Source organism: Nelumbo nucifera, chromosome 1 (assembly GCF_055504915.1).
Source record: "Nelumbo nucifera cultivar China Antique chromosome 1, China Antique-T2T, whole genome shotgun sequence".
Lineage (NCBI taxonomy): Eukaryota > Viridiplantae > Streptophyta > Magnoliopsida > Proteales > Nelumbonaceae > Nelumbo > Nelumbo nucifera.
The window spans coordinates 91,873,213-91,945,301 of record NC_142649.1 but is presented as its reverse complement, the minus strand read 5'-3'; the positions used below and the strand labels follow the sequence as shown (position 1 = coordinate 91,945,301).

Below are 72,089 nucleotides of genomic sequence, written 5' to 3'. Positions count from 1 at the left end.
GACCACTTCAGCTTTCTGGTCATCATTCTGGGTCTCGCCAATTGTTTTCCCACTTCTTAAAGCAATGGCATTCACTTGCTCCCTTGGATTTTTCTCTGTGTTGCTAGGCAATCATCCATCTTTTCTTTTTGACAACATATTTACAATCTGCCCCACTTGGACTTCTAAGTTCTTAATTGATGCTTCTTGACTTAAGAATCTTTTTTCATGTTCTTGAAATTTTGTTTCAGAAACATTAATGAACTTAGAAATCATTTCTTCTAAATTACCCTTCTTTTCTTGTGGGGGCAGCTATTGTTGGAATCCCATGGGCGCTTTTTGTTGGTTGTTGTTCCATGAAAAATTTGGATGACTCCTCCACCCTGGGTTGTATGTGTTCGAATAGGGGTTGAAATTTGGCCTGCCACCATGAGAAATAAAATTAGCACTTTCAGGTGAAGCAAAAGGATTACCTAATGGACAGTTAGAATTAATATGTCCTAATTGGCCACAAAAATCACATGGATTGCTAGATGATGCATTCATTGCTGCAACATTAAGAGTATCTAATTTTTTTATTCAGACTAGCAAGTTGAGTAGATAAAGCTGCAAAAGAATCGATAAAGTTGTTCGACACCATTTCTTTCACTAGGTCATAAGCTTCCTCTGACGTTTTCCTCATGATTGTGCCACCTGCAGCTACATCAATAATGGAACAATTAGAGGTGGTAATACCATTATAAAAAGTTTGGATTTAACGCCAAGTTGGTATCCCATGGTGAGGACACTTCGTAAGCATCTCCTTGAATCGTTTCCATGCTTCATACAAAGATTCCCTCTCTAATTGAGCAAAAGTAGTGATATAATTAATTAATTTTACTGTTTTAGAGGGTGGAAAATACTTAGCCAAGAATTTTTGGGTTAAGTCATTCCAAGTGGTGATGCTTCCTGCAGGGAGTGAGTTAAGCCAATCTTTAGCTCTATCACGCAATGAAAATGGAAATAGTCTAAGCCTAATAGCATCATCGCTAACTCCATTATGTTTAAATGTATCACATATTTCTAGGAAATTAACAATATGTGCATTAAGATCATCACTTGGTAACCCACTAAATTGAATACTCGTCTGAATCATTTGGATAATTGCAGGCTTGAATTGTGGGCTTGCAAATGCTGGAAGTAGCCCCATCAATAGTTGGACAAGCATAGTCCAAAAGGGTGCGATTTGCTTCTGCCATCTCTTCTCTTGCTGGTTCGCCTTCTTCAACCTCCTCTCTCATTTTACCTTTGTTGGCTCTTTGCAATAAGTGAAGGGTTCTCTCTATTTCAGGATCGAATCTTGCTAGACCTTCTCTTTTATTGCGTGTCATGCACTAATAAATCTGAACACAACAAGAGTTCGAACAAATAAAATAAAAAAAATAAAAACAAAAATAAAAGTCCAAATTAACCAAGGTTAGCAAGTTCTAATATTATTTTAGGATGAAATCCCCGACAACGGCGCCAAAAACTTGATAGCTATAATTATAACCCTAGCAAGTGCACTAGTTATCAAGTAGTATAAAAATATCGTTCCCACGAGGATTTAACAAAATAAGTATTAGAACTACAGCCTTCCTTAATTATTTGGACAACCGAAATTCAGATCCAATAATGAGAACTACTGAAAATAATAAATAGAAAAAGAAAATAAAAGCAAGGGTAATCAATAACTGAATATGCAACGATTAATTGAAATCGTTAGGAAAATTGGTCCGCCTAACCATTCCAATTAATATTAATGGATGAGATTAACCAAGATAATTTGTCATTTCCATAAGCTGATATTTTTCCAATTTCATTTAATATTCTTTCCCAAGATATATCAAATCTACTTCTATCAAGTAACATTTCGATCCCTCGACTAGAGTTCTCAAGATAGAAATGCATTAAGTTCAAAGAAAAACTTATACATTCAGATGAATCATGTGTATATATTCCTATATATCATTCAATTCACACCATGAATTATTCAGTCCATTATATGAATTCCTCTCCCGATTCATTCACATAAATCCAATCAATTAAGAGATGGTCACTCCTAATCGCATCAAGCATAATAACTCATAGACTATATGGAAATCACAATCTTGGATAAATCATAATAAAAATATATTCATTGTCATGGTTAGGCTTTCCATAGCCCTACCTATAAATAAATCAATTCATGATAAAGGAAATAAAACAAACAAGAGGAAAGAAAGAACTCATGATGTCGCCCTTGGAGCTGAGATCTTCTCTTCTTCTTGGCGCCACCTCATTCTTGAAGCTTTCTTGCCTTGCTGATCTCCTTCTTGAAGCTTTCTTTATGGTCTTCTTGATTACTTCAGAGGGAACTTCAGTAATTGATTGATGCCAGGTGCTGGTATGCCCACCCTTTACATAATTTTTGGGGAGGGGCTGTTACAATTACTTGGAGTTATCTCAAGAATGGATAGTCCAGGTTAGTTTTACACTAATCCTATCCTATCTTATCTCTTATTTAATGATCTCAATCTTCTTTAACTTTTTAGAATTACATTTAGAATTCAAATATAAGAAGACTCTGGATTCTTGAATTCGAGTGGGCTGCTTTAATAGGTTGGGCTGCTATAAGGCTTTTCTACGAATTGGGCTTCAGTTGTGAGTTGGGCTTTACTATGGATCTGCTTCGACTTTGGGCCCGATTTTGACTTCGGTGCAGGCCGAATCTGTCAAAACCAAAAACATAAAAGTTTTAGATCTCGCTCTTATCTTTCCAGTGCATCTTGAATCAGCCCAATCAGAGCCCAGATATGAGAGTTAGGCCCAGATTACTGAACATTTCCGAAACTGTGAAAAAACCATCCGATTAGCCTTGTTTTCCTTCTTGCGACTTATTTCCTTGCCCTGAATCAAAATACCAGAGTAATGAGTCCAATTAAATGTTAATTAAGTGTAGAAAAACTGAATATTCATAGATAAGAATATGATAATTTTTATTCACATCAGCTGCTATTAGAATAATGGATTTAATTTTTAGAGAATGAATTATGACATTAAAAGGTTGTCTTTATGTGGTTGTCTAGTATACGTCGAAAGGACCAGTGTAGACAAATTGGAATCCAAAAGCAGTCATTGCCTATTTTTAGGCATCTCTAAGGACTCCGTAGGGTATCTATTATATGAACCACGGGAGCAAAAAATGTTTGTCAATTGAAATGCCACTTCTTGGAGGACTACATCCTGAACAATCACCATCAAGAAGTTGTTCTTGATGAAGAGAGCTCAGTAGTAGTGGGAGATAATCCACAGATTCTAGATAATAATATCCAACTTAGAAGATCTACCCAGGTTTCTAGACCTCTAGTTCATTACGGCTATCATCAAGAAAGTTACTAGATGGAAGCTATGGACAGTGATGAAGATTTCGTGACTTATATGAAAGTTATGTTGAATATAAAATCCCTTAAGGGGGTAGATGCCTTGAAAGTCGAGATGGACTTGATGAAAAATAATGGAGTCTGGTCTCTCGTAGATCCGCACCCTAGGATGAAAGCAATCAGTTGCAAATGGATCTACAAGATGAAGAAGGGCCCTGATGGAAAAGTTGAGACCTATAAAGCTCGACTTGTAGCGAAAGGGTACACTCAAAAAGGAGTCGATTATAATGAGACCTTTTCACTGGTGGCCATTCTTAAATTTATAAGGATACTATTATCTATAGTTGCACACTACGACTATGAAATTTGGTAAATTTATGTCAAAATTGCATTCTTAAATGAAGATCTTATTGAAGATATCTATATGTAGTAGTCATAAGGTTTTGTTGCTAAGGGTCAGGAACACATGGTGTGTATGCTGAATACATCCTTTTATGGGTTGAAGTAAGGTTTTAGAAGTTAAAACACCCGATTTGACTGATGACATTCTACTAATTGGGAATGATATAGGAATGTTGACTACGATGAAGGTATGGATTTTGCAGTAAGTCTCCATGAAAGATCTTGGAGATGTTTCTTATCTTGGAACTAGGAATGGCAACAGGTAGGGTACCCGTGCAAATTACTCTACCCATTCCTGAACCCGCCTATGTATCCCTGATTCCAAACCCATCCCAAACTCGTCTAACTTTTCCTCTCAATTTTCCAAACCCATCCCATTCCAAACCCATTAAACCCCTTGACCAAATGTTTTCTACTAAAAAAGTTTCTTAATGCTTATAATGTGACTTGAACCCAGGTCAATTAATGATAGCACTAAATCTCTTAGCACTACTTTAAGCCACTAAGTCATCTCGCCTTTTGTGTTATTTAATGAAATAAAATAGACTTTATTAATTTTTGTGTTCATCAAAACAATCAATACATATATATATATATATATATATATATATATATATATATGATTAACAATTGTAATTAAAAATTAAAAGAAATAATATTTAAATTAGCATTTTATAACTAAATGAAATAAACAATCTATCAAATCCAAATTTACATCAAATGATGATTTTAATACCAAGAAATTTATACAAATAAAATATTAATAATAGAATAATTTTCTTAGTACATAAATTTTATAAATTTGTGCATGATATATAATATAATGGTTCATATTTATGCATCCTAGGTATCGGGTATCAAATACCCTAAAGTCAAAACCCAAACCGCCCCAAACCCTATTGGGTTTGATAAACGGGTCCTATTAGGGCCGGGATGGGTCGGATACCCAAAAATTCTACAAAACTTTCATCTCTACTTGGAACTTCGACTCTATAAAGATAGATCGAAGATGATAATTGGATTATCCCAATCTACTTACATTGACCAGTTATCAATAGATAGAACATGTATAACTCCAAGAAAAGGATTCAATACTTTTAGGCATGGAGTCACTCTCTCGAAAGGAATGTTACCTAAGACCCCTAAGGAGATAGAAGACATAAGAGAGGTTCCCTATGCCTCATCCATAGGGAGAATCATGTATGTTATGTTGTGCACTCGGCCAGACACTACTCAGGCTATTAGTGTTGTAAGTAGATACCAATCTAACCTAGGATAAGAGCATTGGATAGTTGTGAAAAACATACTAAAATACCTATGGAGGACTAAAGACTATTGTCTTATCTTCAATGGTAGTTCACAATAGATGGTTGGGTATACTATTGCTGACTTCCAATCTGACCTAGATGATAGAAAGTTTACATTTGGATACATCTTCATGGTGGGGTCCTATGCAGTTATCTAGAAAAGCAATAAACAACAGATATCACGATTGAAGCCGAGTACATTACCGCAAGTGAGGTTGACAAGGAAGCAGTATGGATGAAAAAATTTATCCAAGAATTAGGAGTCATACCATCCAGCACATCACGTATTCTACTGTTGTGTGAAAACACTAGAGCCATTGCTCAAGCTAAGGAGCCAAGAGCCCACTCAAAGTCTAACCACATCATGAAAAAGTATCATATACTATGGGAGATTGTTGCTAGAGGGGACATTTAGATTCAAAAGGTATGCCCTTAGCTCCAATCAAATTGGAATTTAGCAAGTGAGAGATGTTAGACAGCATATGCCCTTAGCTCCAATCAGATGATGTACATATGCATTTATTGTAAATGAATAAAAGTACATTATTGTTTCATGTTGATATTGGTATGTTTCTATGTAATTACCCCTTAAATTGGACACTTATGTAATTATCTTGCCAAGGTTGACACTGATGTGCTGCCAAAGAAGTTGGGGCAACTTGTCTTAGCTGCTAGGGTTAGAACCGAAGCACATGCAGTGTGTATTTGAATGAAACACTAAACCTAGACCATTTTCCAGTTATGCCTTAGACCTTGGAGATTATAGGGCAAAACTGGAAAATTAAACATAACTCCTAGACTTGATTATGGTATTGCACTAGGTGTTGGGTTGGGTTGTCTTTGATATGCCAATTAGTGAGATCTATTAAGGGTTAAAACCTGAGTATGTTGGGGTAATCTAAGAAATAATCTAAACGGGTGATCATAGTGATATGATCGGCCCCTTTGTCGAACAAAGTGAATGATAGGCTTACACTCTCTCTAATGGAAACCTAAACTGTCATCAGTGGATTTCAATTATGTTTAAGATTTAGCTTTGCAAATAAATTCATATGATATATATATTAATGTTTTATCAAAAATGTTTGCCAAATGTTTTAATTCCCAGGATCCATCCGAGTAAAGAGTGTGACTTTACTCCTTGTAGCCAGGGGAAAGGTCCATCCCTATCGGGCAGTGTTTAATCATTATGGGTCGAGGAGGTTAAGTGTAAGAAAGTATTACGAGGCTGATTACCTGATGGGCTTTATCTTGCTTAACTCCATTATCCTTGGGTCTTCATAGAATGACTGAATTCAATGATCATTTAGGTGTAAATGTTGGGCCCATATTGAGCCCATAGTGATGTGTTGAGGGGTTCACTGTGTTTAGTAGTGAATTCGGCCAAGCCTTTTCACAGAGGTTGGGCTACACCCATGTGGACTAATGTGAAGTCATTGTGGGGTCCCGCACCATAAAAATCAGGCCTAAGGTTGGCTATGCAACATCTTAGGTCGTGAGCCTTTGAAGTAAATGGGCCTAAGGCCTATAGTTAATAAGATTAAATAAGTTGTCACATGATTTGTCATGTGCTCTAGGTCAAATCTGGGTTTGGAAATGGGTATGGAGCACCCATACTCTTAAGAGGATAAGGCTTATCTTTTAATAGAGTCTAGATCCAAATTAGATTTAGATAATCTCCTAATTTGATTAGGAGAGTGCTACATAAGGAGATAAAAGAATAAAAGGGTGAATCGGACTTGAACACCGCTCTCTCTTGTTCTATTTTGTCTTCTAAGAAACCTTATCATGACCTAGGCTTTCTAGAACTTATTTAGATCAGTTTTCTTCTTTGTTTCGCAAGAGAAACTCAAAAGGAAATCAGGCTCACTTACCTCATTCGATTCAAGCAAGTTGGATCACAGTTTTGTTGAAAACAGTGTTGCTAAACTGTCTTCACTTACACACTGCGCCACCTTCAGTGGAGTCTGGTTTTAGGACTAATTTAGGCGTGACCTTCCACTTTGGGATTTACATCTGTGGAATCCATATCAGGTATACAGCTCCCTCTTTGTTTGGTTTCAAATATGATCCAATTCAGTGCAAAATTGATCCAGAAAATTTAGTTTTCAACCATCTAGCATGGTTCACCTTCCAACACCCGCATCATAAATTTTCCCTATTAGGTGGTATTTTTCAAATGGTATTTTGTCAAAGATTTGCTAGAATTTTCGAGATTTTGAGGATGGGAGAAAGTTTGTATTGGGTCAACCTGAAGTCAATTTCTAATTGGATGGGGTAGGGTTAGGGTTAAGGTTGATTAAGTTGAGTTGGGTTAGATTTAGGATGTTAGACAGTTTTGTATGCCCTTAGCTTCAATCATTTTGATGTACTTTTGTTATTTAGTGGAAATAAATAAAGTGCATGTTTGATTCATGTTGTTTGGTTTAATTCTGTGTAAAACCCTAAAACTGGACATTTGTAGAGACTCATGTTAGTTTTAAATGTTCATAGCCGTTGGATAAGTCTGGGGAGATTTATCCTGCCAAGGCTGATACTGGTGTGCCACCAAGTGTTGGGATGGCCTGTCTCAGCCATCAGGGTAAGACCCGAGGCACATACAGCATGGGATTACTTGAATCCTTGAACCGGACCAGATTTCCAGTCTTGCCCTGGACCTTGGAGATAGATGGGCAAAACTGGAAAGTTACACCTGACCCCTAGACTCGATTATGACACTTCACTAGGTGCTGGATCAGGCTGCCTTTGATATGCCAATCAGTGAGATCCTTAGTGGGGATCAAAACCTGGGTATGTTGGGGCAGTTTGAGAATTCATCTGAGTGGGTGGTCATAGTGACAGAATCAGCCACTTTGTCGGACAAAGGGTAATGATCGGGAATGCACTCTCTCTGATGGAAACCAAATTGCCGGCAGTTGATTTCAATCGTTGGAATTTTGTTTTTGCAAAATTAATATATTTACATATATATGTACGGTTTCAAAATGTTTGCAAATGGTTTTAATTCCCGGGATCCATGTGAGAGGAGAGTGCGGCACTGTTCCTTGCAGCCGAGGGAGAGGTCCTCTCTTGTCGGGCAGTGCTTGATCATTAAGGGCTGAGAGGTTAAGTGTAAGACCATTTAGGATAATACCTGATGGGCTAATCTTGCACCTGCCCACAGTCCCTGGGTTTTTATAAGATGGCTTGGCCCATGGACCACTTAATGTAAGTGTTGGGCCCATAGGGTTCATACGATGGACTCAAGGGGTTCATTGAGATTTTCAGTGAATTCGGCTGGGCCTTGTATTAAAGGCTGGGCTGAACCCATGTGGCTGGTGTGTAGATCAATGCTTGGGTCCCACGCCATACAAAGAAGCCCAACTGGGCAGCAGATTGGAAACTAATTAAACACTGAATACTTAATGGGCCAAAAGCCCATTTCGAGGTGGGCTGATATGATCACCCATCAATGGGGCGAATTTGAGATTGAAGTTAGCAAAAAGGATTGGGCTCTTAGCCTTATCCACTCTTAGAGACCAAATTCAAATCAGATTTGAATCTGGTAACCTCCTGATAAGATCAGGAGTAAGCTAACTCTATCTGGGAAAGGGATTAAGATTATCCCCTATCCAAATACTGATTTGGATTGGGATAACTCCTAATTAGGAGATTTCTTAATCAAGAAGAAAGGGAGGAGAATTTCGAATGAACCAAGAGAGGGAAATCAGATTTCGATCCAAGAGGTTCTGGTAAGCAAGAAGGGTTCCTGCGAATTGAGATTAGATCTCATTCTCTCCAGAAAAGAAAACAGTTCAGCCTTTTCGTTTCTGGAAATCTCCTCCTGCCGCCGCCATCTGCATTATTGTAAGATTTGATCTTTGCAGAAAAGAAAGTCAAGAAACCAGTTCTTGACATCAGTCTTGCAAGAAAGACTGAAAGAATTCAGTGTTTAGTACATCCAGGGGATTCTTGTGAAGGATCCAGTGTGTAGGACGCACCCTGCTGGTTCTGTTCCATCCACAGCTGTGTCATCTTCAGCAGGGACAGATCTTGGAGCTTTCTTTGGGCGTGAACACCAACTTTGGGAGATACTGCTTCTCCGGATCAGGTATAATCCTCCCATTTATCTTTTGGTACAGATCTGGTTTGATTAGGGTTCAAGTAGATCCTTGAATATTGTATTCTAAATTCAGGGAATATGATTCCCAGTTGGGAGAAGGTAGGAAATTTTTGAAATTCACCCCACCTATTCCGCAACCTTTATGGCGTCCATTAGATGGATCCTACCATTCTTTCAGTGGTATCAGAGCCACAGGTTCGAATCTTGAACCAAAAGAAAATCAGATCTGACCCTGCGCAGATGGATAGAAGGTGTTCTTTCAAGATTTGCGCAGATTGTTTTCTTTTTTTCAAGAAACTGTTTCTTGTTAAGGGCGATTGATCTGAAATTAATTTCTATTAAATCCAAAATTTATTTGGAATTGTTCTTTATTTATTTTGATTTAATGGACTGTTCAAACCTGGAGATCGCAGTGCAGTTTTAGCACAGATGGTCTGCGCACCCTTTTTTTTTCTTTTCTATTTATTTATTTCATTCAATTCGGTCTGTAAATAATTTTTTTTTTATTTTTAGACTGAATGTATAGGATTTGATCAAGAATGTAATTAATAGAAATAGGATTTCTGTTATTTTTCTTGATTAAAGAAGATGGAAGGAGATGGCGGCGCTGGAGATTTGCAGATGGAGAAATCGTTTTCTGTGATTTGCAGTTTATGAAACTGCAACCCTTGTGATTAACCTCTGTTTTGCAGGTGGTGCGAACAGTCCATAATTGTTTTGTGTTTGCTAGAAATCAAAACTATTAATTTCAGATCATTCAATAATTAATTCTTGAATTGAAAATCAGTTTTGGACCATTTCGGACTAGATTGGACCAAAACTGTTTGGACCGAATCTGGGTTTCGAAAGGGGCTGTTCTCAGTCCAATTGTCTCACACTTTTGTTCCAAATCTGATGTTCAATCACAGGAATTAATTCGGCCCACCTGTAAAGCCCAGTTTTAAAGGGTTAAAACTGCAAAAGCCCATTATTGTGAGATAAGCTGTATGGGCCGAACTGCTATCTGCGATTCAGCCCATACACCTAGTGGACATTAATCGTTAATGACTTGGTTTTTAAATGGGCCGTTGAATGGGCTTTACAGCAATTAATTGATTGGATCAATTCCTCCTTTACATGTGATGTTTGGATGTTTGATGTGCTGCGACCATGGGCCATAAGTACTTGGCCCGTGATGACTCGTTAGTGGCTCTTGCGCACACCATGGCTGAATGCACATCATTGCCATGGTGTTCCTGAAGGTCATTGGATGACCCCCTCTTTGCCTGGTGGGCCCCACAACCCTGAAAAGGGATGCGTACGGAACCCCTAGCCGATTAAGGCCCACCAGAAATCTGACTTTATGAAAGTCAGTGGGAGCCACTTTGGTTTGACCTAAATTAGAATTAGGCCGTAATTTTGTTCCCTCCAGCAAATATGAATGCAAGTGATAGGGAGATCCATATGATGGACTCTCTAAAGGTCTTCCGTCATTAGCACAATGATGGGTCCATCAGTAATGAGGAAACGCACCATAAAATTGGGCTATCCATTTGCTGTTGGATCTGTTGGAGTGTTTCATAAGATGATAGGGGTGTCATAGACCGATGTGGGAGGGGCTTCACCAGAAAATGGGAACTCTCTCACGGTACCTTGGCGTAACCTGAATATGATGGGTGTGCACTCACTGGACAGAAGGGTTTACCTGAAAACGGCTCTGAACCTTGTCTGACAGAGGCCAAAGGGAAACTCATTTGATGAGTGGATATGATCCGTCACAGAAAGGTGGTGGGGTTATGCAGCTGAAACAGTTGGCTTCACGCACCCCATGTGATTTCCCACATTTCCAGAGACATTTCGTCGTCTCCGTCACTGAGATAGGAGGGAAATCTCAGAGACGAACAAATGGGAATGGAACATAGATTAAAAGCCATATCTATGTAGGTAAACATGAATCAAACTAAGGTTGTGGACTAATGATTTTGCTGTTTTATCAGAAAATGGCAAACGGTCAATTTGCAAAGCTTCTAGACGATAACAAGCTTAAGGGCCCAAACTATGCCGACTGGTACAGAAATCTTATGCTGGTCCTAACTTCTGAAAAGTTAGACAAGGTAGTGAAAAATCCTGCCTCGGAACATCCGGGTGATAGGGCTTCTGAGGCCCGTAGGAGGAACTACCAAGATTGGGAGGATAAGAACTCCCTAGCCCGCTGCTTTGTCATTGCCTCATTAGACAACTCAATACAGAGGCAGTTCGATCAGATCGAACTTGCCAAGGACATATTGGACAGTCTAAGGACAATGTATGAGGAGCAGAACCGTTCTACTCGACAGAAGGTCCTGAAATTGTTCATGACCGCGCAGATGACCAAAGGGCAGAAAGTTCATGACCATTGTCTTCGGATGATGGGATACATCAACGAACTTGAAGCTCTTGGATCCGGGCTAGATCTTGGCACGCAAGTGGATGCCATCCTAAATTCTTTGCCCTCTTCCTTCAATGCGTTCACTATGAACTACAATATGAATAAGCTGAATGTCAGCGTCCAGGAACTCAGCAATATGTTGCAGAGGGCCGAGGATTTACTCAAGAAGGATGAGCCTGTGGTTATGCTTGCTGAAGCTAACAAATCGGGCAAGAGAAAGATAAAGGCAAAGAAGCCCCAGAAGAAGACTACCAAACCCAAGAAGCAGAAGAAGAACAAGGCATCTGATGTCTGTCACTTCTGCAAGCAGACCGGCCACTGGAAGAGGAACTGTCCTACCTACCTGGAATCTAAGAAAGGTAATATCGAAACTTGTGTCATAGAAACTAATATGTTAGTTACTTCTGTGTCCTGGTGTGTTGACTCCGGGGCTTCAACTCATGCGTGTAACTCACTGCAGGGGTTCAAAGTTAGTAGAAGGTTGAGTGAAGGTGAAGTGACACTGTTCTTGGGAACAACTGCAAGTGTCGCAGCTGCGGCAATAGGAACCGTAGAATTAGTTTTTAAAGAAGGAGTCCTTGTACTTAAAGATTGTCTTTATGTACAGAACTTGAGAAGGAATTTAATTTCTGTTTCAAAATTGTGTGCTGATGGATATACTGTTTACTTTAGTAATATGATTACTGTTAAACGGAATAATAAATTCATCGCATGCGGGGAACTAGAGAACGGTCTCTATGTTCTGCATCCTTCTTTGGAAACTAACTTAACCGAAACTACGTCGGTCGAAAATCCCAAGAAAAGGACTCGTGATACAGTAAATCCCACGTGCCTCTGGCATTACCGACTTGGCCACATCGGTGTCGACCGAATCACAAGACTGGTAAAGGATGGTCCTTTGGATTTTCTAACCGTAGAAAATCTTCCCACTTGTGAACCTTGCCTCCAAGGTAAGATGACTAAGCGGCCATTTGACGGTAAGCCTGAAAGATGTGCAGGCACACTTGACCTAATACATACTGATGTATGTGGTCCCCTGAGTGTTAGGACACGGAATCAACACGTGTACTTCATCACCTTTACAGATGATTTTTCACGATATGGTTACGTGTACCTAATGAGACATAAGTCTGAATCATTTGAAAAGTTCAAAGAGTTCAGACAGGAAGTCGAGAAACAGTTAGGGAGAGAAATTAAGGCCCTTCGATCAGATCGAGGTGGCGAGTATCTCTCTGACGAATTCAGGGACTACTTAAAGGCCAATGGGATAGTGTCACAACTAGCTCCTCCTGCTACACCTCAACTCAACGGTGTTTCAGAGAGGAGAAATAGGACCTTGTTGGACATGGTCCGGTCACTTCTCGTACGCTCAGAATTACCCACATCCTTTTGGGGATACGCATTAGAGACTGCTATCTACGTGCTGAATAGGGTTCCAACCAAATCAGTTCCGAAAACTCCATATGAGCTTTGGACCGGAAGGAAGCCAAGTGTGAGACACTTGAAGATTTGGGGTTGTCCTGCACACGTTAAAAGAACAAGTGCGGACAAGTTGGAATCTAAAACCAGTCGTTGCCTGTTTATAGGCTACCCAAAGGATTCGGTGGGTTATCTATTCTATGACCCAAGTGAGCAGAAAGTGTTCTGCAGTCGAAACGCCCGATTCTTAGAATCCGATTACATCCTGGACACCCATCGTCAGGAAATAGTTCTTGATGAGGAGAGCTCAGGAGCAGTGGGAGATGACCCACAAGTTCCAGGTAATGACCAACCTAGAAGGTCCACCCGGGTATCCAGACCACCAGTCCGATATGGTTATGGCCAGGATAGTTACCTGGTGGAAGCCTTGACTAGTGAAGAGGATCCCGTGACTTACGCGGAAACTATGTTAGACATAGACTCCCAGAAGTGGGTGGAGGCCATGAGAGCCGAGATGGACTCAATGGAGACCAATGGAGTCTGGACTCTAGTGGATCCGCCCTCCGGGGTAAAAGCAATTGGTTGCAAATGGATCTACAAGAGGAAGAAGGGCCCTGATGGCAGGATTGAGACCTTTAAAGCTCGTTTGGTGGCGAAAGGGTATACTCAGAAAGAAGGCATCGACTATGAGGAAACCTTTTCACCGGTGGCCATGCTTAAATCCATTAGGATCCTGCTAGCTGTAGCAGCGTACCATGATTACGAGATTTGGCAAATGGATGTCAAAACAGCGTTCCTGAATGGAGATCTTAGTGAAGATATCTACATGCAGCAGCCGCAAGGCTTCATTGCTGCTGGTCAGGAACACATGGTTTGTAAACTTAATAGATCCATATATGGACTTAAGCAGGCTTCTAGGAGTTGGAACATCCGTTTTGATTCTGCAGTAAAAACGTTTGACTTTGAGCAGAATCCGGATGAGCCCTGTGTTTACAGGAAATCCAGTGGGGATAAGATCACCTTTTTAGTCTTGTATGTGGACGATATCCTACTCATTGGGAATGATGTAGGAATGTTGACTTCGGTCAAGGTATGGCTATCACAGCAGTTCTCCATGAAAGATCTTGGAGAAGCTTCATACATACTGGGTCTTCGACTCTATAGAGATAGATCGAAGTGGATAATTGGATTATCCCAGGCCGCTTACATTGACAAAATTGTCAAAAGATACAGCATGGAAAACTCCAAGAAAGGAAACGTTCCTTTCAGGCACGGAGTCACTCTCTCCAAGAAGATGTCTCCCAAGACTTCTGAGGAGATTGAGAGCATGAGAGACGTTCCCTATGCCTCAGCTGTGGGGAGCATCATGTACACCATGTTGTGCACTCGCCCGGACATAGCTCAGGCGGTGAGTGTGGTAAGCAGATTCCAGGCAAACCCAGGACAGGAGCATTGGACTGCTGTGAAGAACATACTCAAATACCTTCGAAGGACGAAAGAGTTTTGTCTGGTATTCGATGGTAGTTCACTGCAAGTTCTAGGGTATACCGATGCCGATTTCCAGTCGGATCCAGATGATAGAAAGTCTACATCTGGGTATGTTTTCACGATAGGATCGTGTGCTGTTTGCTGGAAAAGCAGCAAACAGGGGTCCACTGCAGACTCCACAACCGAGGCCGAGTACATTGCCGCAAGTGAAGCTGCCAAGGAAGCCGTGTGGATGAAGAAATTCATACACGAATTGGGAGCGATTCCATCCAGCACATCACCCATCCCGTTGTTGTGTGACAACAATGGAGCGATCGCCCAGGCTAAAGAGCCTCGGGCCCACTCGAAGTCAAAGCACATCGAGAGGAAGTACCATGTACTGCGGGAGATCGTTGGTAGAGGGGACGTCCTAATTCAAAAGGTAGCATCAGCGGATAATGTGGCAGACCCATTGACTAAGCCACTGACACAGAAGGTGTTTGAGAAACACGTGGAAAGTATGGGACTCCGGCTTGTACCAGATTGGACCTAAGTGCAAGTGGGAGCTGTTAGACAGTTTTGTATGCCCTTAGCTTCAATCATTTTGATGTACTTTTGTTATTTAGTGGAAATAAATAAAGTGCATGTTTGATTCATGTTGTTTGGTTTAATTCTGTGTAAAACCCTAAAACTGGACATTTGTAGAGACTCATGTTAGTTTTAAATGTTTACAGCCGTTGGATAAGTCTGGGGAGATTTATCCTGCCAAGGCTGATACTGGTGTGCCACCAAGTGTTGGGATGGCCTGTCTCAGCCATCAGGGTAAGACCCGAGGCACATACAGCATGGGATTACTTGAATCCTTGAACCGGACCAGATTTCCAGTCTTGCCCTGGACCTTGGAGATAGATGGGCAAAACTGGAAAGTTACACCTGACCCCTAGACTCGATTATGACACTTCACTAGGTGCTGGATCAGGCTGCCTTTGATATGCCAATCAGTGAGATCCTTAGTGGGGATCAAAACCTGGGTATGTTGGGGCAGTTTGAGAATTCATCTGAGTGGGTGGTCATAGTGACAGAATCAGCCACTTTGTCGGACAAAGGGTAATGATCGGGAATGCACTCTCTCTGATGGAAACCAAACTGCCGGCAGTTGATTTCAATCGTTGGAATTTTGTTTTTGCAAAATTAATATATTTACATATATATGTACGGTTTCAAAATGTTTGCAAATGGTTTTAATTCCCGGGATCCATGTGAGAGGAGAGTGCGGCACTGTTCCTTGCAGCCGAGGGAGAGGTCCTCTCTTGTCGGGCAGTGCTTGATCATTAAGGGCTGAGAGGTTAAGTGTAAGACCATTTAGGATAATACCTGATGGGCTAATCTTGCACCTGCCCACAGTCCCTGGGTTTTTATAAGATGGCTTGGCCCAGGGACCACTTAATGTAAGTGTTGGGCCCATAGGGTTCATACGATGGACTCAAGGGGTTCATTGAGATTTTCAGTGAATTCGGCTGGGCCTTGTATTAAAGGCTGGGCTGAACCCATGTGGCTGGTGTGTAGATCAATGCTTGGGTCCCACGCCATACAAAGAAGCCCAACTGGGCAGCAGATTGGAAACTAATTAAACACTGAATACTTAATGGGCCAAAAGCCCATTTCGAGGTGGGCTGATATGATCACCCATCAATGGGGCGAATTTGAGATTGAAGTTAGCAAAAAGGATTGGGCTCTTAGCCTTATCCACTCTTAGAGACCAAATTCAAATCAGATTTGAATCTCGTAACCTCCTGATAAGATCAGGAGTAAGCTAACTCTATCTGGGAAAGGGATTAAGATTATCCCCTATCCAAATACTGATTTGGATTGGGATAACTCCTAATTAGGAGATTTCTTAATCAAGAAGAAAGGGAGGAGAATTTCGAATGAACCAAGAGAGGGAAATCAGATTTCGATCCAAGAGGTTCTGGTAAGCAAGAAGGGTTCCTGCGAATTGAGATTAGATCTCATTCTCTCCAGAAAAGAAAACAGTTCAGCCTTTTCGTTTCTGGAAATCTCCTCCTGCCGCCGCCATCTGCATTATTGTAAGATTTGATCTTTGCAGAAAAGAAAGTCAAGAAACCAGTTCTTGACATCAGTCTTGCAAGAAAGACTGAAAGAATTCAGTGTTTAGTACATCCAGGGGATTCTTGTGAAGGATCCAGTGTGTAGGACGCACCCTGCTGGTTCTGTTCCATCCACAGCTGTGTCATCTTCAGCAGGGACAGATCTTGGAGCTTTCTTTGGGCGTGAACACCAACTTTGGGAGATACTGCTTCTCCGGATCAGGTATAATCCTCCCATTTATCTTTTGGTACAGATCTGGTTTGATTAGGGTTCAAGTAGATCCTTGAATATTGTATTCTAAATTCAGGGAATATGATTCCCAGTTGGGAGAATGTAGGAAATTTTTGAAATTCGCCCCACCTATTCCGCAACCTTTATGGCGTCCATTAGATGGATCCTACCATTCTTTCATAGGATTGGGCCGGGGTTCAGAACTCAGCATGGGCTAGAGTTGACCACAATCAGACCTATCTCGACCCATTTAGCACTCCTATTAAGAAGCATGTATGAACAAGTATACTATGTGTAATGGGTTGATTTATAACTTCGCATTTTTTGCTTTTCGTTTAATGAGCTATCTTATTTATTTTTTCTTTTTCTTTTTGGGAAATTGTCTAAAACTCACCATGAGTTTTCAACATTCTTCTTAAACTCACCACAACTTTTCAAAATGTCTAAAACTCACCATGTCACTAACTTGACGTTAAATATACTAATGGACATTAATATATTACCATTTTAACCTTCATACAAAATAAATTAATGTGTGTAAATATATTTCCATTTTAATATTTAGACATGAAAAAAGGAAAATGTTCAAAAAAATATTTTCAAATATTAAATACATAAAAACATAGAAATTACAAAAAGAAATATAAAAAATTATAGAAATCGCAAACAAAATAGAAAATTACTTTTGAAATTATAGAAACTATAAAAATTGAAAAACAAAATGAGAAAATAAAAATTTTATAAAAACACCAAAAATTATAGAAAACACAGAAATTGTAAATATATAACAAAAATACAGGAAAATTTATAGATTGTAGAAAACAGAAAAAATGTAAAAAAAAAAGCAGAAATTATAAAAAACATTGGAAATTATAACAAAACATTAAAAAAAAACAAGAAAATTGAAAACTGAAAAAGACCATTTTCCTCTAACTCACCATTCAAGGGTAATTTGGTCGTGAAAATTGTTATTTATGCGGACATATACACCTCTGTTCAGAAGTATTAACGGTGCACTAACGAAAGGTGATTTTTGAAAAATAAAAACCTACTGACATGGTGAGTTTTAAACATTTTAAAAAGTTGTGATAAGCTTAAGAGAAATGTTGAGACAATTTCCCTTTTTTTTCTGAGGCATCATTTAATAATGAACTATCAAATAAAGGGTTTCTTTAGATGTATCTCTGAAGAGTTCGATTATCATACCTGAAAGACATTGTATCTACAAAACTTGTGACCAATTAAACGGTATTATAAACTTATTAAGCAATCAAATGGTATTTATCTAAATTTTGGGATAGGTTTTGATTGGTCAAAGATACCAGGTGTTTCTGGCATCCTAGATTTTCCCATCTATCAAATTTGTAAACTTTAGATTACTCCCCTAAAATTAATTACACAAACAAGTGAGCTAGAAAATGTGGGGAAATTAAGATAAATGTAATGGCAAAGTTAAACTAGTATTATAATACCGCTTTCTTCAAGTCTTTTAATATGTCCCAGCCATGTTTCTTTAGGAAGTCATAAGCCATTTCGTTGACAGTGTTATAGAGTGCCACGAAACATAGTCTGGAAGATCTCCCAACGTATTGATGTCCTATCTGCAAAAGCAAGCCAACAAACAAATAATGTTTTTTTGTTTGGTAGAGACATGTTCATATGCTGAAGTGAACACTGATGATCTGCACATGAAGCTATAGATCTGTAGTCTTTTGCTCTATGTTTGATATATATTTAGTTTTAATTTTTTTTTTCTATAACGACATACCCATTATAAATTGAACTTTTGATAGTACTGATAAAGTTGTTTTAATTAATTTTTACCAACCTTTCAACTGCATTAGTAAAAAGCTTGACTTCGTCCAGAGTACCATACACATCATATATACATCATCAATTATTGTGATTAAAGCAAGGGCTTTCGTTGGTTGCCTTCTGCAATATCCGAACTGAGGCTCAAATGTGATTCCAGGGCACCACAAGTAATTCTCTGCAATCCTGTCTCTACTCAATCTTAGTGCCTTGGCAAGGCCCAATTCAGTCCACCACCTGAAATTAATATAATGGTAAAGTAAGAAATTGAATACTAATTAGCAGAAAGAGAAAAGCATTTTCCGGTTCAGAAAAAACAATTAAAGTTTAGTCTTTGAATAAAAAGCATTATATATTTTTCTTTATAAATACCTTGATGCATCTTTTAATTCCTGCTGATATATAGCTTGCACCATGTTGAAGTCTAGCTTAGCAAATTCAAGTATTAAAGGGTCCGTATTTTGTTTCATGGAGTAGGTGTCTATGAACCATCTGGCTTCCCACCTTTTCATCCTCCATTGCAAGGGCATCTCCAAAGCATGCCTCACTAGTCTGGCCATGTTTTTATTTGGGGATGTTTTCCCTTTGATGAGACGTTTGTATGTAAACTGTTGGGCATCATCCAATATGTCTTCTCCTTCAAAACCATGATAAGAAGCCTCATACAAATTCAATAGTCCCTCCTTATCCTCGCCAAGTGATTCATTGAAACTAACACTACCCTTCTTGTCCAAGAATCTTTTAAAGACATCTAAACCGCCCAAAATATGATCAACTAGTCATAAGAAGAAGAAGAAGAAGAAATAATCCAATGCTGTACCTTGGGAGATCTCAAATCCATGTTGTCTGAGGAGCCTAAAGCGTAGAGATGTGGCATATAATTCTTCCTCTGTCCTTTATGGATTCCAGAGCGCTCTTGATGTCAGTTTGGAAGTGATACCCTACCTACCCCTAGCCTCTGAAGAGTGTCAATCAGCTCCAGTTGATCCATTGCTCCTGCTGCTTGATTGAGCTTGCGTTTGACGTCTACCACCAGTTTCTTGGCCCGTTCCACATACGCCTCTTCCTGTTGATCAGTAAGCCTGTAAATTAGTGATAATATATAGAATAAATGTTTGGGCCTGGAAAATTAATTATATACTGATCATGATAATCACCAGGAATTCACTCTTGAGAGATTGCAAATCATCGTAATCCCAACTGAAGAACTTGACTTTTAGCTGCTGTTCTTGATAATTGCATCGTAATCCTAACTGAAAGAATATGATGAACTTAACTTGGGTTCTGCAACTCTTGAAAGAACATGAAATTCTTTTAGCTGCTCCATGATGAACTTGACTTGGGTTCTGCATGAATCTTGATAGTAGACTAACTGCATACATGATGTCTGGTCTTGTAGCAGTTAAATAGAGAAGACTTTCAATCATACTTCAAAATTGTGATTCATTTGCCTTTGACTATCTTCCTTTTTGAATGCTTTAGTGTTGTCTAATGGAGTGGGGACTGTTTTGCACCCCTCTATTTTGAATTTCTTCAAAAGAGTTTTTGTATATTTCTTTTGTGAGATGAATGTCCCTTCTTCTTCTTGAGTTATTTCAATTCCAAGAAAGTAGTGCATTAGGCCTAAATCAGTCATCTCAAAAGTCTTCATCATGTCTTCTTTGAACTTCTTGATCATCTTCTCATTATTTTCAGTATAAATAAGATTATCAACATATAGAGAAACAATGAGAGTGTCATTTGTACCTTGAGTTTTGATGTAGAGTGTTGGCTCACTATAGTTCCTCCTGAATCCTTGCTCCAAGATGTAATTGCCAATTCTTCTTACCAAGCTCGTGGAGCTTGTTTTAAGCCATATAATGCATTCTTTAATCTGAGAACTTTGTCTTCTTGTTCTTGCACCACGAACCCTTGAGGTTGCTCCACATAGATTTCCTCCTTAAGATAGCCATTGAGGAATGTAGATTTCACATCAAGTTGAAAAGTTTTCCATTTCTTTTGTGCAGCAAGTGCTATCAATGCCCTGATTGTGTCAAGGCAAGCAACTGGAGCAAATGTCTCATTGTAGTCGATACCGTATTGTTGTGAGTATCTTTTGGCAACTAGCCTTGTTTTAAGCTTCTAGATTGAGCCATCCGAGTTAAGCTTTGTCTTGTAGACCCACTTAACTCCAATAGTGTCTTTGTCTTGTGGACGATCCACAAGTTCCCAAGTCTCATTTCTTTCAATCATTTTTATTTCTTCATCCATAGCTTTTCTCCAATTTTCTTCCTTAAAAGATTCTTCAAAGCTTTCTAGTTCTATGATCATTAAATTGCATGTTTCATATATTTCTGTTAAGGATTTAGTTCGCCTTGGTGGTGAGTCCGGAGTAGACTGTGAAGCTTGTTCCAATTCCGATTGTGTTGGCGAACTGATTTGATCATGATCTTCTTCAATTCTTTGACTTGGTAGTAGAGGCAAGTTGATAGTCTTTCTTTCAACTTCTTTTGTCTCCCAATTGTATGCAGCATTCTCGTCAAAGCTTATGTCTCGACTGATTATGAGTTTTTCTTTCCTTAAGCTAGTCTTTTGATTGAGTACTATAGCCTAAGAAAATACCTTTCTGAGTCTTTTCATCTGATTTGCCTCTTTTCTCTTGTGGGACATGTGTGTAGCATATGCATCCGAAAACTCTGAGATGCTTTGCTGATGGTTTTTGCCCACTCCAAGCTTCAATTGGTGTCCTATCTTGCACAGCTTTAGTAGGACATCTATTGAACAGATAGATAGCAGTGCTTACTGCCTCTGCCCAGAAAATTTTGGGAAGACCTTTTTCCATGAGCATGGCTCTTGCAGTCTCCATAATCGTTCTGTTTTTTCTTTCGGATACTCCATCCTGTTCTGGAGTGTACCCGACTGTAAGTTGATGCTCCATGCCTTCATCTTCACAGAACTTGTTGAATTCATTGGAAGTATATTCTTTGCCTCTATCACTTCTTATGGTCTTGATGTTGTGACCACTTTGCTTCTTAACACGGACTTTGAATTTTTTAAAATATCAAAAACCTGCGATTTTTCTCGCAAGAAATAAAACCATGTCATTCTAGTATAATCATCAATGGAGATGATGAAATACCTGTTTTGATTATTTGATGGAGTACGCATTGGACCACAAACATCTGTATGAATTAACTCCAATGGCACTTTGGCTCTCCAAGCTTTGCCGGATGGGAAGGGGTGTTGATGTTGTTTTCTGAGCATACACCCTTTATAGACATTGTTGAACTCCTTGATAGCTGGTAGGTCACGCATCATGTTCTTCTGCTGAAGAATCCTTAATCCATGGAGATTAAGGTGTCCGAATCTTTTATGCCATAGCCACGACTCGTCCACTTGTGCTTGCTTTGCTATATAACTAGCATCTTTCCATTGAATGGGGAAGCATCTGTTTTCTATCATTTTTGTTTTTGCAATTTCAAGGCACTTGTCTTGTTTGTCATAGATTGTGCAAGAGTTTCCCTCAAAATGTAGAGAGTAACCTCTTTCTATCATTTGGCCCATACTAAGTAGATTTCGATCAATATTGGGGACCAAAAGTACATCATTTATGTATTTCTTGCCTTGTTTAGTGTCAACAACAATGGTGCCTTTGCCGGTTGCTTCCATGAAGCCGCCATTACCAATTTTGACTTTTGTCTTGATTTTATCAAGACTATGGAAGATGTTTTCATTTTTAGTCATGTGGTTACTACACCCACTGTCAAGATACCAAGTATCATTTTTCTCTCCTATTGCAGAATGACAAGCATAAAAGAGATTATTTTCCTCATTTTTCTTTTCTGAAAAATTAGCTTGATGGGTTTTCTTGAATCTACAAACTTTTTTCACATGGCCAAATTTTTTACAGTTTTGGCACTGTGGTTTTCCTTTGAGCCAGCAATCTTTCTCCAAGTGGCTTTTCTTCTTGCAAATACCACATGAAGAATACTTGTCATTATTTTCTTTTGGTTTTCCTTGTGACTTCCTTCCATCAACTTTTGGTTTATGAGACCGCAAATTAACTTTAGACTGAAAGGCAACCTCAACCAAATTTTCATAGGATCGTGTGTTGTTTGCTGGAAAAGTAGCAAACAGGGGTCCACTACAGATTCCATGACCGAGGCCGAGTACATTGCCGCAAGTGAGGCTGCCAAAAAAGCCATGTGGATGAAGAAATTCATTCACGAGTTGGGAGTAGTTCTGTCCAGCACATCTTGCTCAGGCTAAGGAGCCACGAGCCCACTCGAAGTTGAAGCACATCGAGAGAAAGTACCACGTACTGCGGGAGATTGTTGGTAGAGGACGTCCTGATTCAGAAGGTAGCGTTAGCAGAAAATGTAGCAGACCCATTGACAAAGCCACTATCACAGAAAGTGTTTGAGAAACACGTGTAAAGCATGGGACTCTAGCTAGTACCTGATTGGACCTAAGTGCAAGTGGGAGCTATTAGATAGTTTTGTATGCCCTTAGCTTCAATCAGTGGTGGGCCCCACACTTCATCGAGAGGTTACGTGCGGAACCCTAGCCGATCATTCTAATTGAAACCAAGGGCATACAAAACTGTCTAACAGCTCCCACTTGCACTTAGGTCCAATCAGGTACTAGCCGGAGTCCCATGCTTTCCACATGTTTCTCAAACACTTTCTGTGATAGTGGCTTTGTCAATGGGTCTGCTACATTTTCCGTTGACGCTACCTTCTGAATCAAGACGTCCCCTCTACCAACAATCTCCCACAGTACGTGGTACTTCGTCTTGATGTGCTTCGACTTCGAGTGGGCTCGTGGCTCCTTAGCCTGAGCAATGGCTCCATTGTTGTCACACAGCAATGGCTCCATTGTTGTTACACAACAATGGGATGGGTGATGTGCTGGACGGAACTACTCCCAACTCGTGAACGAACTTCTTTATCAACACGGCTTCTTTGGCAGTCTCACTTGTGGCAATGTACTCGGCCTCGGTCGTGGAGTCTACAGTGGACCCCTGTTTGTTGCTTTTCCAGCAAATAGCATACGATCCTATCGTGAAAACATATCTAGATGTAGACTTTCTATCATCTGGGTCTGACTGGAAATCGGCATCTGTATACCCTTGGATCTGTAGTGAGCTACCGTCGAATACTAGACAAAACTCTTTTGTCCTTCGAAGGTACTTAAGTATGTTTTTCACAGTAGTCCAATTCTCCTACCCTGGGTTGGCCTAAAATCTGCTTACTACACTCAATGCCTAAGCTATGTCAGGACGAGTGCACAGCATGGCATACATGATGCTCCCTACGGCTAAGGCATAAGGAACGTCTTTCATGTCATCATTTTCCTCAGAAGTCTTGGGAGACATCTTCTTGGAGAGAGTGACTCTGTGCCTAAAAGGAACATTTCCTTTCTTGGAGTTTTCCATGCTGTATCTCTTGACTACTTTGTCAATGTAAGCAGATTGGGATAATCCTATTATCCGCTTCGATCTATCTCTATAGAGTCAAAGACTTAGTATATAGGAGGCTTCTCCTAGATCTTTCATGGAGAATTGCTGTGATAGCCATACTTTCACCGTAGTTAACATTCCTACATCATTCCCAATGAGTAGAATGTCATCTACATATAGAACCAAGAAGGTAACCTTATCTCCACTGTACTTCCTGTAGACACAGGGTTCATCTGGATTCTGCTCGAAGTCAAACGATTTGACAGTAGAGTTAAAACGGATGTTCCAACTTAAGTCCATAAATGGATCTGTTAAGTTTACATACCATGTTTTCCTGTTCTGCAGCAATGAAGCCTTGCGGCTCCTGCATATAGATATCTTCAATAAGATCTCCATTCATGAATGCAGTTTTGACATCCATTTGCCAAATCTCATAATCATGGTATGCTACTACAGCTAGCAGGATCCTAATGAATTTAAGCATGGCCACAGGCAAAAAAGTTTCCTCATAATCGATGCCCTCTTTCTGAGTGTACCCTTTCGCCACTAGACGAGCCTTGAAGGTCTCAACCTTACCATCGGGGCCCTTCTTCCTCTTGTAAATCCATTTGCAATCGATTGCTTTTACCCCGGAGGGCGGATCTACTAGAGTCCAGACTCCATTGGTCTCCATTGAGTCCATCTCTGCTCTCATGGCCTCCACCCACTTCTGGGAATCTATGTCCAACATAGCTTCCGCGTAAGTCACGGGATCCTCCTCACTAGTCAAGGTTTCCACCAGGTAACTATCCTGGTCATAACCATAACAGACTGGTGGCCTGGATACCCGAGTGGATCTTCTAGGTTGGTCACTACCTAGAACTTGTGGGACATCTCCCACTGCTCCTGATAAGTCGATTTCAAATGGCACTGAGAGAGCAATCGGCCTCCAATTCTATATACAATGAGAAAACTAGGACACACCGACCATTTTTTTTCTTTTAAAATGATGAGGGTAATTATCCAATTACATTATTCAGTGGCAAATTGGTATTTATACCTATTCTCATTATTGAGGAACATTTGGTTTTTGTGCAAGGTGTCAAGCTATTTGGAAGTGGAACTCCAAACTGTTTGTAAAGCTTGCTGGATTCACTTGATGACATTAACGAAAAGTTTGATTCCTTAGGCTTCGTTTGGAATCCGTCTAAAACATTATCGGTGTAAAAGTACACCGATAAATACACCAATAATGTTTTACAATAAACCCTAAAAGTGACCATTACTTTTTGAAAAATGTAATAAGTGAAAGAATGTAAAATTTTACATCAATAAAATTGATGTAGTATGTATATGGATCATCGATTATCGATATAAAACTTTATGCTTATGAGGCTTTACATCGATTATGCACGTAAAACTTATAAAAGATGTTATACACTTGTTTAGATCAATTAAAAAAAAAACAAAGAGAAAGAGCAGCATGTGAAACATTTTAGATTATCATATCAAAATTCACATTTATCTAACTAGTTAGATGTATATCAGATTATGAGGCAGTTGTTTTAAGCGAATTCATTACTATTTGGAAGATTACAATTAAGTGATAAATACGAACTCAATGATAAGTTCCAGGTAAGAATTAATTATATTACAATAATAATTATTAGTGCTATATCTATATTATAATCTGAAATGCAGTTACCCATGACTGGATCTAGTAGTAGTAGGCATAATTATTATATTGTTTTACAACTATTAGTGCTATTCAAGAAGCACAACTTCTAAGTGCTATTCAAGAAGCACTTGTATTTTTCATTTAAAGTGCTTAGAAGCACAACTTCTAAGTGCTATTCAATAATTATTAGTGCTATTCAAGAAGCACAACTTCTAAGTGCTCATTTAAAGTGCTTACAATACAATTGACATTAGATTTCTTATATTGTTTTACAACTATTTTAAAATTGTATTTTTCATTTTAAAAATTAAAAAAATAAATATGGAACTATTTAAAAATTAAAAAAAATAAATATGCAACTAGTAGTCTCTCTCCATCTTCCTAAATTTTGTGTAATTTCCCTAAAAATTAAACAAAGAGAGTATTAATCAGGTTTAATTAGTTTTGAGATTCTTGGCAATCAAAGATGATGTATCCATGATTTTAATCTTTTGTGCTGTACGGGTTTATTTACTTTTTAGGTTGACCCATGCCCATCTATCTATTGCGCCATGTATGGCAGAGGACTAACTTGAATGCAAGAAGTCTATATATAACAGCTTTTCGGAGAACCTGATTCATGGTTCACTATCTCATCCTCACCTAACCCTTGTGGCTTGTCCAGCTGGTTAGAAACAGTGGAGATGCCGTAGGTATCCCGGAGAGGTGTCAATTGGACGGATTTGGTCCAATCCGTTTCAGTACAATGTGAGTCTATTATTAGACCCAATCCAGTCTAAATTCAATACAAATCAAATTCAATACAAATCAAATCCAATCCAATCCATTAAAATGTAAAAGGATTGGATTGGATCCAATCTAAACCGAATGAAGTATCAACAATTATATAAAAACACTTTTGTTAAAGTACTTTGATAAAAATTTTTTCATAAAAGTGCTTTTACAAAAGCATTTTATTGAAAGTACTTCAGAAAAGTACTTTTGTAAAAGCATATTTCGAAAAGTACTTTCATAGACTTTTATAAAACTACCTTTGTAGAAGTGCTTTTGTAAAAGTACTTTTATAAAAGTACTTTCGTAGAAGTGTTTTGGTAAAAGTACTTTCGTAGAAGTGTTTTTATAAAAGTGCTTTCATAAAAGTACTTTTGTAAAAATGCTTTCGTAAAAATTCTTTCATAAGTGATTTTCTAAAAGTGCTTCCATGAAGGTGCTTTCATAAAAATGCTTTTATAAAAGTACTTATATAAAAGTGCTTTCGTAAAAGTACTTCCGTAAAAGTTTTTTTGTAAAAGTGATTTCATAAAAGTATTTTTGTGTAAAAGTACTTTTGCAAAAGTGCTTTCGTAAAAGTACTTTTGTAAAAGTGCTTTTATAGAACTACTTCTGTAAAATTGCTTTTAATAAAAGTACTTTTGTAAAAATGCTTTCATAAAAGTATTTTTTTTATAAAAGTGCTTTCGTAAAAATACTTCTCATAAAATTACTTTTATAAAAATGTTTTCGTAAAAGTGCTTTCATAAAAATATTTTCATAAAAGTGATTTTATGTTGTTTTCAGTTTTGATTGATTTCAAATTGGATAAGGGTTTGGCCACATGATCAGATTATTGGAAATTTGATTTAAATCTAATTCAAACCAATAAAAATATGGACCAATTTATTTTGGATTGGACCAATCCAATAATTATAATGGACCATCCAAATCCGATTTAATAAGGTTTGGATCGGATTGGATCCAAACCAAAACCGGTTGATTGACACCCCTATCTTTAGTGTCTTGTCCAACTGGTTGGTGGCCAAGTTGTTACTCTGTGGCTATGGCACAACAAAAACATGGGATCTATTCGTAGTGTCATCAGGTGTGGTGTGTTTAGGGGATGAGGTATAGGATACCCCGGTCCCTCATAAGAAATATATTGTTAGATTCAATGTCGTTATCCATTGTCAAACCTGAACCCTCTATATGACAATGTCTCATTGTTTCGCAAATGGGTCCACCGATGTAAGTAAATTGGTAGGTCGCACGAAAAAGAAATAAATTAATGTTTGTTTTTTGATATTAATGGGTCTTATGGAAAAAAATGATTTCTGAGTAATTTATTTACTTGAAAAAGTAATATTTTCTTCAGACTTGGATAAATTAATTACTCATGCATTAGTCATTGTACTTTTAATATTAATGTCACTTTTTTTGGATAAATTGGTCATTATAAACCTTTACCTACAGAATAAAAGAACACTAATAATACCCGGATAAGTGTTTTCCAAGAATAAAATTTAACTTATTGTTTACCACTTCAATCCATATCCTTTTTCTTGTCCCTTGCTCTAATAGCCCTCTCAACTTATAATAAATCGCCTTTATGGGTGTAGTAAATTGTCTTTTCTCGATCTTCTAGAGGAATACAATGAGAATGATCATTTGGATAAATGCTTCAAAAGAAAATAAAAAAAGGAGGAGTGCTCGGGTTAGGGAGGCAAGGTAGGAGGTTGAGGAAATTAGAGGACCTGTACATGGATAAGACGATTCAAGCTGAGCTGAAAGGTTGGAGGAGCACACATGGGAGAGGAATTCTGCTTATGTGGTAATTGTTGCCGGTTACATGGTGATATGATATGTGGCTTAGTTGTGGGGAGATGTTGAATCTATAACTAAGCATTGGAAAGATGTACGGTTGATATCTGGAAGTCAACATGTGACTTCCAGATATATATATATATATATATATATATATATATATATATAATTTTTATCATATATTTATGTTTAAAATAGTAAATTTAATAGATAATAAATAAGGTAATATTAGTTAAAAACGTTTGACTTATTAATATATAAATAATTTAGTAATTTTCTATTATTTTTATTAAGATTATATTATCAAAATTTAAATTTTAAGTTATTATTTGAATAAACAACTACTGTTTTCATTATAATTGGGTCTATAATTTTGTCCTGATTAAATAATCGGTTCAAGATTAGTCCTACCTAGACCCAACCCATTAAAGACCATAAACCAGACTAAATAATATAGTTATAGTTTTTCCATTTAACAAAAATAATAATCTAATTTATTCGAGTAAATTATAGAGAGGTACTCTGTACTTTGGGGTAGTGACAGATAGGTACCTTGAACTTTCAATTGTAACATTTGAGTACCCTGAACTCTCAAAAATAGACACCTGGGTCCATCTGTTGGTATTTTGTCAATTAAACATTACGCTTGAGTACCCTACTTGCGTAACTTTGAGATCCTTCTGTAGAGTAAATTCATTACTAGAGAATGCCATTGTCAAAAAATTTGAATCTACTATTTTATCTGTGTGAGAACGTCATCGTAGAGAGACATTTGATTACCTAAGAATGATCTTAGGTATACATGAAAAGGAATTTTTTGGTATTATGTAATGTTTAACTAATGGAAAACTAAAGAATGGACCTAAGTGTCTATTTTTTAGAGTTCAAGGTACTCAAGTGTTGCAATTGAAAGTTCAGGTCACCTATTTGTCAGTACCCCAAAGTATAAGATACCTATACATAATTTAACCAAATTGTTATTGTATCTCCAATGGCATTTTTCTATTTCACCCCTGCAGGGACTTCCCTGCTAGTGTTAGACTGTTAGTTGAATGTATTTATGGCTTATTTTATTGATCTTTTACTCTCTTGGTTGTAACTTTACATTAGATGAAGAGAGGGGGTGCAAGGCTCACCACTGCAACCCTTGTACCCCCTCTCTCTTCTCTTCTCCTCCCTCAACCGTTGAAGACGGCAAGGCTTGCCACTACATTCCTTTTTGGGATACTTGTCACAAAGTGAATGGAAGTATGAATAAAATGCAATAGAATTATAGCAATTCAGGAATTCCGGACTCGAGTTTAGGATTATTAACCCTAGTCATCTCAAACTGAAACACTATGATGGAGGCCCATCTCACCATATGGGCGGTAGTTCATAGGAAGCAAGATAAATTCAAGAATTCAAGATAAATCAAGAATTCAAGAATTCAAGATAAATCAAGAATTCAAGAATCCAAGATAATTCAAGAATTCAAGATACATCAAGATCCAAGATTCAAGGAAGTTCAAGATCCAAGGTAATTCCAAGAAGACAGGATAACTCATGCACCCAGGGAGATCGGACGGTGGAGATCAAGACAAGATCAAAGAAGAGTTCGAACCTAGCTAGAAGATTAGATGTTTGAGATCTATCACTATTTTTCTTTCCTAGTTATTCTAAAATTTCCAGATGTATTATAAATATTGTTATTTTCCAAGCTAATAGACAACTTCAGTTTTTTGCCACCTTTTCTCTCTTCTCTAGAGATTTACGTTTAGCTTCGCTAGAAGCTGGTGTTCGCCCGGTGCTTGCATAGCCAGCCCGGTTTTCATTGCTTCCATGTTGCGTCAGGTAGTATCAGATAGGGAATTTGCCCAGTCAGATGGCCAACCAAGACGGTAGTAGTGGAAACCCACCCCATGACGGAGATCAGGGGTTACAAGCTGTTTGGAGAGCAATCGAAGAGTAGCGCATAGCCACACATAACATTGAACAACAATTGGCAGAGATGGCTGAACAACTGCGGACCTTGTTACGGGAGGTTGTTCCACAGAACTAGGAAAATCCACATCCAATCGAAGGAGACGACCACAACAGACCACCCGTCAACACTGCATCCCGGCATCCAGTTTTCAATGATGAAAGTGACGACGAGTTAGAGTCCGGTGTTGCTCCAGTTATTCCCGACAATGGTAGAAACGGCAGAAATTGGCGCAACCCAGGTAATTTCAATCCCCGTCAAAATAATGATGAATTTAAGCTCAAGGTAGACATTCCTACTTTTAGTGGAGATCTGGGGATAGAGGGTCTGCTAGATTGGATCACTGAGGTCGACCATTTCTTCGAGTACATGGAAATCCCAGAAGAACGGAGAGTTAAACTGGTAGCCTTCCAACTAAAAGGAGGCGCATCTGTTTGGTGGGAACACATGAGAGAGACTCGGATCAGAGAAGGAAGGGGTCCTGTTCGAACCTGGAGGCGCATGAAGCAGTTAATAAGAGGTAGATTTTTACCCCCAGATTATGAACAATATATGTTTGAATCATATCAACGATGTGCGTAGGGTTCCCGAAGTGTTAATGAATATACATCTGAATTTTTTAGATTAGCTGAAAGAAATCAATTATCTGAAAGTGATAACCAGCAGGCAGCCCGTTATCTGAGCGGTTTAAGGCCGGCTATCAAAGATAAAATTGGCGTCCAAATGGTTCTTAGTGTGCAGGAAGCAAGGAACCAAGCCTTGAAAGCTGAATTAATGTTTCAAGAAAAGGCCCGTAGTGATAATTATCGCCGGTACAGCGGGAGCGACAACAGACTAGCAACTGTCGACAGGAACAAATCAGCCCCGGTAGTACAACCTTCTCACCCGGAAAGTACAGCTAACGCCGGTAAGGCCATCATGGGAGGAAATACTCGAGGTAACCCTTCCAACCCTCTTAAACCCAGTAATCCCTATGCAAAACCTGCTCCTTTTAAATGCTTTAAATGTAATGAGGTTGGGCATACATCGAGTGACTGTCCCAGAAGGAAGGCAATTAATATGATAGAGGGAGGAGGAAGAAGATATTGAAGAAGAAGTATATTGTGGACCTGATGGGGAAGATGAAGAAGGTCCATACGAACATGAAGAATATACATGTGTTGTGAGAAAATTAATGCTGTCCCAAAGAAATAAAGATACCTCACAAAAGCACAGATTGTTCCGTACTAGATGTACTGTCAAGGGTAAATTATTTGATTTAATTATTGATAGTGATAGTCAAGAAAATATCATTTGCAGGGATGTAATACAAAAATTACAACTACTTCCTGAAAAACATCTAAACCCATACACAATTGGGTGGATCAAGGAAGGAGGCGGCGTATGAGTGGAGGAACGCTATAAGGTACCATTTTCTATTGGTAAGTATAATGATGAAGTATATTATGATATTGTAGACATGGATGCTTGCCATATTTTGTTAGGTAGGCCATGGCAATTTGATATAGATGCAAGACACATGGGTAGGAAGAATACCTACCAACTTGAAAAAGATGGTATACGTTACACTTTGTTACCCATGGCTGAAAAGAATGTTCCAAAGGCCCCCAAAACAAATGAGAAAAAAAATCCTTACTATTACACATCATCATGCTGAATTTGTAAAAGAATGTAAGGATACCCACGAGGTACATTTGTTGGTAGTAAAGGGAGAAGATATGAATGAGACCCTAGAGGGGAATAAAATTCCAGTGGAAGTGCAGGGACTACTTGATGAGTTCCATGATGTAGTTCTAGATGAGTTACCAAATGAACTCCCACCCATGAGAGACATACAACATCATATTGATTTTGTTCCAGGAGCTAGTCTACCTAACCTCCCACATTACAGGATGAGTCCTAAAGAGAATGAAATTTTATGGGAAAAGGTAGAAGAATTGTTAAAAAAGGAACACATTCAAGTCAGTATGAGTCCTTGTGCAGTACCAGCATTGCTAACACCAAAGAAGGATGGAAGTTGGAGGATGTGTGTTGACAGCAGGGCCATTAATAAAATTACTATTGGCTACAAATTCCCCATTCCTAGGCTGGACAACATGCTAGATCAGCTTAATGGAGCTGTAGTTTTCTCAAAAATCGATCTCAGGAGTGGATACCATCAGATCAGAATCCGCCCCGGAGATGAATGGAAGATAGCCTTCAAGGCTAGAGATGGCCTGTTCGAATGGTTAGTCATGCCCTTTGGACTAACCAACGCACCTAGCACATTCATGAGGCTGATGAACCTGGTACTACGTCCCTTTACTAGTAAATTTGTTGTGGTATATTTTGATGATATTTTAATTTACAGCAAATCTATCACTGAGCACATCGGACATATTAGGGAGGTCCTAAAAGCATTAAGGGAAAATAAATTATATGCTAATTTGAATAAATGCACTTTCATAAGTGATAATTTGTTATTCCTAGGGTTCATTGTGAGCAAGGATGGAATTAAAGTAGATGAAGAAAAGGTGAAAGCCATTAGGGAGTGGCCGACCCCATCAAATGTCATAGATGTAAGACGCTTCCATGGGTTAGCAACTTTCTACAGGTGATTTATTACACATTTTAGCAGTATTGTAGCTCCCATCACTGAATGTTTGAAAAAGGGAAAATTTCAATAAGGGGAAGAACAAGAGCAAAGTTTTGCTCTCATAAAAGAAAAGTTATGCACTGCTCCTGTCCTTGTTTTACCAAATTTTGATAAATTATTTGAAGTTGAATGTAATGCCAGTGGAATTGGCATGGGGGCTGTATTGTCCCAAGAAAAGAGACCCATTGCTTTCTTCAGTGAAAAGTTATGTGAATCCAAGAGAAAGTGGTCCACTTATGACAAAGAGTTCTATGCTGTGGTGAGAGCCTTGAAAACATGGGAACACTATTTAATTGCAAAAGAATTTATTCTTTACACTGACACCAGGCCCTAAAGTATCTCAGTGGGCAGAAACAATTAAGAAGTGATTTGCATGCAAGATGGTCTGCTTTCCTTGACAAATTCCCATATAAAATTGTGTATAAGGCTGGACAACAAAATAAAGTGGTTGATGCTCTTAGTAGACGTGTAACCCTCATCAAGACCCTTAGTATTGATATTGTGGGTTTTCAGTGCCTAAAAGACCTATACGCCCAGGATGAGGACTTCCAATAGGTATGGGAGAAATGTGTGAAGCGACAGCCAGTAGATGATTTTTACATTTATGATGGGTTCCTTATGAAGGGGGAACAGTTGTGCATCCCTTGCACCTCCCTCCGCGAAAAGATCATCAGAGATTTGCATGGGGGTAGATTAGCAGGACACTTGGGAAGGGACAAAACAATTGAAGCAGTTAAGGGGCGATACTACTGGCCGAAATTAAGAAGGGATGTGTCCACTATTGTGAGTAGATGTTATATTTGTCAGACAGCTAAGGGACAAACCCAAAATACTGGTCTCTACATACCTCTACCCGTTCCTACTGCTATTTGGGAAGACTTGTCCATGGATTTTGTGATAGGCTTGCCAAAAACCCAAAGAAATATGGACTCCGTCTTCATAGTGGTTGACAGGTTCTCTAAGATGACTCACTTCTTTCCATGCAAGAAAATAGCAGATGCATCAACGATAGCCAAATTATTTTTCAGGGAGGTTGTTCGTTTACATGGGATACCCAAGACTATTACATCAGATCGAGATACAAGGTTCTTAAGTCACTTTTGGATGACCCTGTGGAGGTTATTTGACTCATCACTAAATTTCAGCAGCACAGCCCATCCACAGACAGACGGACAAACAGAGGTGGTGAACCGAACCCTTGGTAATTTAATTCGCAGTATCTGTCGAGAGAGACCGAAACAATGGGATTTCGCCATAGCATAGGCCAAGTTCGCATATAATAATGCAGTCCATAGCTCTACAGGTAGGTCTCCATTCTCCATTGTCTACATGAAGGTTCCTAATCATGCACTGGACTTAGTGAACCTACCCAGAATGCCTAGTGTCAATACCTCCGTAGAACAGATGGCAGACCAGATCCAATCTGTCCAAGAAGCCATTAAGCAAAAACTAGAACAAACCAATGCCAAGTACAAGTTGGCAACAGACAAGCATCGTCGGCACCAAGTATTTGACGTTGGTGATGAAGTTATGGTATTCTTGAGGAAGGAAAGGATTCCCGTGGGAAAGTACAACAAGATGCAGCCTTGGAAGTACGGTCCATACAAGATCATAAAGAGGATCAACGATAATGCCTATGTCGTGGACCTACCAGATCATATGGGTATCTCTAAGACATTTAACGTGGTTGACCTTCATCACTACCTACCAGAGATGACACTTGCATATCCTAGTCACGACTCGAGGTCGAGTTCTTTCAAAGTGGGGGAGAATGATGGAGGTCCATCCCATCATGGAGGCCCATCTCACCATATGGGCGGCAGTTCATAGGAAGCAAGATAAATTCAAGAATTCAAGATAAATCAAGAATTCAAGAATCCAAGATAATTCAAGAATTCAAAATAAATCAAGAATTCAATAATCCAAGATAATTCAAGAATTCAAGGTACATCAAGATCCAAGATTCAAGGAAGTTCAAGATCCAAGGTAATTCCAAGAAGACAGGATAACTCATGCACCCAGGGAGATCAGACGGTGGAGATCAAGACAAGATCAAATAAGAGTTCGAACCTAGCTAGAAGATTAGATGTTTGAGATCTATCACTATTTTTCTTTCCTAGTTATTCTACAATTTTCAGATGTATTATAAATATTGTTATTTTCCAAGCTAATAGACAACTTCAGTTTTTTGCCACCTTTTCTCTCTCCACTAGAGATTTACATTTAGCTTTGCTAGAAGCTGGTGTTCACCCGGTGCTTGCATAGCCAGTCCAGTTTTCATTGCTTCCACGCTGCGTCACACTACCATTGCACAACACAAATGTTTGGATTATTCTTTAACAGATGAGTAACCCAGCAGATCCAGAGTGCAACAGATGGCAATCACATATTTTGATGTGTGTTGAACTATTCTGTCCTTGACGTGGCTTCATGTCGAGAAGTTGTCATATATCATCCCTCCACCTCATTTCCCAAGTCAAATTTAGTCTCCCATTGTTAACACCTCCACTGTCGACACAGTAATCTCTTAACTTCTTCTAATTGCCAACATTCACCTTTTTCTATATCAATTCAAAATTTTAAATAGCAACTAGCAAAACATATTATAAGCCATGGCCCTTCTAATCAAAATGGAATATTTCATCTCCAATGGTTCTTGTTGAGCACTATAATACAATTTTGCAAATGCGTATACTGCCCAAGCTGGATGATGGACCTTGCTTTTAGTAAATTCATGAGCTGATGTGGTTTGGGTTATTAGTTCATCAAACATGCATAGACGATGGAGCTTTGCCCTCTCCAACGGTTGAGGGAGGAGAAGAGAAGAGAGAGGGGATGCGAGGGTTGCAGCGGCGAGATTCGCTCCAACAGCGGTGATGGTTATAGAGTCATTTCCAATGGCAGTGCAATTCAAGCTGTTTCTTGGTGCAATGAAGTAGTGGTGGGACTTGGGAGGGAAGAAAAGAAGAGATTGACTAAGAGGGTTAATTGTGTTTGATAATCTTGGAGTCCATACTGCTAACACCATTAGTTTCAATAGAAAGAGGGGAGGGTGGCGTATTCGAATCTCATTGGAGGGGACAGAAAAAATTCTGTCCCTAAGGGACAGACGATGTGAGCTCCCTCTGTGCTGGTACATGAATTTCCTCCCTCATTCAAACTAGGTACATATTTTTTAGGGTAAATTATAAAGACCCCCCTTTACTTTGTTTTACGATAAAGACCCTTCTGTACTATGACCATGAGATAAAAACCCCCTTTGACCGTTAAATCAGATGACGGAATGTATTAAATTATCAAAATACCCTATTAAATTTTTTCTATTTTTTTTTTTTGCCATTTTTCACTTAAAACCTATTTAACCTATTGTTTTTCCATATCACTAAAAAACTATGTTTAGCTAGAGAGATCTGGGTTTAGCTAGATGGACACCATGTATTTAGCTATTTAGCTAGAGAGATCTGGGTTCTCGATTCGCACAGAACGTAGCCCAAATGGACACCATGTGTTTCAGCGTACTAAAATTCAAACAATGTGGACATGGATAAACATAAATGCTTAGCAACCCAAGGCCTAAGATCAGTCTGTTTTGCATTGAATGGAAGCATGTTCGACAGCATAACTTTTGTTGAAAAGGCCATTACAATTGAAACAAGCCAGGTCTTGTCCATGCCGATCCAGCTTTTCTTAATTCCTGAGGCCTTGCACCTTTCACTTGGGATTTTGCAAGTCCTCGTACAATGCGTTCACGGAACCCGCTGCGGGCTGACAGCGAGAGAGCGAGCGCTCCTCTGAAGACCTGAGGCTTGCTCTAGCTTCTTTTACCTTTCAATTCCAGCAAGAAAATAATATCCAAAAAAAAGTAACTCAGATGAAGAGGTAAAATGATAACTTTGACGAGAAATCTCTACTGAAAGAGTGGAAGGAAACACAAGATTAGAGGATTGTAGTGGGAGCGGATTCGAACTCGTCATCGATGCCTCCGCTTCCATCGGCAGAGGATTGCAACGGCGTCCCTCTTTTGAAGACTCCTTTGTCACCACCAAGGAGTGGACAACCCAAGAAAAGAGAAAAAGCATACTTGCTTCCTCCAAAGGCATCGGCATTCATGGTTAAGCACTCTTTCTGATGGAAACCTAAACTGTCAGCAGTTGATTTCAAATTGTTGAGATTTATTTTTGTAAAATATATTTATATAGAGATATACATATATATTATGATTTCACAAAATGTTTGCAAAAATGTTTCAATTCCTGGAATCCATGTGAGTAGAGAGTGCAACACTGTATTTTGCAACCGAGGGAGATACCCTCTTTTGTTGGACAGTGTTTGATCATTATGGGCTGAGAGGTTAGGTGTAAGACCATTTAAGGATAATAAACCTGATGTGCTAATCTTACATAAGTATTATTATTTTTAATTTTTAATAATTAACATTATTTTAAAAAATACAGTATTAATTAATTAATATTATCAATTACAGTAGTTAATTAGAAGTATTTATAAATGCATTATTTCACTTTTTTTACCAAATCCCGTACATCAACGGGTCCCCGCTAGTAATGAATAAAACAATAAGAAATTCTGGCATGACACTATTAAACTTAAAACATTGAAAAATTACATGTGGATCCCACTAAATAATATATAAATTAATAAATGTTGGAAATAATATTATAGTTACCACTTGAAATTTCCTCCTTTAATAAAAAAATAATAGGTGGATCCCACTTAAAATTTTCTTTTTTAAGAGAAAAATAATTGATGGGTCCCACTAAAATTTATTTGTGGGTTCCATTTGAAAATTTTTCTTTTAAGAGAAAATTAATAGGTGGGTTTCAATTGAAATATTATATGTGGGCCCCACCTCTCTCTCTCTCTCCTCTCTCAGCCGAATCAGTTATCTTCTCCTTCCTTTCTATCAACCACTGTCGTTGCAACTCTTAGCGGCGGAGGTTAACACACACTCTCTCTCTCACTATGGCAAACCTTAGCCCTAGCTTTGAATTCCTAAAGTGAAAATCTCAATCTCTAACACCCATGGAATTAGAACCAACGCCAAGAAGCTTAGCAAGAATCCCCTCTTGAACTTCGTTGGAATCGCCACCATCTCTGTAATGAGAAGGCTCGGAATCTGATCCATTGGTCTCTCACTTGAAAAAGGATTACACCTAAGAAGTGGCCTGGGATCAAGCGCAACAAGTGCTATTGCTGCCGTCGTAGCCATTAACGAGATTTTTGGCAGGAAACTGCCAGTGTCAGAGATCGTCTTCGTTAAGCTTGATTCAGAGCATAAGGTATCTGGTTATCTTGTTGATAACATAGTACTGACGATTATGGGAGGGTTTGTGCTAATTTGTAGCTACGGAATTTGAACCTTTGATGAAGATGTGTCGATGTTGTAGGGGTGGCGTTGGTGTTGCAGGGGCACTGGTGGGGCCCACATATAATTGCAAGTGGGACCCACTTATTAATCTTTCTCTTAAAAGAGAAAATTTCATGTTTAAGCCATCAATGATTTTAAGTGGGAACTGTCAATTAAGAAAATTTAAGTGCAACCCACCTATAATTTCAAGTGGGACCCACCTGTAATTTTAAGTGGGACCCACCTATTATATTTCTCTTCAAGGAGGAAATTTAAAATGATACCCACCTATTATGGGGATCATTTATTATTTTTTTCTTAAAAGATAAAATTTTAAGTGGAATCCACATTATTTTCACATTTATTGATTTATACATTAAATAATTAGTGTTAATAGTGTCATATTAGCATTTTTTATTATTTTATTTATTATTTAATGGATTTGTGAACGGCATCACTAACACCGTTTGTTTTTGCCTATGGTTAGCTTTTTCACAAAGTTCAGGGGTTGCTAGCAAGGTTCAAAGTATCGACGCGTATCGGCCGATATCGGCCAATATGTATTATATAGGGACCCTTCCGATACACCCCTATAGTGGATGTATCGGGGGTCTGACCGATTCAAGGGGTGGAGGAGCCCTAAACTGACCCCCTTGAACCCGTTTCAATAAAAAAAAATAATAATAAAATAAAGGGTAATTGACCAAAGCCCACCATCAACTTTTATGAATTCTCTTAAACTCACTATATGTAACTTGACTAATGAGCATCGTTAATTTACTATTTTACCCTTCATTATATTCATCTATTTTGTAATATATCAAAATTACCCCGTTGTTCTTCAACCCAAAACCCTGACAGTGAGAAAGCATTGGCCGCTACTTTCTTCCTCCGTCGGCCTCTGCTTCTCCCTTCGTCTGAGAACATGAAGAACATGAAGAAGAACAAAATGCGTCTCCCATCAACAACTAACGGACAGAATATTCTCTTACGAAGTTTTAGACAATCCATTGGCCACTACTTCCTCCATACGTATTCGATGCTCATCAAGACTGTTCCCATCGTACCCCACAATGAGGATTGCCATCCCCGATTTCACATCGTATCCCACAATGAGGATTGCCATCCCCGTTTTTACATCGTCATCCCGAGATTTCCTCAATCCTTCTTTACTTCTTCCGCCGCTGAAATCTTCCTTTTTTAGAACAATATCCAAATCGTCATCCCGAGATATCCTAAACGAGTTGACTAATTAAAACATGGCTGGAAATATGCCAGCCACAGTTGCCATCCCTAGCTAAGCAATTCTTAATAGCTCCATCCATCTTGATCTTGAAACTATGCATTGGCGGAGGAAGCTATTTAACACATTTCTGGTACCTGATATCACCTCGATGAGAATAGTTCTATATTGACTGAAGTAGCCCACATGGGTGGTAGAGATTTGCCTTAAAACCTATCTGCATTTTTTGTTTTCCATATGACCCATAACATGTGGCATAGTGATTAGCAGGGTATTTGGTTTCGTGGGTGTTTATTCAATAAACGCTGTCGTATAGGCATCACTTCAGTAGTTTCCCTCTCTTGTTTTTTCGTACATATCGAGAATGACAAAAGTGGATTTCAGTTTTTATACATGCCTATAATTTGGGGAAGTTATTTTTTAAAGCTTCCACAAATAGTTAAGCATTTTTTTACTATTATGCTGATGTGGAGCTTAGTAGCGCCTAATTGTCTTAAACGGTTGTAATTATTACCCTTCTCGATTTTGCAAGTAAATAAAGTACAAACGTTGAATGAAAAAAATGTAAACAAAATCAAACACATACTAGAATAGTCATCGGTTATAGAAGTTCTAAAGTCGGATGGGTCAATGGGAATTATGTCCAAACAGTATCAAATATGTATTTTATTCATTTACAATAAATGTCATATTGTACATCAAGCTGATTGGAGCTAAGGGCATACACTGTTTAACAGCTCCCACTTGCACTTAGGTCCAATCGGGTACAAGCCCAAGTCTCATACTTTCCACGTGCTTCTCAAACACTTTCTGTGTCAGTGGCTTAGTCAATGGGTCTGCTACATTTTCCGTTAATTCTACCTTTTGAATCTAGACGTCCCCTCTACCAACAGATTCTCGCAGTACGTGGTACTTCCTTTCAATGTGCTTTGACTTTGAGTGGGCTCGTGGCTCCTTAGCCTGAACAATGGCTCCAGTGTTGTCACACAACAGTGTAATGGGTGATGTGCTACATGGAACTACTCCTAATTCTTGAATGAACTTCTTCATCCAAATGGCTTCCTTGGCAGCTTCACTTGCGGCAATGTACTCGGCCTTGGTTGTGGAATCTGCTGTGGACCCCTGTTTGTTGCTCTTCCAACTAACTGCACAGGACCCCATCGTAAAGATGTAACCAGATGTAGATTTTCTATCATCTAAATATAACTGGAAATCGGCATCGGTATACCCTAGGATTTGTAGTGAACTACCATCGAATACTAGACAAAACTCTTTTGTCCTTCAAAGGTATTTAAGTAAGTTCTTTACAGTAGTCCAGTGCTCTTGTCCCGCGTTAGACTGGTATCTGCTTACCACACTCACGGCCTGAGCAATGTGTTGTTGAGTGCACAGCATGGCATACATGATGCTTCTATGGTGGCAATGGGTACCTCTCTCATGCCCTCAATCTCCTCGGAAATCATGGGAGACATACCCTTGAGAGAGAGTGACTCCGTGCTTGAAAATAACATTTCCTTTCTTGGAATTCTCCATGTTGTATCTCTTGACAATCTTGTCAATATAAGGAACTCTTCGATTTATCTCTATAGAGTCAAAATCCAAAGATGTAAGAGGCTTCTCTAAGATCTTTTATGGAGATTTTACTATGAAAGCCATACTTTCATCGTAGTTAACATTCCTACATCATTCCCAATGAGTAGAATGTCATCTACATACAGAACCAAGAATGTAACATTATCTTCCACTATCCTCCTGTAAACGCAGGGCTCATCTGGATTCTGCTCAAAGTCAAACTGTTTGACGGTAGAGTCAAACCAGATGTTCCAGCTCCTAGAAGATTGCTTAAGTCCATATATGGATCGATTAAGTTTACACACCTTGTGTTCCTGACCTCCAGCAATGAACCCTTGCGGTTGCTGCATGTAGATATTTTCAATAAGATCTCCATTCAAGAATACGGTTTTGACATCCATTTGCTAAATCTCATAGTCATGGTGTGCTATTACAGCTAGCAGGATCCTAATGAATTTAAGCATGGCCACAGGCGAAAAGGTTTCCTCATAGGCGATTCCCTCTTTCTAAGAGTACCATTTCGCCACAAGACGAGCCTTGTATGTCTCAACCTTACCATCGGGGCCCTACTTCCTCTTATATATCCATTTGCAACCAATTGCTTTCACCCTAAGGGCTGGATCTATTAGAGTCCAGACTCCATTGGTCTCCATTGAGTCCACCTCAGCTTTCATGGCATCTACCCACTTCAAGGAATCTATGTCCAACATAGCTTCCGTATAAGCCACGGGATCTTCCTCACTTTTCATGGCTTCCATCAAGTAACTTTCTTGATCATAGTCGTAACGAACTAGAGGCCTAGATACCCAGGTAGATTTCCTAGGTTAGTTATTATGTAGAGCTTGTGGGACATCTTTCACTACCCCTGAGCTCTCCTCTTCAAGAAAAACTTTCTGATGATGATTGTCTAGGATGTAATCTTCTTCCAAGAAATGGGAATTTCGGTTGCAAAACACCTTTTGTTCTTTTGGGTCATAGAATAAATATCCTACAGAGCCTTTGGGGTAACATACAAATAGGAAACGATTGGTCTTAGATTTCAATTTGTCAGCACTTGTTCTTTTAACATGTGCTGGACAACACCAAATCTTCAAGTGTCTTACACTTGGTTTCTTACCGGTCCATAGCTCATATGGAGTCTTAGGAACGGATTAGGTTGGAACCTGGTTCAGCACGTTAATCGCAGTCTCTAATGCGTACCCCCAAAAGGATGCAAGTAGTTTCGAGTGTACGAGAAGTGATCGGACCATATCTAATAAAGTACGGTTCCTCCTCTCTGACACACCGTTTAATTGTGGTGTAGCAGGAGAAGCTAATTGTGAAACAATCCCATTGTCCTTTAAGTAGTCCCTGAATTCGTCGGAGAGATATTCACCTCCTCGATCTGATCAAAGGGATTTAATCTATCTCCCCAACTGTTTCTCAACCTCTTGCCTAAAGTCTTTGAACATTTCAAAGGATTCAGACTTATGTCTCATTAGGTACATGTAACCATACCGTGAATGATCATCGGTAAATGTTATAAAATAAACGTGTTGGTTATGTGTCCTAACATTCAAGGGACCACATACATCAGTATGTACAAGGTCAAGCATGCATGTAGATCTTTCAGGCTTTCCCATAAATGTCCACTTCGTAATCTTACCCTGAATGTAAGATTCACGGGTTGGAAGATTTTCTATAGTTAGAAAATCCAAAGGACCATCCTTTACCAACCTTGTGATGCAATCTATGTTAATGTGGCCAAGTCGGTAATGCCACAGGCACGAGAGATTAACTGTTTCACGTGTTCTTTTCTTGGGGATTAATTTCGACATAGTTTTCGGTTAGATTGGTTTCCAGAATAGGATGGAGAACATAAAGACCATTCTCATGTTCTCCGTAAGGAATTTGTTATTCCGTTTAATAGTAATCACATTACTAAACAAAATAGAATAACCATCCATGCACAATTTTGAAACAGAAATCAAATTTCTTCTCAAATTTGGCACATAAAGACAATCTTTAAGAGTTACAATTCCTTCTCTAAAATGTAAATCTGCAGTTCCTATAGTTGTAGCTGCAAATGTTGCAGAAGTCCACATGTAAAGAGTCATTTCTCCGTCACTTAGCCTTTTGCTTGTCCTAAATCCCTACAATGTGTCACTCAGACTTTTCGCTAGTTGATTACTTTCTAGTGGTCTTGGGGTGATGGATATGTTGGATTTAATTTTGGAGGAGTCAGGATTTGGATATCGCATAGATTGGGGCCGCTAGAAAGGAAGTTGGTGTGATGAACAGTGGATCTTTAGAGTTTAGTCATGAAAATTGATGTGTGACTAGGTTGTACTTTTCAAAGTCTAGGGGTGATGTTTGATCGGATGTTGATACTGATATCAAGGCTCTCATTTGTCTTATAAGTTGTGTCAAAGGAGGGTATTTCAGATTTTGGGAAGTCTCAAGTTGATCTGGTTATGTTTCTAAGTATCTGGGGTCTAAGCGGAGGGTACCAAGAGGTGGGGTGAAGGGGTCGAACAAAAAATTGGTGCTAACACAAAGGTACCATGAGAGAGTCTTCCATTTTAGGATTGGCCCCTCCCGCATCGGTTTATAATGCTCCTATCATCTTATGAAACAACCAAACAGACTCACTAGCAAATGGATAGCCCAATTTTATAGTGCATCTCCTCATTACTGATAAACCCATCTTCATGCTAATGATGGAAGGCCTTTAGAGAGTTCATCATATGAATCTCCCTATCACATGCACTTATATTTTTCTGGAGGGAACAAGTAATTACGCCCTAGTTCTTATTTAGGTCAAACCAAAGTGGCTCCCACTTAGTTTCTCAAAGTCAGATTTAGATGGGCCCAAAACGGGCTACGGTTCCATATGGTTCCTCTTGGGAAGGAAGCTGAAGTGGGCCCATCAGGAAGGGAGATCATCCAATGATCTTAAGGACACCATGGCAATGATGTGCATTCAGCCATGGTGTGTGAAAAGAGCCACTAACGAATGAACATGGGCCAAGTGTTTATGGCCCATGTACGTAGCACATCACATATCACATACATCCACATGCATGACAATTGATTCAATCACACATAAACGGTAAAACCCTAATTAATTAGGTTAAAACAATATCAACCTATTTACAGCCCATAACATTATCTAGGTATATGGGCTAAATTGCAAAAAGCAGTTCGGCCCATATAGCATTTGTGCTAATTTAGGCCAATGCAGTTTCAACTTAACAAAACTGGGTTTACAGGAGTGGGCTGAATTACATCTTGTAATGGGCCATCAAACCCCTAGCCCAGAATCAAAATTTAGGGCTGAGAACAGGCCCTATTGAATCACAGATTTAGTCCAACTAGTTTGGTCCAATCTGGGCCAAATCGGCCTAGGGTTTGGTGTCTATTCCAAGATCCAATTCAAGAAAATGATCTGAAAATTAATTAAAGCTGATAAAAGACAATCAAGAATCAGAAAAACAAGAATTAGAGGGTTGTTCATGTGGCTGCAAAAGTTAGTTCGCAGATCGCAGGTTCCATATCTGTAAATTGCAGATAGCTGAATTCGGTTCTACAAAATCTTCTCCTTCGCGCACTTCCAACAGTTCTTCCAATGAAAAAAATAGAAAAAAAAAACTAATTTTTTATTAATTACATCAGAAAAAATCCTATACATTTTGTCTAAAAATAAAAAAAAAAATTATTTACAGGCTGAATTGATTAGAATAATACAACAGGGTGCATAGTTCTTGGTGCCAATAAAGATTTCGATCTCCACCATACGAACAACCCAAAAATCAAGAAATAAAAATAGAACAATTCTATAATTATTGTAGATAAATAAAGATTAATTTTCAAACCATATTCCCAAAAACTGGGAACTAATTCCCAAAAAAAACAATAACCTGTGCAAATCAGGTAGAACTGGTTCTGCCCATTTGCGCAGGTTCAAATCAGGTCTGATTTGGTTTAAGAATTAAACCTGGCTCTGATACCACTGAAGGGATGGGAGATCCATCATATGGAGGGCCGAACCATGCATGGTGGCTCAGTGAAATTTCAAAAATTTATTTCTCCCATCTGAGAATCATATTCCTTGATTTAGAAAAACTGCACTATTCAAGGTTCGTTCTTGAAACAAAACAGACCTGATTTGAAACCAAAAGAGGAAGAGGAATACCTGATACGGAATCCACACAAAAGCTTCTCCCAATGTAGGTATTCACGCCCAAAGAGATCACCAAAACCGGCATCCACTGAAGATGACACATCTTATGTTGAGGCAGGATCAGCAAAGGGGTTCTTCACCAAGAACCCAGATTCTTCACCAAGAATTAAGTAGGGAGTATGTGAGCACGACTTCAGATTGTTTCTTCTACCAAGAAATAATATCAAGAACTGTTCTTAATCACTCTAGGAGGTGGAGATTGAACTGGGTAGGGCAGCAAGAGCAGAGGGAGAAAAAGATTGCAGAAAGAATTGCTTCTTTAAGAAGAATTCGCCCTCCTATTTATAACCTTCTTTAGATCAGTTTCCTAATCCAATTAGGAAAGAGTTCTTTGATCCATATCTTTATTTGGATCATGACTCTTAAATGGATAAGACTTATCTTATCTTTTAGCTAATCCTAATCAGATTATAAACTAGAATTCGCCCATTTAATTAAATCACTTAAGCCCAATTCGAAATAGGCTTTAGGCCCATTTTGTCACATAGCTCACTTTTCCTTTAAATACTAGCTAGTTTGGTTCTCTTTGTATGGCGTGGGACCCTAGCATTCATCTCCACAAAAGTCATATGGGTTCAGCCTAGCCTTTGTTACAAGGCTTGGCCAAGTTCACTACTGAAGACAATGAACCCCTAAGTCCATCAACATGGGCTCTTAGCAGGCCCAACATTTAGACTAATTGGTCCCTAGGTCCAGCCACCTTATGAAGGCCCAAGGACTATGGAATTATGTAAGATTAGCCCATCAGGTTTATTATCCCTAATTGGTCTTATACTTAACCTCTCAACCCATAATGATCAAACACTGCTCGACAAGAGAGGACCTCTCCCTCGGCTGCAAGGTACAATGTTGCACTCTCTACTCACATGGATCTCGGGAATTAAAATATTTTTGCAAACATTTTGTGAAACTATAATAAATATGTATATCTCTATATAAATATATTTTGCAAAAATAAATCTCAACAATTTGAAATCAACTGCCAGGAGTTTAGGTTTCCATCAGAGAGAGTACATTCCCCGATCATTCACTTTGTCTGACAAAGGGGTTGATTCTATCACTATGATCACCCACTCAGATGAATTCTCCGACACTTAGTGTAGTACCATAATCAAGCCTATGGGTCAGGTGTAACTTTCTAGTTTTTCCCATCTGTCTGCAAGGTCTAAGGCATAACTGGAAAATAGTCTGGTTTCAGAGTTTCAAGTAAGCCCACACTGCATGTGCTTCAGGTCTCACCTTGGTAGCTGAGACAAGCCACCCTAACCCACTTGGCAGCACATCAATGTCAGCATTGGCAGGATAAATCTCCCTAGATCTATCCAACGGCTATAGAGATTCTAAACTAACACGAGTCTTATAAGTGTCTAGTTTAAGGGTATTACACAGAAACACACCAATATAACATGATTCAAATATGTATTTTATTCATTTACAATAAATGTCATAATATACAGCAAGTTGATTGGAGCCAAGGGCATACACTGTCTAACAATCTATCCTCTTGTATTTGGTAGTTTGCATGTGCACTGTGAGAGATAGTGACTATGTTTTTAGCATGTATTGGACATGCAATTCTTTGATTGAAAACTTATTTTTAATAACTTGTGCCTTTGTAATTTAGATGTTGTTAACTGTATTCATACAACCATGGTTTTGGTGGATGGTGGAGTTTATATTATGAATCAGGTAATATTTGTTGTTACACGATGAATTAGACAAATTGAGGTTTGAAGACAAGTAATTTAAAGCTTGATGGAAGGATGGAAGAAAATGAGAATAGATTTAAAAATAAGACACCGCAAATATAATAGATCAATACAACATAATCTATCGTGCTGAGATAAGATGATAACATTGGAGAGACAACATGCTTGAGCAGTAAGTTCCAACCGGATTAATCCATTCTAGCTAATTAGATATTAGACGGTACTCATTGCTCTTTTTTGCCTGTGTTAAGCACGGTACTGAAGGGATTGAATGTATACTAAGATTAAGGGGGACTGGGCCCTCAAACAGTAAAGTATGTATTCTTTAACATCATCCACAAGGATTGAATTTATTTTATTTTATTTTTTTTTTAATAGGTAAGATAGTATTATTTATTAAAAAATATATAGGGCGTACCCAAACTCAAAGCTCCAAAGGGTTCAGAACCAATCCCACATGAGAATTAAGTGGGACTAGCCTTGAAACACTACTAGAGTAAAGAATAAACATTGAATGTATATATAACATATCCTCATTGTGCAAAGCATCAAGTGAAAGCCATACAGAATTGGGATGTCGAATGGCCCAATCAATCAAGGGGAATGGGATGAACCAATAATGGCATAATGCGGTTCTTGGTCAAGCTGTCTGCAAGTAGTCCATGCCCATCTCCGTGCTGGTACATGAATTGAGCCATTCGTCCGAGGCCCGCTGCACTATCTTTAAATGCTTGAGGGAAAGGAGAAGGAGCAGTCATACATTTGTTCATTTTCTTCCATTCTTTAGCACGGAGACCGCGAATGTGTTCACGGGCAATTTCCTCAGGAGCACCAGTCTCATGCATATAACACTGGATTGATTTTGGAACATCTCCTCTCTTCAGCTCATCCTACATGAATAAATATTAATTACATAGAAATTAATTTTACTCTAAAAAAATATTTTATCAAAAGTGAAGAAGAAAGATAATAATGGAGGTTTTCAGTTCATTTCGTTTGCCTCACATACAGTTGAAGTTCCAAGGTCATCGCTATATCGAAGCAAAGCTCCCGACGATCTTACAATGCTTGGATAGTTATCCAGTTGCTCCAATGCTTCCTCTTTTATCTTATTTTCCACGCAAAAGTAATTATGAACTAAGATGGTAGGTGCTGATATTGATATCCATGCATTGTTCAAATACTCTTCAAGTGTCGGTTTGTATCCATTGTAATACCACTGGGCCTCTACCAAGTATGTTTTGCATAAATCCAACCACTTGTAGAAGAATAGGAAAAAAAAATAAGAAACAAAATCCGAGAAAAAAAACAATATGTGGTATATATACATTCAGTTTCCTAATAAAATAGATGCCCATGTTACATTCAATTTCCTAGTAAAATGGAAACTGAATTGGTTGTAGTGAATTTAAATAACCCCAAAATCTATAGTGCATTATATGGAAATTAATGCAACATAATTTAAACATGAAGTAAACCATTGGAAAGGTGATATGTCATAGTGATATCATTAATGTTGTTAAGGCTCAGTTTGAAAGGAATACAAATACAAATTTGTAGATTGCAAAACCTTGTATTTTGCATTATTTTCTATCTATTTGTACTATACATATTTGTATTTGTACTCCTACCAAATGGAGCCTAAAGTCTCAAGTGGTAAATCCACCTTATATGTAATGTAAAACAATAAAAACTATACCAAATCCATTATTTTGTTTGAAATCTACTACTTAATTATGTGATAAATTTGGATTTGAATTCCTATTTAATTTAGGAGACTAAATAAGGTTTAATTTGTAGATAGTGGCCCACTTTATCTAAAAGAATGAAACTCCATTTAATTTGTAATTAATTACCCTTCCTTTTTTTTTTGAGAGTAGAGGTAATTACGTTCGTTTGATATTTCTTGGGGACTATAGCAGATAAGGGCAAATTTTGGGCCCTAATATCAATAAAAGTAATATTTTTTAAAAAAATTCAAAAATAAGTTAACCTTTTAAAAATAATATCAATTTAGGACAAAAACATTGTTCATCTTCTTCCTCTTTCAATCTATTCATCAACGCCGTCATCCGCCCATTGCCGCCTCCGCCTATCTCCGCTCACCTCTGCCTCCACCCACCTCTGGCAACATTGGTGGAGGCGGAGGCGGGTGGAGATAGGCGAAGGCGTTGCCAGAGGCGGCGGCCGACAGCGGCGCTGATGAATGGATTACAAGAGGAAGAAGATGAACAGTATTTTTGCCCTTAATTGATCTTATTTTTAAAAAGTTAATATATTTTTGAAGTTTTTTTGAAAATATTATAATCCGTATTTTTTTAGAAAAGAAAAATCTATACTAGAAGAGCCTTGGCCAATCAAAGCTGAATTTTGATAAATATTGTATTGTCAATTTTATGATATATATACCTATTGATTGGTTTAAGTTTTTTAAGGTATCGTATCTTTTAGATAACATAGTTGACCTTGAAAGATTATTATACCATTGTAATTAATCCACGACCTTTCATCACTTTACTAAAAAATTGTTTTTAGTTATTTTGACTTTTCATAAAACAAATTAAGAAGAGAGATGAATGACTACCTTATAATTGAATTTTTTATTTAATAGAAAGCGGGAAACCAACAGCAATGAAATTTACGAACATCACCGACAAAACCATAATTTTAATATAGGTAGGCGTATTTGGCGCTGTTTGCATAAGATTTCTACTTTTGTATTTTTCATAAAATACTTTTCTTTGATATTTTTATTTTGAAAACTATTTAGTTATAAAAACTTAAAAAGTATATTTATCATAACAAAAGTATCATTTTGTGTTTGACAAAAGTATATTTATTTGTATTTTTAGTGACGGTTTCTGGTGGTTTCAGAGTCTGAGATTGATGACAACAGTCTGATTCTAACAATAGTGATCGGATATAGGGTGGAGAATTCTATTGAAGGGTGGTCACATGTTCGCATGAAAACAAAAACACAATTTCACCAAAAGTATAAATATAAAAAATTGATTTTATATTTTAGGGTTTTTCATACTTTTAAAAATATAAAAACAAAAAGTATAAAGTACATAATATAAACAATATATTGAGTTTATATTGGGGTATCAATACTTTAATCCTTGAAAGGATTTTCTTGGAAGTATCACATTTTTGCCTATACTGCTTTATCCTCAAATGCGTCAGGGGATTGGTGAGTTAGTCCACCGGGTTGTGTTTCATATTCTTTTCCTAAAGTTTAATGAGACTATGTAGCAAAAAAAGTAAAAAAATAAAAAAAAAGGGGGAAAGTTAAACTAGTATATATATAATACCCCTTTCTTCAAGTATTTTAATATGTCCCAGCCACGTTTCTTTAAAAAATCATAAGCCATTTCGTTGATATTGTTGTAGAGTGCCATGAAACATATCTTCATGTAATCCGGAAGATCTCTCAAGGTGTTGATGTCCCATCTACAAATAATAAATAAATAAATAAGTACTACTGAATAATGATGCTATGTACATGAAACTATATATATTCATTCTTTTGCTCTATATTTATATCATCATCAATTATTTATGACCATTTTCACCTACTTTGACCCATGTATTTTTGGTCTATTCCTACCCCTTTTAGCCACTTTCACTTGCCAAAGACTTTTAATGCATGTGACCAAATTATATGATAATTCAAATTAAAGGATCCCGTTAAGCACGAAAAACACTATACATTATTTTTTACCAACCTTTCAACTGCATCAGTAAAAAGCTTGAGTTCATCCAGAGTACCATACACATCATACACATCATCAATTGTTGTGATCAAACAATTGGCTTTCGTAAGTTGTCTTCTACAATATCCGAACTGAGGTTCGAATATGATTCCAGTGGTCCACAAGTAATTCTCGACTATCCTGTCTCTACTAAATCTTAATGCCTCGGCGAGGCCCAAGTCAGTCCACCACCTGGAATTAATACAATGGTAAATTAAGCAAGAAATTGAATATTAGACAAAAAATTAGTGCCTAATCATCCGGATTAGATGAAACAAATTTCTAGCTTTTGAACCGAAAAATGTAATTTTTTTTATTGATATAAATACCTTGATGCATCTTTTAATTCTTGCTGATATATAGCTTGCACCATGTTGAAGTCAAGCTTAGCAAATTCAAGTATCAAAGGGTCCATATCTTGTTTCATGGAGTAGGTGTCTATGAACCATCTGGCTTCCCACCTATTCATTCTCCAGTGCAAGGGCATCTCCAACGCATGGCTTACTAGTCTGGCCATGTTTTTATAATTTGGGGATGTTTTCTCTTTGAGCTGTTTGATAAGATGTCTCTTTGTAAACTGTTGGGCACCATCCAATATGTCTTCTCCTTCAAAACCATGATAAGAAGCCTCATACAAATCCAATAGTCCCTTCGTGTCCTTGCGGAGTGACTCATTGAAACTACCACCCTTCTTGTCCATGAAGCTTTTAAAAACATCTAATAAACCGCCCAAAATATGATCAAATAGTCATGAGAAAGAAGAAGAAGAAGATCCAATAATCCAATATACCTTGGGAAATCTGAAATCCATGTTGCCTAAGGAGCCTAAAGCGTAGAGCAGTTGCATATAATTCTTCGTCTGCATTGACAGAGGTGTCCTTTATGGATTCCAGAGCCCTCTTGATCTCAGTTTGGAAGTGATACCCAACTCCTAGCCTTTGAACATTGTCAATCAGCTCCAGTAGATCCACTGCTCCTGCTGCTTGATTGAACTTGCGTTTGACGTCCACCACCAGTTTCGTGGCCCGTTCCACATACGCCTCTTCCTGTTCAGTAAGCCTGTAAATTAGTAAAAATATAACAAAAATGTTTGGGCCTTAAAAATTAAATATTGATCATGATAATCACCGGGAAGTCACTCTTGAGAGATTGCAAATCATCATTTTCCCAACTGCTTGGCTTGTAGTTTCCTGATCGCCTGATAACCTCTTCATTTGAGAGTTGTGATCTAACATGTAATTGGATGTGCTTGATGACTTGAGCATTTTGCAGTGGTCTTACAGGGTGAAGACAACGCCCTTGCGAGAATTTCTTGGTGGAGAAAGATGACAGGGGAATCAAGAATGAATTCGCCAACACGGAGGAGCGGCACCCACCAGATTTTATAAAGGTGAATTGTAAATGGGATCCCATCACAGAAAGAAAAGAAAAATACGAAAACTACAATTGATGTAGAATTTTTTTTTTTTTCAAAGAAAGCCCTCAGGCAGATTCATTCATTCAAATCAACAGCTAGGAAAGAAAAAATCTGACAAGGTAGTGGTTCTGAAAATGCTACAAGCATGTTTGTATGTTTTATAATAGCCTGAGGGGCTTTATTGCCTGTACAGATGTAAATGTAAAATTGCGTGGGAGCGGATCAGCTGTAAATAAAAACATACCGACCCGGCTGAACTATCTATCACGTCAGTGTTCAGTACAGTTGCATCCCAGATGGCTCACAATGAGCACTGATGTGTTTAACCATGATAGTAGTTCAGTCAGGTGTCTATGATTTTGTCTCCCGTCTCGTTCATCCTGATTGAAATTGTGGGAGTGTTGAGTGGTGGGGTGTCTGGGTTAAGTGGTACCATGTATATGGTTGGTTTGTTTTGGGGCAAATTTTTTAAACTATCCTTACATTTTAAGTTAATTGATTAATTCTATGTTTGTTATTTATATATATTATCTTAAAGCCTCCCAATCAATTAAAACCTCCCCTACCCTTAATATTTTGTCACACGACCCTACATTCATATGCACCAATGGTACGTAGGGTTCACCTTGCAAAATGTATGTGGACCCCACATACATGTGCACTCATGGGCCCTAAATACATGTCCACCAATTGTAGGTGGGGTCCACCTTGTAAAATGTATGTGGGCTCCTCATACATGTCCACACATGGACCCCACATGCATGGCCACCAATGGTATGTCGGACCCACCTTGTAAATATATGTCCACCCATGGGCCCTAAATACATGTCCACCAATTGTATGTAGGGCCCACCTTGTAAAATGTATGTGGGCCCCTCATACATGTCCACACATGGATCCAACATGCATGGCGACCAATGGTATGTTGGACCCACCTTGTAAAATGTATGTGGGCTCCACATACATGTTGACACATGTACCCCAGAATCGGCAAGAATTAAAAGAATGAGGCCATTGGCAGCGAACCATACATGGCCTAATTCGCCCAAACAGAGCTTCGCTCATTTCTCATTCCAGTCGAGGAGGAGCAATAGTGCTGAGCGGAGCAAAGTTTCAGTCTGCGTTTGGCAAGTCTTTTCACATGGGCTTCAGGCTATTTAGAAGCCCGGAATCCTGAGTACTATGCTTTTCCCGTTTGCCAATAAGAAGATATATTCGGAAAAGCTCCAGCCCATAAAAGATGCTAGAAGCCCAAATTTGGGCATTTTACAAGAAGTTCAAATGAAGTTTTTACAGTCTTTTAGCACCCTGTCTTCTTTGAACGTGTCGTACCAATGGTATGTGGGACCTACCAATGGTATGTGGGACCCACTTTGCAAAATGTATGTGGGGCCCACATTAGTTATTATGTGGCACCCATCTTGTAAAATGTATATGTACCCCACATACATGTCTACACATGGATCCACATGCATATCCCCAAATGGCATGTGGGGCCCATGTTGTAAAATGTACATGGGTCCTACATACATGTCCACACATGGAACCTACATGCATGTGCATCGATTGTATGTGGGGCCCACTTTGTAAAATGTATGTGGGCCCCACATATATGTCTACACTAGGACCCACTTACATATCCACCAAAGGCATGTTGGGCCCACCATGTAAACTATATGTGGGCCCTACATACATGTCCACACATGGACCCTACATGTATGTGCACCAAAGGTATATGGGACCCTCCTTGTAAAATGAATGTGGGCCCCACACACATGTCCACACATGGGTTGTACATACATGTCCACCAATTGTATGTGGGGCCCACCTTGTAAAATGTATGTGGGCTTCTCATACATATCCACACATGGACCCCACATGCATGGCCACAATGGTATGTCGGGCCCACCTTGTAAAATGGACATGGGCCCCACATACATGTTGACATATGTACTGTAGAATCGGCAAGAATTAAAAGAATGAGGCCATTGGCAGCGAAGCATACATGGCCTAATTCGCCCAAATAGAGCTTCGCTCGTTTTTCATTCCAATCGGGAAGGAGTTGTAGTGCTGAGAGGAGCAAAGCTTCTAGCCGCGTTTGGCAAGTCACTTCTTACGGGCTTCAGGCTGTTTAGAAGCCTAGAAGCTTGAATTCTAGGCTTTTCCCATTTCGAAATAGAAAGATCTATTCGAGAAAAGCTCCAGCCCATAAAAGATGCCAGAAGCCCGAATTTGGGCTTTTTCAAAAAGCTTAAAATAAAGTTTTGATAGTCTTTTAGCGCCCCGTCTTCTTCGAACGTGTGGTACATGCACACACTTTGTAGAAAATGAGTTATATTTCCACAAAAACTATTTGAATGTGTAAGTGGGACCTACGAAGGGTTTGTGGGGCCCACTTTGGAAAATGTATGTGGGGCCCTCATTAGGTATTATGTGCGACCCACCTAGTAAAATGTATGAGGGCCACACATAAATGTCTACACATGGACCCACATGCATATCCACCAATAGCATGTGGGGCCCACATTGTAAAATGTATGTGGGCCCGAAATACATGTCCACACATGGACCCAACATGCATGTGCACCGATGGTATGTGGACCCACCTTGCAAAATCTATGTAAGCCCCTCATACATGTGCACACATGGGCCCCACATACATGTCTACCGATTGTATGTGGGGGCCACCTTGTAAAATGTATGTGGGCCCCTCATACATCTCCACACATGGACCCCACATTCATGGCTACCAATGGTATGTTGGGCCCACCTTGTAAAATGTACTTGGGCCCACATACATGTTGACACATGTACCCTAGAATCGGCAAGAATTAAAAAAAGAGGTCATTGCTAGCGAACCAAACATGGCCTAATTTTCCCAAACATAGCTTCGCTCGTTTCTCATTCAAGTCGGGGAAGAGCTATAGTGCTTTGAGGAGCAAAGTTTCTGGCCGCGTTTGGCACGTCTTTTCGTGTGTGCTTCGGGCTGTTTCGAATCCCGGAATCCTGAATTCTAGGCTTTTCCTGTTTGGCAATAGAAAAGCTCTATTCGGTAAAAGCTTTATCCTATAAAAGATGCCAAAAGCCCGAATTTGGGCTTTTTCAAGAAGTTTCAAATGAAGTTTTTATAGTCTTTTAGCTCCCCATCTTCTTCGAATGTGTGGTACGATACACACATTTCAAAGAAAAAGAGTTATCTTTTCACAAATTATTTGAATGTGTAAGTAGGACAAGCCAATGGTATGTGGGGCCCACATTGCAAAATGTATATGGGCCCACATTAGATATTATGTGGGACACACCTTGTAAAATGTAGGTGGGCCCCACATACATGTCTACGCATGAACCCACATGCATATCCCCCAATTGCATGTGGGGCCCACCTTGTAAAATGCATGTGGGCGCTACATACAAGTCCAGACCCTACATGCATGTGCACCAAAGGAATGTAGGACCCACTTTGCAAAATATCTGTGGGCCCCACATACATGTCCACGCATGGGCCCTACAAACATGTCCACCAATTGTATGAGGGTCCCACCTTGTAAAATGTCTGTGGGCCCCTCATACGTGTCGCTACATGGACTCCACATGCATGGCCACCAAGGGTATGTTAGGCCCACCTTGTAAAATGTACGTGCACCCCACATTCATGTTGACACATGTAGCCCACATGTATGTCACTAATGGTATGTCGAGCCCACCTTGTAAAATGTACTTGGGCCCCACATACATGTCTACCAATGGTATATGGGTCCTACCTTAAAAAATGTTGATGGGCCCCACGTGTTAAATGAAAAGTTTGTCGGCCCACACAGAAGAAATTCACATTACCCAACCTTCTTGTAGCTTTTATTGTCTTTTATGAGATCAATGTAAAATATTTCCACTAAATAGTTTTCAGTCTTCCAAGATCAATTTGCAAAAATTCACCATGTTTTTTAATCATCATATTTTGTAACAAATCTTTTGGAAAAGACTTTCCAAATAGAAACACTATTAATAACTCCCCGCGTCCCAGGTATACTCCATGACAAAATTATTCCAAGTTCAAACTCTCTCTCTCCTCTCCTTTATTTCTTCTTCTTCCCGGTTTCTACCCCTAGTTTTTTTTCTATAGTTGCTGCAACTCTTAGCATAAACAATCTTTTCTCTATCTCCATCTCTCCCATTCTCCTATTTTTCATTCCCTTTCTTCCTCTCTTTATCTCTTTCTCTATTTCTCTCTCTCCCCCTCTCTTTTCCACCACTTTTATCCCCTGCTTATAGTCCAACTGCCACTAACAGGTTGATGTTGTGATCCGACCACCAAATCACCCCCACCTCCCTTTATCTCTCTAATTTCACTCATTATATTTCTCCATCTCCAATGGAATGTGCCAATGGCATGTGGGGCCCATATTGTAAATTGTGCGTGGGCCCGACATACATGTCCAATTGTCAACACATGGACCCTACATGCATGTGCACCGATGATATGTGGGGCCCACCTTGCAAAATCTATGGGTCCCTCATACATGTGCACACATGGGCCCCACATACATGTCTACCAATTGTATGTGTGGGCCACCTTGTAAAATGTATGTGGGCCCCTCATAAATGTCCACACATGGACCCCACATGCATAGCTACCAATGGTATGTTGGGTCCACCTTGTAAAATGTACGTGGACCCACATACATGTTGACACATGTACCCAAGAATCGGCAAGAATTAAAAGAATGAGGTCATTGGTAGCGAACCAAACATGGCCTAATTTGCCCAAACATAGCTTCGCTCATTTCTCATTCAAGTCGGGGAAGAGCTATAGTGCTGTGAGGAGCAAAGTTTTTGGCCGCGTTTGGCATGTCTTTTCGTGTGTGCTTCGGGCTGTTTGGAATCCCGGAATCCTAAATTCTAGGCTTTTTCTGTTTGGCAATAGAAAAGCTCTATTCGGGAAAAGCTTCATCCTATAAAAGATGCCAAAAGCCCGAATTTGGGCTTTTCCAAGAAGTTTCAAATGAAGTTTTTACAGTCTTTTAGCGCCCCAACTTCTTCAAATGTGTGGTACGGTGCACACATTTCGAAGAAAATGAGTTATCTTTCAACAAACTATTTGAATGTGTAAGTGGGACATACCAATGGTATGTGGGGCCCGTATTGCAAAATGTAAGTGGGCCCACATTAGATATTATTTGGGACACACCTTATATAATGTACGTGGGCCCCACATACATGTCTACACAGGAACCCACATGCGCATCCCCCAATTGCATGTGGGGCCCACCTTGTAAAATGCATGTGGGCGCTACATACAAGTCCAGACCCTACATGCATGTGCACCAATGGAATGTACGACCCACTTTGCAAAATGTATGGGGGCCCCACATACATGTCCACGCATGGGCCCTACATACATGTCCACCAATTGTATGAGGGTCCCACCTTGTAAAATGTCTGTGGGCCCCTCATACATGTCCCTACATGGAATCCACATGCATGGCCACCATGGGTATGTCAGGCCCACCTTGTAAAATGTACATGCACCCCACATTGAAGTTGACACATGTAGCCCAAATGTTTGTTACTAATGGTATGTCGAACCCACCTTGTAAAATGTACTTGGGCCCCACATACATGTCTACCAATGGTATATGGGTCCTACCTTAGAAAATGTTGATGGGACCCACGTGTTAAATGAAAAGATTGTCGGCCCTCACAGAAGACATTCATGTGCACCGATGATATGTGGGGCCCACCTTGCAAAATCTATGTGGGCCCCTCATACATGTGCACACATGGGCCCCATAGACCTGTCTACCAATTGTTTGTGGGGGCCACCTTGTGAAATGTATGTGGGCCCCTCATACCTGTCCACACATGGACCCCACATGCATGGCTGCCAATGGTATGTTGGGCCCACCTAGTAAAATGTACATGGGCCCACATACATGTTGACACATGTACCTTAGAATCAGCAAGAATTAAAAGAATGACGTCATTGGTAGCGAACCAAACATGGCCTAAGTTGCCCAAACATAGCTTCGCTCGTTTCTCATTAAAGTCGGGGAAGAGCTGTAGTGCTATGAGGAGCAAAAGTTTCTTGCCGCGTTTGGCATGTAATTTCGTGTGTGCTTCGGGCTGTTTGGATTCCCGGAATCCTGAATTCTAGGCTCCTCCTGTTTGGCAATAGAAAAGCTCTATTCGGGAAAAGCTTCATCCTATAAAAGATGGCAATAGAAAAGCTCTATTCGGCAATAGAAGTTTTAAATGAACTTTTAACAGTTTTTAGCGCTCCGTCTTCTTCGAATGTGTGGTACGATGCACACATTTCGAAGAAAATGGGTTATTTTTCCACAAACTATTTGAATGTGTAAGTGGGACATGCCAATGGTAAGTGGGGCCCACATTGCAAAATGTATGTGGGCCAACATTAGATATTATGTGGGACACACCTTGTAAAATGTAGGTGGGCCCCACATACATGTCTACACATGAACCCACATGCATATCCCCCAATTGCATGTGGGGCCCACCTTGTAAAATGCATGTGGGCGCTACATACAAGTCCAGACCCTACATGCAGGTGCACCAATGGAATGTTGGACCCACTTTGCAAAATGTATGTGGGCCCCACATACAAGTCCACGCATGGGCCCTACATACATGTCCACCAATTGTATGAGGGTCCCACCTTCTAAAATGTCTGTGGGCCCCTCATCCATGCCCCTACATGGACACCACATGCATGGTCACAAAGGGTATGTCAGGCCCACCTTGTAAAATATACGTGCGCCCCACATTCATGTTCACACATGTAGCCCACATGTTTCTCACTAATAGTAAGTCGAGCCCACCTTATAAAATGTTCTTGGGCCCCACATACATGTCTACCAATTGTATATGGTTCCTACCATAGAAAATATTGATAGGCCCCACGTGTTAAATGAAAAGTTTGTCGGCCCACACAGAAGACATTCACATTACCCAACCATCTTGTAGCATTTATTGTCTTTTATGAGATCAATGTAAAATATTTCAACTAAATAGTTTTTGGACTTCCAAGATCTATTTTAAAAAATTCACCATGTTTTTTAATCATCATATTTTGTAACAAATCTTTTGGAAAAGACTTTCCAAATAGGCACACTATTAATAACTCCCAGCATCCTAGCTATACTCCATGACAAAATTATTCCAAGTTCAAAATCTCTCTCTACTCTCCTTTATTTCTTCTTCTTCCCGGTTTCTGCCCCTAGTTTTTTTCTATAGTTGCTGCAACTCTTAGCAGAAACAATCTTTTCTCTATCTCCATCTCTCCCATTCTCCTATTTTTCATTGCCTTTCTTCCTCTCTTTATCTTTTTCTCTTTTTCTCTCTCTCCCCCTCTCTTTTCCACCACTTTCTTCCCCTGCTTATAGTCCAACTGCCACTAACAGGTTGATGTTGTGATCCGACCACCAAATCACCCCCACCTCCCTTTATCGCTCTAATTTCACTCATTATATTTCTCCATCTCCAATGGCATATGCCAATGGCATGTGGGCCCGACATACATGTCCAATTGTACACACATGGACCCCACATGCATGTGCACCGATGATATGTGGGGCCCACCTTGAAAAATCTATGTGGGCCCCTCATACATGTGCACACTTGGGCCCCACATACATGTCTATCAATTGTATGTTGGGGCCACCTTAAAAATGTATGTGGGCCCTCATACATGTCCACAAATGGACCCCACATGAATGGCTACCAATGGTATGTTGGGCCCAGCTTGTAAAATGTACGCGGGCCCACATACATGTTGACACATCTACCCTAGAATTGGCAAGAATTAAAAGAATGAGGTCAATGGTAGCGAACCAAACATGGCCTAATTTGCCCAAACATAGCTTCGCTCGTTTCTCATTCAAGTCGGGGAAGAGCTATAGTGCTGGGGGAAGCAATGTTTCTGGCCGCGTTTGGCATGTCTGTTCGGGTGTGCTACGGGCTGTTTGGAATCCCGGAATCCTGAATTCAAGGCTTTTTCTGTTTGGCAATAGAAAAGCTCTATTCGGGAAACGCTACATCCTATAAAAGATGCCAAAATCCCGAATTTGGGCTTTTTCAAGAAATTTCAAATGAAGTTTTTACAGTCTTTTAGCGCCCCATCTTCTTCGAATGTGTGGTTCGATGCACACATTTCGAAGAAAATGAGTTATCTTTCCCCAAACTTTTTGAATGTGTACGTGGGACATACCAATGATATGTGGGGCCCACATTAGATATTGAGTGGGACACACCTTGTAAAATGTAGGTGGGCCCCACATACATGTCTACACATGAACCCGCATGCTTATCCCCCAATTGAATGTGGGGCCCACCTTGTAAAATGCATGTGGGCGCTACATACAAGTCCAGACCCTACAAGCATGTGCTACAATGGAATGTAGGACCCACTTTGCAAAATGTTTGTGGGCCCTACATACATGTCCACCAATTGTATGAGGGTCCCACCTTCTAAAATGTCTGTGGGCCCCTCATACATGTCCCTACATGAACTCCACATGCATGGCCACCAGGGGTATGTCAGGCCCACCATGTAAAATGAACGATGGCCCCACATTCATGTTGACACAAGTTGCCCACATGTATGTCACGAATGGTATGTCGAGCGCACCTTGTAAAATGTACTTGGGCCCCACATACATGTCAACCAATGGTATATGGGTCCTACCTTATAAAAAGTCGATGGGCCCCACGTGTTGAATGAAAAGTTTCTCGGCCCACACAGAAGGCGTTCACATTACCCAACCTTCTTGTAGCTTTTAGTGTCTTTTATGAGATCAATGTAAAATATTTCAACTAAATAGTTTTTGGTCTTCCAAGATCTATTGGCAAAAATTCACCATGTTTTTTAATCATCATATTTTGTTACAAATCTTTTGGAAAAGACTTTCAAAATAGGCACACTATTAATAAATCCCCGCATCCCAGCTATACTCCATGACAAAATTATTCCAAGTTCAAACTCTCTCTCTCCTCCCCTTTATTTCTTCTTCTTCCAGGTTTCTGCCCCTAGATTTTTTTCTATAGTTGCTGCAAATCTTAGGAGAAACAATCTTTTCTCTATCTCCATCTCTCCCATTCTCCTATTTTTCATTCCCTTTCTTCCTCTCTTTATCTTTTTCTCTATTTCTCTCTCTCCCCCTCTCTTTTCCACCACTTTCATCCCCTGCTTATAGTCCAACTGCCACTAACAGGTTGATGTTGTGATCCGACCACCAAATCACCACCACCTCCCTTTATCTCTGTAATTTCACTCATTATATTTCTCCATCTCCAATGGCATGTGCCAATGGCATGTGGGGCCCATATTGTAAATTTCGCGTGGGCCCGACATACATGTCCAATTGTCTACACATGGACCCTACATGCATGTGCATCGATGATATGTGGGGCCCACCTAGCAAAATCGATGTGGGCCACTCATACATGTGCACACATGGGCCCCCCATACATGTCTACCAGTTATATGTGGGGGCCTCCTTGTAAAATGTATGTGGGCCCCTCATACATTTCCACACATGGACCCCACATGCATAGCTACCAATGGTATGTTGGGCCCACCATGTAAAATGTACGTGGGCCCACATACATGTTGACACATGTACCCTAGAATCGGCAAGAATTAAAAGTATGAGGTCATTGGTAGCGAACCAAACATGGCCTAATTAGCCCAAACGTAGCTTCGCCCGTTTCTCATTCAAGTCGGGGAAGAGCTATAGTGCTTTGAGGAGCAAAGTTTCTGGCCGCGTTTGGCACGTCTTTTCGTGTGTGCTTCGGGCTGTTTCGAATCCCGGAATCCTGAATTCTAGGCTTTTCCTGTTTGGTAATAGAAAAGCTCTATTCGGTAAAAGCTTCATCCTGTAAAAGATGCCAAAAGCCCGAATTTGGGCTTTTTCAAGAAGTTTCAAATGAACTTTTTACAGTCTTTTAGCTCCCCATCTTCTTCGAATGTGTGGTACGATGCACACATTTCAAAGAAAATGAGTTATCTTTCCACCAACTATTTGAATGTGTAAGAAGGACATGCCAATGGTATGTGGGGCCCACATTGCAAAATGTATGTTGGCCCACATTAGATATTATGTGGGACACACCTTGTAAAATGTAGGTGGGCCCCACATACATGTCTACGCATGAACCCACATGCATATCCCCCAATTGCATGTGGGGCGCACCTTGTAAAATGCATGTGGGCGCTACATACAAGTCCAGACCCTACAAGCATGTGCACCAATGGAATGTAGAACCCACTTTGCAAAATGTCTGTGGGCCCCACATACATATCCACGCATGGGCCCTACATACATGTCCGCCAATTGTATGAGGGTCCCACCTTGTAAAATGTCTGTGGGCCCCTCTTACATGTCGCTACATGGACTCCACATGCATGGCCACCAAGGGTATGTTAGGCCCACCTTGTAAAATGTTTGTGCACCCCACATTCATGTTGACACATGTAGCCCACATGTATGTCACTAATGGTATGTCGAGCCCACCTTGTAAAATGTACTTGGGCCCCACATACATGTCTACCAATGGTATATGGGTCCTACCTTAGAAAATGTTGATGGGCCCCACGTGTTAAATAAAAAGTTTGTCGGCCCACACAGAAGACATTCACATTACCCAACCTTCTTGTAGCTTTTATTGTCTTTTATGAGATCAATGTAAAATATTTCCACTAAGTAGTTTTTGGTCTTCCAAGATCAATTTGCAAAAATTCACCATGTATTTTAAACATCATATCTTGTAACAAATCTTTTGGAAAAGACTTTCCAAATAGGCACACTATTAATAACTCCCCGCATCCCAGGTATACTCCATGACAAAATTGTTCCAAGTTCAAACTCTCTCTCTCCTCTCCTTTATTTCTTCTTCTTCCCGGTTTCTGCCCCTAGTTTTTTTTCTATAGTTGCTGCAACTCTTAGCAGAAACAATCTTTTCTCTATCTCCATCTCTCCCATTCTCCTATTTTTCATTCCCTTTCTTCCTCTCTTTATCTTTTTCTCTATTTCTCTCTCTCCCCCTCTCTTTTCCACCACTTTCATCCCCTGCTTATAGTCCAACTGCCACTAACAGGTTGATGTTGTGATCCGACCACCAAATCACCACCACCTCCCTTTATCTCTCTAATTTCACTCATTATATTTCTCCATCTCCAAGGGCATGTGCCAATGGCATGTGGGGCCCATATTGTAAATTTCGCGTGGGCCCGACATACATGTCCAATTGTCTACACATGGACCCTACATGCATGTGCATCGATGATATGTGGGGCCCACCTTGCAAAATCGATGTGGGCCCCTCATACAGGTGCACACATGGGCCCCCCATACATGTCTACCAATTATATGTGGGGGCCTCCTTGTAAAATGTATGTGGGCCCCGCATACATTTCCACACATGGACCCCACATGCATAGCTACCAATGGTATGTTGGGCCCACCTTGTAAAATTTACGTGGGCCCACATACATGTTGACACATGTACCCTAGAATCGGCAAGAATTAAAAGTATGAGGTCATTGGTAGCGAACCAAACATGGCCTAATTTGCCCAAACGTAGCTTCGCTCGTTTCTCATTCAAGTCGGGGAAGAGCTATAGTGCTTTGAGGAGCAAAGTTTCTGGCCGCGTTTGGCACGTCTTTTCGTGTGTGCTTCGGGCTGTTTCGAATCCCGAAATCCTGAATTCTAGGCTTTTCCTGTTTGGTAATAGAAAAGCTCTATTCGGTAAAAGCTTCATCCTATAAAAGATGCCAAAAGCCCGAATTTGGGCTTTTTCAAGAAGTTTCAAATGAACTTTTTACAGTCTTTTAGCTCCCCATCTTCTTCGAATGTGTGGAACGATGCACACATTTCAAAGAAAATGAGTTATCTTTCCACAAACTATTTGAATGTGTAAGTAGGACATGCCAATGGTATGTGGGGCCCACATTGCAAAATGTATGTTGGCCCACATTAGATATTATGTGGGACACACCTTGTAAAATGTAGGTGGGCCCCACATACAAGTCTACGCATGAACCCACATGCATATCCCCCAATTGCATGTGGGGCACACCATTGAAAATGCATGTGGGCGCTACATACAAGTCCAGACCCTACATGTATGTTTACCAATGGAATGTAGGACCCACTTTGCAAAATGTCTGTGGGCCCCACATACATGTCCACGCATGGGCCCTATATATATGTCCACCAATTGTATGAGGGTCCCACCTTGTAAAATGTCTGTGGGCCCCTCATACATGTCGCTACATGGACTCCACATGCATGGCCACCAAGGGTATGTTAGGCCCAGCTTGTAAAATGTATGTGCACCCCACATTCATGTTGACACATGTAGCCCACATGTATGTCACTAATGGTATGTCGAGCCCACCTTGTAAAATGTACTTGGGCCCCACATACATGTCTACCAATGGTATATGGGTCCTACCTTAGAAAATGTTGATGGGCCCCACGTGTTAAATGAAAAGTTTGTCGGCCCACACAGAAGACATTCACATTACCCAACCTTCTTGTAGCTTTTATTGTCTTTTATGAGATCAATGTAAAATATTTCCACTAAGTAGTTTTTGGTCTTCCAAGATCAATTTGCAAAAATTAACCATGTTTTTTAATCATCATATTTTGTAACAAATCTTTTGGAAAAGACTTTCCAAATAGGCACACTATTAATAACTCCTCTCATCCCAGCTATACTCCATGACAAAATTATTCCAAGTTCAAACTCTCTCTCTCCTCCCCTTTATTTCTTCTTCTTCCCGGTTTCTGCCCCTAGATTTTTTTCTATAGTTGCTGCAACTCTTAGCATAAACAATCTTTTCTCTATCTCCATCTCTCCCATTCTCCTATTTTTCATTCCCTTTCTTCCTCTCTTTATCTTTTTCTCTTTTTCTCCCTCTCCCCCTCTCTTTTCCTCCACTTTCATCCCCTGCTTATAGTCCAACTGCCACTAACAGGTTGATGTTGTGATCCGACCACCAAATCACCACCACCTCCCTTTATCTCTCTAATTTCACTCATTATATTTCTCCATCTCCAATGGCATGTGCCAATGGCATGTGGGGCCCATATTGTAAATTTCGCGGGGGCCCGACATACATGTCCAATTGTCTACACATGGACCCTACATGCATGTGCATCGATGATATTTGGGGCCCACCTTGCAAAATCGATGTGGGCCCCTCATATATGTGCACACATGGGCCCCCCATACATGTCTACGAATTATATGTGGGGGCCTCCCTGTAAAATGTCTGTGGGCCCCTCATACATTTCCACACATGGACCCCACATGCATAGCTACCAATGGTATGTTGGGTCCACCTTGTAAAATGTACGTGGGCCCACATACATGTTGACACATGTACCCTAGAATCGGCAAGAATTAAAAGTATGAGGTCATTGGTAGCGAACCAAACATGGCCTAATTTGCCCAAACATAACTTCGCTCGTTTCTCATTCAAGTCGGGGAAGAGCTATAGTGCTTTGAGGAGCAATGTTTCTGGCCGCGTTTGGCACGTTTTTTCGTGTGTGCTTCGGGCTGTTTCGAATCCCGGAATCCTGAATTCTAGGCTTTACCTGTTTGGTAATAGAAAAGCTCTATTCGGTAAAAGCTTCATCCTATAAAAGATGCCAAAAGCCCGAATTTGGGCTTTTTCAAGAAGTTTCAAATGAACTTTTAACAGTCTTTTAGCTCCCCATCTTCTTCGAATGTGTGGTACGATGCACACATTTCAAGGAAAATGAGTTATCTTTCCACAAACTATTTGAATGTGTAAGTAGGACATTCAAATGGTATGTGGGGCCCACATTGCAAAATGTATGTTGGCCCACATTAGATATTATGTGGGACACACCTTGTAAAATGTAGGCGGGCCCCACAAACATGTCTACGCATGAACCCACATGCATATCCCCAATTGCATGTGGGGCCCACCTTGTAAAATGCATGTGGGCGCTACATACAAGTCCAGACCCTACATGCATGTGCACCAATGGAATGTAGGACCCACTTTGCAAAATGTCTGTGGGCCCCACATACATGTCCACGCATGGGCCCTATATATATGTCCACCAATTGTATGAGGGTCCCACCTTGTAAAATGTCTGTGGGCCCCTCATACATGTCGCTACATGGACTCCACATGCATGGCCACCAAGGGTATGTTAGGCCCAGCTTGTAAAATGTATGTGCACCCCACATTCATGTTGACACATGTAGCCCACATGTATGTCACTAATGGTATGTCGAGCCCACCTTGTAAAATATCTGTGGGCCCCTCATACATGTCGCTACATGGACTCCACATGCATGGCCACCAAGGGTATGTTAGGCCCACCTTGTAAAATGTATGTGCACCCCACATTCATGTTGACACATGTAGCCCACATGTATGTCACTAATAGTATGTCGAGCCCACCTTGTAAAATGTACTTGGGCCCCACATACATGTCTCCCAATGGTATATGGGTCCTACCTTCGAAAATGTTGATGGGCCCCACATGTTAAATGAAAAGTTTGTCGGCCCACACAGAAGACATTCACATTACCCAACCTTCTTGTAGCTTTTATTGTCTTTTAGGAGATCAATGTAAAATATTTCCACTAAGTAGTTTTTGGTCTTCCAAGATCAATTTGCAAAAATTCACCATGTTTTTTAATCATCATATTTTGTAACAAATCTTTTGGAAAAGACTTTCCAAATTGGCACACTATTAATAACTCCCCGCATCCCAGGTATACTCCATGACAAAATTGTTCCAAGTTCAAACTCTCTCTCTCCACTCCTTTATTTCTTCTTCTTCCCGGTTTCTGCCCCCAGTTTTTTTTTCTATAGTTGCTGCAACTCTTAGCAGAAACAATCTTTTCTCTATCTCCATCTCTCCCATTCTCCTATTTTGAATTCCCTTTCTTCCTCTCTTTATCTTTTTCTCTATTTCTCTCTCTCCCCCTCTCTTTTCCACCACTTTCATCCCCTGCTTATAGTCCAACTGCCACTAACAGGTTGATGTTGTGATCCGACCACCTAATCACCACCACCTCCCTTTATCTCTCTAATTTCACTCATTATATTTCTCCATCTCCAAGGGCATGTGCCAATGGCATGTGGGGCCCATATTGTAAATTTCGCGTGGGCCCGACATACATGTCCAATTGTCTACACATGGACCCTACATGCATGTGCATCGATGATATTTGGGGCCCACCTTGCAAAATCGATGTGGGCCCCTCATACATGTGCACACATGGGCCCCCCATACATGTCTACCAATTATATGTGGGGGCCTCCTTGTAAAATGTATGTGGGCCCCTCATACGTTTCCACACATGGACCCCACATGCATAGCTACCAATGGTATGTTGGGCCCACCTTGTAAAATGTACGTGGGCCCACATACATGTTGACACATGTAACCTAGAATCGGCAAGAATTAAAAGTATGAGGTCATTGGTAGCGAACCAAACATGGCCTAATTTGTCCAAACATAGCTTTGCTCGTTTCTCATTCAAGTCGGGGAAGAGCTATAGTGCTTTGAGGAGCAAAGTTTCTGGCCGCGTTTGGCACGTCTTTTCGTGTGTGCTTCGGGCTGTTTCGAATCCCGGAATCCTGAATTCTAGGCTTTTCCTGTTTGGTAATAAAAAAGCTCTATTCGGTAAAAGCTTCATCCTATAAAAGATGCCAAAAGCCCGAATTTGGGGTTTTTCAAGAAGTTTCAAATGAACTTTTTATAGTCTTTTAGCTCCCCATCTTCTTCGAATGTCTGGTACGATGCACACATTTCAAGGAAAATGTGTTATCTTTCCACAAACTATTTGAATGTGTATATAGGACATGCCAATGGTATGTGGGGCCCACATTGCAAAATGTATGTTGGCCCACATTAGATATTATGTGGGACACACCTTGTAAAATGTAGGCAGGCCCCACATACATGTCAACGCATGAACCCACTTGCATATCCCCCAATTGCATGTGGGGCCCACCTTGTACAATGCATGTGGGCGCTACATACAAGTCCAGACCCAACATGCATGTGCACCAATGGAATGTAGGACCCACTTTGCAAAATGTCTGTGGGCCCCACATACATGTCCACGCATGGGCCCAACATACATGTCCACCAATTGTATGAGGGTCCCACCGTGTAAAATGTCTGTGGGCCCCTCATACATGTCGCTACATGGACTCCACATGCATGGCCACCAAGGGTATGTTAGGCCCACCTTGTAAAATGAATGTGCACCCCACATTCATGTTGACACATGTAGCTCACATGTATGTCACTAATGGCATGTCGAGCCCACCTTGTAAAATGTCTGTGGGCCCCTCATACATGTCGCTACATGGACTCCACATGCATGGCCACCAAGGGTATGTTAGGCCCACCTTGTAAAATGTATGTGCACCCCACATTCATGTTGACACATGTAGTCCACATGTATGTCACTAATAGTATGTCGAGCCCACCTTGTAAAATGTACTTGGGCCCCACATACATGTCTACCAATGGTATATGGGTCCTACCTTAGAAAATGTTGATGGGCCCACGTGTTAAATGAAAAGTTTGTCGGCCCACACAGAAGGCATTCACATTACCCAACCTTCTTGTAGCTTTTATTGTCTTTTATGAGATCAATGTAAAATATTTCCACTAAGTTGTTTTTGGTCTTCCAAGATCAATTTGCAAAAATTCACCATGTTTTTTAATCATCATATTTTGTAACAAATCTTTTGGAAAAGACTTTCCAAATAGGCACACTATTAATAACTCCCCGCATCCCAAGTATACTCCATGACAAAATTCTTCCATGTTCAAACTCTCTCTCTCCTCTCCTTTATTTCTTCTTCTTCCCGGTTTCTGCCCCTAGTTTTTTTTCTATAGTTGCTGCAACTCTTAGCAGAAACAATCTTTTCTCTATCTCCATCTCTCTCATTCTCCTATTTTTCATTCCCTTTCTTCCTCTCTTTATCTTTTTCTCTATTTCTCTCTCTCCCCCTCTCTTTTCCTCCACTTTCATCCCCTGCTTATAGTCCAACTGCCACTAACGGGTTGTTGTTGTGATCCGACCACCAAATCACCACCACCTCCCTTTATCTCTCTAATTTCACTCATTATATTTTCTCCATCTCCAAGGGCATGTGCCAATGGCATGTGGGGCCCATATTGGAAATTTCGCGTGGGCCCGACATACATGTCCAATTGTCTACACATGGACCCTACATGCTTGTGCATCGATGATATGTGGGGCCCACCTTGCAAAATCGATGTGGGCCCCTCATACATGTGCACACATGGGCCCCCCATACATGTCTACCAATTATATGTGGGGGCCTCCTTGTAAAATGTATGTGGGCCCCTCATACATTTCCACACATGGACCCCACATGCATAGCTACCAATGGTATGTTGGGCCCACCTTGTAAAATGTACGTGGGCCCACATACATGTTGACACATGTACCCTAGAATCGGCAAGAATTAAAAGTATGAGGTCATTGCTAGCGAACCAAACATGGCCTAATTTTCCCAAACATAGCTTCGCTCGTTTCTCATTCAAGTCGGGGAAGAGCTATTGTGCTTTGAGGAGCAAAGTTTCTAGCCGCGTTTGGCACGTCTTTTCATGTGTGCTTCGGGCTGTTTCGAATCCCGGAATCCTGAATTCTAGGCTTTTCCTGATTGGTAACAGAAAAGCTCTATTCGGTAAAAGCTTCATCCTATAAAAGATGCCAAAAGCCCGAATTTGGGCTTTTTCAAGATGTTTCAAATGAACTTTTTACAGTCTTTTAGCTCCCCATCTTCTTCGAATGTGTGGTACGATGCACACATTTCAAAGAAAATGAGTTATCTTTCCACAAACTATTTGAATGTGTAAGTAGGACATGCCAATGGTATGTGGGGCCACATTGCAAAATGTATGTTGGCCCACATTAGATATTATGTGGGACACACCTTGTAAAATGTAGGTGGGCCCCACGTACATGTCTACGCATGAACCCACATGCATATCCCCCAATTGCATGTGGGGCCCACCTTGTAAAATGCATGTGGGGCTACATACAAGTCCAGACCCTACATGCATGTGCACCAATGGAATGTAGGACCCATTTTGCAAAATGTCTGTGGGCCACACATACATGTCTACGCATGGGCCCTACATACATGTCCACCAATTGAATGAGGGTCCCACCTTGTTAAATGTCTGTGGGCCCCTCATACATGTCGCTACATGGACTCCACATACATGGCCACCAAGGGTATGTTAGGCCCACCTTGTAAAATGTATGTGCACCCCACATTCATGTTGACACATGTAGCCCACATGTATGTCACTAATGGTATGTCGAGCCCACCTTGTAAAATGTACTTGGACCCCACATACATGTCTACCAATGGTATATGGGTCCTACCTTAGAAAATGTTGATGGGCCCCACGTGTTAAATGAAAAGTTTGTCGGCCCACACAGAAGACGTTCACATTACCCAACCTTCTTGTAGCTTTTATTGTCTTTTATGAGATCAATGTAAAATATTTCCTCTAAGTAGTTTTTGGTCTTCCAAGATCAATTTGCAAAAATTCACTATGTTTTTTAATCATCATATTTTGTAACAAATCTTTTGGAAAAGACTTTCCAAATAGGCACACTATTAATAACTCCCCGCATCCCAGGTATACTCCATGACAAAATTGTTCCAAGTTCAAACTCTCTCTCTCCTCTCCTTTATTTCTTCTTCTCTTCGTTTCTACCCCTAGTTTTTTTTCTATAGTTGCTGCAACTCTTAGCAGAAACAATCTTTTCTCTATCTCCATCTCTCCGATTCTCCTATTTTTCATTCCCTTTCTTCCTCTCTTTATCTTTTTCTCTATTTCTCTCTCTCCCCCTCTCTTTTCCACCACTTTCATCCCCTGCTTATAGTCCAACTGCCACTAACAGGTTGATGTTGTGATCCGACCACCAAATCACCACCACCTCCCTTTATCTCTCTAATTTCACTCATTATATTTCTCCATCTCCAAGGGCTTGTGCCAATGGCATGTGGGGCCCATATTGTAAATTTCGCGTGGGCCCGACATACATGTCCAATTGTCTACACATTGACCCTACATGCATGCGCATCGATGATATGTGGGGCCCACCTTGCAAAATCGATGTGGGCCCCTCATACATGTGCACACATGGGCCCCCCATACATGTCTACTAATTATATGTGGGGGCCTCCTTGTAAAATGTATGTCAGCCCCTCATACATTTCCACACATGGACCCCACATGCATAGCTACCAATGGTATGTTGGGCCCACCTTGTAAAATGTACGTGGGCCCACATACATGTTGACACATGTACCCTAGAATCGGAAAGAATTAAAAGTTTGAGGTCATTGGTAGCGAACCAAACATGGCCTAATTTGCCCAAAAATAGCTTCGCTCGTTTCTCATTCAAGTCGGGGAAGAGCTATAGTGCTTTGAGGAGCAAAGTTTCTGGCCGCGTTTGGCACGTCTTTTCGTGTGTGCTTCGGGCTGTTTCGAATCCCGGAATCCTGAATTCTAGGCTTTTCCTGTTTGGTAATAGAAAAGCTCTATTCGGTAAAAGCTTCATCCCACAAAAGATGCCAAAAGCCCGAATTTGGGCTTTTTCAAGAAGTTTCAAATGAATTTTTTACAGTCTTTTAGCGCCCCGTCTTCTTCGAATGTGCGGTACGATGCACACATTTCGAAGAAAATGAGTTATCTTTCCCCAAACTTTTTGAATGTGTATGTGGGACATACCAATGATATGTGGGGCCCACATTGCAAAATGTATGTGGGCCCACATTAGATATTATGTGGGACACACCTTGTAAAATGTAGGTGGGCCCCATATACCTGTCTACGCATGAA

The 72,089-nt window shown here is 39.9% G+C and overlaps 1 protein-coding gene and 1 non-coding gene across 2 annotated transcripts; one reads left to right on the top strand and one right to left on the bottom strand.

Annotated features, from left to right (window-relative positions):
* Positions 1-749: 749 nt before the first annotated feature.
* LOC148803553 (small nucleolar RNA R71) lies at positions 750-856 on the top strand. The gene has a single exon (XR_016081641.1). It is a non-coding gene; the product is annotated as a small nucleolar RNA R71 (small nucleolar RNA).
* A 46,461-nt stretch (positions 857-47,317) lies between these two features.
* Positions 47,318-52,458, bottom strand: LOC104590838 (terpene synthase 10-like). Its single transcript, XM_010249592.3, has 7 exons — positions 51,882-52,458; positions 51,544-51,799; positions 51,083-51,470; positions 50,727-50,945; positions 50,313-50,451; positions 48,008-48,256; positions 47,318-47,888 (listed from the first exon to the last, which is right to left on the bottom strand). Exons 1-7 carry the CDS (start codon positions 52,164-52,166, stop codon positions 47,589-47,591), a joined length of 1,836 nt encoding a protein of 611 aa, XP_010247894.1. The 5' UTR covers positions 52,167-52,458; the 3' UTR covers positions 47,318-47,588.
* Positions 52,459-72,089: the final 19,631 nt, after the last annotated feature.

Coding starts and splice junctions, on each gene's coding strand:
- LOC104590838 (XM_010249592.3), bottom strand. CDS start 52,166: ATGGGATCCCATTTACAATTCACCTTTATAAAATCTGGTGGGTGCCGC. Junction 51,800..51,881: donor CTCTCAAGAGTGACTTCCCG/GTGATTATCATG, acceptor CTTACTGAACAG/GAAGAGGCGTATGTGGAACG. Junction 51,471..51,543: donor TGGATTTCAGATTTCCCAAG/GTATATTGGATT, acceptor GCGGTTTATTAG/ATGTTTTTAAAAGCTTCATG.